Below are 71943 nucleotides of genomic sequence, written 5' to 3'. Positions count from 1 at the left end.
GTCTACATATCAGGAAGCAAAATTGAAAATTTTGGGGGGAGAGTTTAAACCCCCTCAGCCCCCCCCCCCCGCCTAGGCTACGCCCCTGCTTGGGGGTGCAACCCGTGTTGCATCATGGTGGGAGAGGTGGGGGAGCACTGGTGTGGCTTGGGTGGGGGCAAACGTTGGTGTGGCTTGGGGGGTGCCAGTGCCCCTTTTGCACCCCCCTGCCAACGCCCATGAACACTACTGTTCATTCGCCTGGAGCACCCCAGGAGCGCTGCAGACGAGCTCGGGATCCAGGTTAAAGCTCCGACTTCCTGCAGCGGCTTTGGGATCTTTGACAAAATCTGTACGCATTTGTGACTTCCAAGCAATGTAAACAAGTTGCTCCTTTTTCTTGAAGGCAGTCTCAGCATGCCGACACAGCGGCATACTGTAGAATGAACTAGACTTGCAGTAATGAAGTTAAAGGAATGGAACTGCATCACTTAATTTACTCTTTGCTGTATGAGATGAAAAATTCGTGAATACGAGGTGCCGCTGGAGCCGACGTTTCGACAAGTGGACTTGTCTTCTTTAGGGCTGCAACAGGTTGCTGCAACCAGTTCTTTAAAGCAGCACTGGTTGCTGCCCTGATGAAGACGAGTCAGCTTGTCGAAACGTCGGCTCCAGCGACACGCCGTGTTCACGAAATTTTTCATCTCTTCAAGCTTCCGTCTTCCTCTGAGAACTTCTCTTTGCTGTAATGAGTAACGTAACGAATTACTTCAAGTGAGTAGAGAGTTAGATAGAATAAACTGTAATTGCGAACGTAGAAGTTGTGTTTGCCCTGAAGCTATATAGCGCTTCGCCATTGGTCGGGGCATCTACTCCAGGGCTCCGCTGGTCCAACTCAAAGAAAATTTCTCATTACTTTTCCAATTACTTTTGGCTTAGAAATGACAATTCTGCTTCCATTACAGCATAAAAAAATTGACCACAAAATGAATGAAAAATATCATCATCATCATTCTCAGCGTGTTTTAGTCCCCTGCATGACAAAGACCTCTCCCAATATCTACAGTTTGATTCCATTTATCCCGGCGAACTTTTTAATTTCGTCACTCCGATCAAACTCTTTGCCTTCCTCGACTGCGTTTCCCCATCCCTGGTAACCATTCTCTTGCTCTGTACTGTCCACCGGTTCTCTGTCCTACGCATTACGTGGCCAGTCCAGGTTCATTTCTTTCGCCTAATGTCAACTAGGATATCTGCTATATACCGCTGTCCGTTCCCTGATCCGTCCTGCCGTCCTCCGATCTCTCAATGTATACTACTATCATAACACCGGTTAGCTTGCTCGATTAAGGAGACTGATTTCGAGTAATTCGCTTCAGAATATTTTAATCTCAGCACTTCGCGTTTCCGGGTGGTCTTCCTACAAAGGACAATCAGCTCACAAGAGCTCAGCATCTCAGATCGAAACAATACGGTGTGATCATGCAATCACGAGGAGTTGCTTCAGCGTGTCTCATGTTGTTTCGGTTTTCCTCTATTTGAGCAAAATGGCATAAACCTTGTTGGTTTAAATTATTTTCATGGTGAGACTTATTTTTGTCGTGGTCGGGACACTTCCAAAGTTGCAGGATTTAAACATACGATATGCTACTCCCTCTCTGAAGAGGTCTGCGCTCGTCAGAGATTCGTTCGTGTCAAATGGTTTGTTGCTACAGGTACAACGTTGTGGTAACCAATACAGTAGTTGAGCCATAGGAATAAGCAGTTTAATAGGTCGTTTTCATAAAGTGGTTAAGAACTGTAGGTTAGCTCCACGGCAGCTTACCTGATTAATATAGCACTCCGGATACCCATGACGTGGTCAGCTGCTGTGTCGTGATTGTTGCTCATGTGCGGGAGTGGAGTTTAGCAGCATGCATGCATGGGAGGGTGGGTATGCCCGAGAGAATAGCTAGGGATCTGACACATTTCACCCTTGCATGTCTTCATGCGCCTAACGTTGACCTGAGGTGGCGGTACGTTTCAGCGGCCGAAGCCGAGTTTACAGAACTAATGTCACCAGCTCTCGTGTCTCCTTCCGCAAAGGTACAAGACGGCGGTTCTTGCGTCGACTGCACCCTCGAGACCATGACAATCCAAACCTTTTTATGCGCGCAAACTTCAGATTTCAGGCCACTCGTTTTGGTCTGACCAGCTTTGGGCTAGCATGGCTTTTGTAAGCTCTCGCGCCACTTTAATTTGTCTTCCTCTTTGCACCCACATTTTTTTAAAACGCCCATTACGTTCATACCAGTACAGTCGGCCACAAAATAGCACAGACCAGGCCAGCGCGTGAAGAAATTGCTGGCTGCGCCATCTAGTGACAAGCCGTCTGCTGTCGATAGCATATATCTCTGGCCGCGCATTTGCCGAGCAATGACCTCGACAGCAGACGGTTCGCCAATAGACGGCGCCAAGGGCAATTTCGCCACGCGGACGCGTAGTCCCTATATTTTGTGGACGACTGTACATTTGCGACATCCGGGTTGGGTTGCTTTTAACATCTGCCATACGTGGACACGTCCCTCACACGCCTGCGATCGTACGCGTCGCGATCTGGGTGTTTTTGTAAACAAACACAGCCTGAGCTCACGCTGCTGTCAAGCTTTGAGCAGGAAAAGATCAAATGAGTGTAAGCAAAGTATACTTACCACACATTGCCTTCAAAGGAAAGCTAACACCCGCACGACGTCAATTTTTCGGAAAGTTCTTCAGGAAAGATCAGGGTTCAACGCAGCTAGCGGCGAAGTGTCGAAGTCTCTTCTCCATTTTTTTCCTTCACTACGTATGCCCCACTCTTGATAAGCATATAACCATTATACACAAACCCCGATGAAATAACGGAACACTACCATGGGCGTCGGCAGGGTTTTGTCTTGGGGCAAGGCGCGGAAGCAGAAATTTTTTTTCGGTGGGGGGGGGGGGGGGGGGTTCAGCCATACTCTATGTATGTTCGTGCGTGCGTACGTATGTGCGCGTGTATATATAAGGAAGCAAAATTGAAAATTTTGGGGGGATGGTTTGAACCCCCTCAGCCTCCCGCCCCCTCTTAGGCTACGCCCCTACTCGGGGGTGCAACCCGTGTTGTATCATGGTGGGAGAGGTGGGGGAGCACTGGTGTGGTTTGGGTGAGGGGGGCAAGCGTTGGTGTAGCTTGGGGGGTGCCAGTGCCCCTTTTGCACCCCCCTGCCAACGCCGATGAACACTACTGCTCATTCGCCTGGAGCACCCCAGGAGCGCTGCAGACGAGCTCGGGATCCAGGTTAAAGCTCCGACTTCCTGCAGCGGCTTTGGGACCTTTGACAAAATCTGTACGCATTTGTGACTTCCAAGCAATGTAAACAGGTTGCTCCTTTTTCTTGAAGGCAGTCTGAGCATGCCGACTCAGCGTATTACTATAAGATGAACTGGACTTCGCAGTAATAAAACTAAAGGAATGGAATTACAGTAATTAAATTACTCTTTGCTGTGATGAGAAGAAATATTCGTGAACACGGGGTGTCGCCGGAGCCGACGTTTCGACAAGCGGACTTTGTCTTCTTGAGGGCTTCTTTAAAGGGACACTAAAGAGAAACAATGAACTGGTTTAAATTGATAAGGTGTCCTCGGGGAACTCTTGTGTAGTTTATTTCACCACCATAGGTTTATTATTAGAGGAGAAAACTGAGTTAAAAGTTTCATTTTTTAAATTTCGCGCCGAACTTTCTAATTCGTGACGTAAAGGATTTCAAGGAGCATTTAACGTATTTTGGCGCCAATGGCTCGACGAAATTTCTACAAACTCGTATGTCAAGTCTCTGGCCCCCTCAGAGGACAATGTACTTCGATTTAACCGATTAGGAACTACGTAGGCCCAAGCAGGCGCCGTCAAAACTATGTGACGTCACGGCAAATGGTGCAGGAATTCCATGGTGGCGTCGCCACCTGTATTTTCATTTTGCGCGTTTTCTCGCTTATTAAGCGTCTTCTCGCAGCAAGCGTGGTGTTTTTGGTATCGTGGAAGACTACTTTACTAATGCGAGAAAAATCGTTTTGCTCTTTAGTGTCTTTAGAAGACAAGTTTGCTTGTCGAAACGTCGGCTCTAGCGACACCCCGTGTTCACGAAATTTTTCATCTCTTCGTGCTTTCATCTTCCCCTGAGAACTTCTCTTTGCTGTAATGACTATTGTAATGAATTACTTCAAGCGAGTAGAGAGCTAGATAGAATAAACTGTAATTGCACACGTAGAAGTTGTGCTTCCCCTGAAGGTGGCGCGTCGCCATTGGCTGGTGTCCCTACTCCACGGCTCCGCTGGCCCAACTCCAAGAAAATTTCTCGTTACTTTTCCAATTATTTTTGGCTTAGAAATGACAAATCTGCTTCCATTATGGCATAAAATAGATTGGCCACAAAATGAATGAAATATATCATCATCGTCATTCTCCTGCATGTCGAAGGCCTCTCCCAATATCTCCACTTTACCCTATCCTGTACGAGCTGATTCCATTTCATCCCTGCGAACGTTTTAATTTCGTCCCTCCATCTAACTCTTTGCCTTCCTCGACTGCGCTTCCCATCCCTTGGTAAACATTCTGTTGTTCTTACTGTCCACCGGTTGTCGGTCCTACGCATTACGTGGTCAGCCCAGGTCCATTTCTTTCGCTTAACCCTTTGAGACGCTATCTACACAATTGTGTACACCACTTGCTTCTGCTATTTGTATCGACTAGGGGCTAAGAAACAGCACGATACATTGAGCTTTGGATGAATTGAACCTCCTGCATAATAAACTTGTCTTCGTTTAACTTCATTTTGCACTGCACTGTTGCATATGATCACTTTGCTGGAGGCCCTACCATATTGGACGAGTCGTTCGAACGTGCCTCTTGCCGCGACTCACGTCAAAAGTATAATTTTTCTTGGTTCAACATGGACATAACCGAAAACGAATTTGCACTATATTTCTAGCCTGAGATTTCATTATATTTATGCAAAAAACAGAGCATGAATGCCTTCAGAATGAACAGATATTTAATTACAAAGTGATTAGGAATGATTACTATAAAACGCATAAGTGAACGTATTACGGCATTATTTTTGTTGCAATATAATATCGAATGCCTTGAAGTAACACTGTATCGATTTGACGCATATACAGACAGTTCTTCATAGGTGGCGTCTTAAAGGGTTAATGTCAACTAGGATATCTGCTATACCCCTGTTCGTTCCCTGATCCGTTCTGCCGTCCTCCGATCTCTCAATGTATACTACAACCGTTTTTCGTTCCATTGCACATTGCGTGGTTCTCAACTCCAGTTGCCTTGTTATGCTCCATGTTTCGGACCCATATGTTAGAAGCGGAAAAGACTAGTTATTCTCAAGCGAGGAAACGTGGCAGATCCACAGAAAAAAAAAAAAAAAAACGCCAGGCCTGCGCGGAAAGCGCAGCACAGTCACAGCGAAAGCTGGAAGAGCGGCATTTCTAGAGCCCGTTATAAACTCTCCTGTGGCTACTAATACAGGTACATTAGCAACGTACCCACTACGCCACAAAGCGTAATTTTTGGGAAGTTGGGAAGCACCCAGCACGACATTATTCGTTGTTCTGCGGAGAAGCGAGGTACCATATGTAAGCGATTATGTGCAGTTTGTTGATGCGGCGGTTGATGACGATGAATAATTATGGTTGCGCCCTTTGTAATGGGTTGGAAGCTTTAAACGACCCACTAGTTACGTAATGCATATTGTGTGACGCCCGGTCGTTATTTAACTGTCCCACCACGCTTTATAACACTACTTTAACCAGAGAAACGTAGAGCGAGAGAGAGAGAGAATTGACTTTATTGAGACCCTGAGGAAATGGATCATGGGAGCCTTATGGGCTTCCTTGGCAACCAACAGAAGTGCACTTGCGAGGAACCCACTACGCTATAAATCATTGTAATTTTTGAGAAGTAGGGCAGTAGGCACTGTGCCATTTTTCGTCATTCTACAGACAGCCGTGGTACCTGCTAAACGCATGTAAGGCATTATGCGCACTTTGTTGATGCTGTGCGTGATGACGATGAAGAATTATGGAAGAGCTCTTTGTGATGGGTTGGAAGCATTCAACAACCTACTCGTTGCGCGATTCGCATTGTGTGACGCCTGGTTACAGATTCGCGTTGTGCGACGCTTGGTGCTTATTCTACTCTTTTACAACGCTATATTGCATATGCTAATGTGGTTCCTTCCCGACATGAAGCCTGTATAGGACCTTTTTGCAAAGCAGTTTCAAGCACCGGCATGGCTCAGAGGTTGAATACTGGGCTCCCACGCAGAGGGCCCAGGTTCGAACCTCGTTCCATCCTGGAATTTTTTTCTTATTTAGTCTTTTTTCTTATTTCGAGCGATACTCGGGCGGCGGCGGCGGCAGCGGCGGCGGCGGCGGCGGCGGCGGCGGCGGCGGACAACTACGGCACCAAAAACGGCCGGTGAAATGATCTCATAACAGCTTTCGCTGTAAAAAGACGCGCAACATCCGAACTAGAAGCTTCGAATAACATTTACTTGAAGAGCTTTCGTTAAAGTAATTTCAATGTAACTGCATTACATTTGAAAAGTAATACTAATGTACTGTCGTTACTTTCGGCCAGCTGTAAGCTGTAATCTAATTTAATTGCGTTTTAAGAAATTCAAGGAAATCAATTTGTAATTAATATAATAGCTTTGTAGCAGTAATTTTGCCATCTCTTGACAACGCCCTGCTGCCGGGCTTTCCGGGGATAAAGAGGGGAAGCGAACGGGGGGGGGGGGGTGTGTACGGCAGTAACCCCCCCCCCCTTATTCGCCGTCATGCGCACTGCTATGGGCTCATGGCAACATTTAGTACATAAAAATTGTATAACTGCTATACCGTATGTACACGTTAGACATTTTGGCAATTTGAATATGCTGCTCACTGTCTGCCTAGGGTTACGCATTGCAAAAGAGAAAACGGTGTTATAAAATATCAGCTTGATTTGATGTTTATCCTGACGCAAATCTTCGATGAAGGATCGACTGTTTTCTCCCCAAACCTGCCGCGGTGGTCTAGTGGTGGTGCTCGACTACTGACCCGAAGGTCGCGGAATCGAATCCCTATACGGCGGCGATTGCATTTCGATGGAGGCGAAATGCTAGAGGACCGTGTGCTTAGATTTAGGTGCACGTCAAAGAAACCCAGCCGGTTGAAATTTCCGCATCCCTCCAATGGCGTATCTCAAAATCATATCGGGGTTTTGGGATGTAAAACCCCAACAAATATTATTTTTTTTTTCCCGCAGCTCATTCAGTGTTTGGTGTCTTCGAGCTCATCTATGGAAGCTGCCGTGGATGGCACGACTTGGTTACCAGCGTGCTAATTATAGTAAGTCATCAATTCTCATGAATGACTGTTCGTTAATTGTTTAATTAAGTAATTACCACTTAATGTACGCTACAGATTTTAAAGTTTGTGTCTCAGAGGGTCGCGATGCGCTCTTCAAAGAATCCTATACTATTGATAACTGAAGCAATTTGGTTGCTATAGTACAACTTTGTGTGGCCATCAATATTTATTGTATGGCTGTTACCTCAATAGCATTTGCGGTGACTATTAGGGGTGCCCTCAACCGACCAGTATTTCATTCCTAGGTACAGGCTTGTTATCGCGTACACGGTATAACAACACCACGGCACTGCAAACGAAAGCAACAATGCGAATGCGAATGTCCCATGGCAAGAAAGTATGTGAAATCAGTGGGCTGGGTGACACATGCGACATACAGTTGCGTTATCCAGTGTACCAGTCGAAGTACCTCCCAACGTATGAAAATATAAGTGACTATCGCATTCATATACCCAGGAACGCTAAATAACAATAACGTTAAAAGCGTTACTAACGCCCAACAATGCCGCACCCTTCAACCGATCTTTATAATAATACTAAAGCGCTGTTTTAATGCTTTTATTGGTCATCAGCCCAATGTTTTCTTTAATTTAGCTCATATGCCCACTGAAACGTTTCGTACGCCATTCCAACAATTCCATATGTTTTCTTGCGGAATCTATATGGAGTCCAAGTATTGTCCATATATTTCCGTAAGAATTTTACGGAAATGTGTGGAATTTTCGTAATCGCATACGGAACGTTTCAGTAGGGGTGGTCTGCACTCTAATTTCAATAAAGTCGATTCAAGTCGGCCTTTAGATGTGATTATGATGTGTGGGAATCGAGCGCGCCCTCCCCTTTGGCGCCTCGTTCCCCAGCTAGCGCGTGTGTTGGCCCCGCGCGGCTCGAGCGCCGGGGACCGCCGTTAATCGGCGGTATGGCGACCACGGCGGCAGCGCCAGGCCTCTTTGTCTGGTGCGAGCCATGCGTCGGCTTCCCGGCGCGCGGGCAGCGCGGGCACGCATATGTCTCGTCATGCTCACGCCACCCCGCTAGCCTACGTCACTGCGCTGCGCCTGTCCTCATTGGCCACCAGTGACAACCCTCTTCAACCTTGAGCTCGCTTCTGTCTGGCGCTGGCTTGCCCGCGTCAGATGCACTCAGGCCGGCACGAGAGGTTGACGCGCTGCTCTGGCAGGACATATTCTAGAATACGGTGATATTCGTCAGCAAATCAGCAATGAAACTTGTGAAACTTAGCATGACCAATATTAAATACGAAAAGGTATCACGTGCAGACAGTGCCCATAGACGCCTGTAACGCTGCTTGTCTCGCTCTGGATGAGGTTCCGCTAAAGGGAACCTCATCCACGCATGGTTTCCTTTAGCGGGAGATGGTGTAATTTTTTTTACTTTACTGCGGGAGACAAAGCGGTTCATTTCAGTGGTCCTCGCTATAGTAAATACGAAAAGCAAATGCATGGATATCAGATGTGTACTAATCACAGAAGGCATACAGGTATCCTGCGTAGCTAATATGCATAAAAAAGTGCCCTGCAGAATTCAATAATACTTCGCTGGGTTACTTGATGTACCGTCTTCTTACTGAGCTGTACTTTTAACTAAAATGATAAAACAAATAAAACGCGCAAACTTTGTTTGTAAACTTTCAACTATTTATTCCTGTCAGGCGGACGTCAAGTGTATGCACAACCACAACACTGCGTCACAGAAAGTAAATATTATGAAGCGCAACATAAAGGACAAAAATGAAAGTTATTTAATAACGCCGGATTCGACAAGAAGTATAGCTTGATCTATCCAGGCACTTAAACGCGTCTTCTGACAGCGCCACAGGTGGTGTGCACACGTTATTCGGTGATTCATGATCGAGTATTCTTGAGTGATTCATCTTGTCTTTTGTACTTACTCCCTGCCACCCTATATTGTTTACAGTGCATTTGACATGCGCCTGCGAACAAACAAACAACTGAAATTTTAATAATAATATCTGAGGTTTCACGTGCCAACACCCTGATAGTATTATGAGGCAAACTGTAGTGGAGGGCTCCGGAAATCTTTACCATCTGGTGTTCGTGCACCGACATAGCACGGTACCAGGAACTCGAGCATTTCGCCTCCGTCGAAATGCGACCGCGACTTTCGGGTTAGCAGCCGAACACCGTAACCACTGTACCACCGAAGCCGACCAAGTGAAAGTTTGGTAACGTATTCGCGCGTTTTACTTGTTTCGTCCTTTGTGAAAAGTACAGCAAAGTACGGCTAGCTTCGATGCAGAAGAGACCATTTAGATGGCCCCTGCGATCTCCTTGTTCTAGACATATCTCGAATGACCCCAAAAACGCCTTCCTGCATACATTTTCAACAGCGAAACTGTTTAGCAAATCGTTTCTTGTGAGTCGATCGCAGAAAACTATCATCATCTAACGCCTATGTGCCACAGAATTTGGGCATATCCCACTACTCACTGCTACGGCGTGGCCTGTAATAACCCTGAGAACGAGTACACACAGGGAGAGAGGGAGAGAGAAAGAAAGAGAGAAACAGAGAGACGGAAAGAAAGGTATAAAGAAGGAGAAAGAAAAAAATTCTTGCCGAAAAAAAAATTCTTCACGAGGCGGGATTCGAACCCGCGTACCCTGGATTCGAAGGCGAGCGTCCCAACCACTCGGCTATGCAAGCACTTTTTTTTTGGTCATGGTATTTAATAGAATGCGTATGAAAATAGTACACAGTATCACAACAGTCTATAACACAGTTACACTACTACAAAAAACGGCAGGAAGTGGAAGATGGAAGCTGCGATGAAAAAATCCGTAAAACAGGGGGTGGATGCTCGAGCCAACGTTTCGACAAGTGGACTTGTCTTCTTCAAGGCTGGAACTTGAAGCCTTGAAGAAGACAAGTCCACTTGTCGAAACGTTGGCTCGAGCATCCACCCCCTGTTTTACGGATTTTTTCATTACACTACTACAGTCACTTAGCGACAATGAAAGTACAAGCACTGCCACAAAAACTGGAAGACTAACTTATAGTCCTTCATTCCAGAAAGAGTTCTTCATCAGGTGTTGCACAGAAAAGGTGGCGAGGCTAAGCACCTCGCTAAGATTGTGTACCAATCCGGTCTGAAATCAAGTTCGTCGTAAACTTCTTTTAAATTAATAACCATTCGGGTGAAATGTATACGGGATGAGGTGATCGGCTCTGCGTTACGGTCCTGCATTCGCGTCTTCCACAAACTGTGCATACCAATAACAAGGAACATATCGTACGGCACTTCATCAAGAGGTGTTGGCATCAAATAACGAATAGTGTACGAATTAATTTCAAATTCTTTCTGCAGAGTTCGCTGAAGGACATCCCAGAAAAGAATCGCATCTTTGCAGCTCACGAAGCAATGCTCTATTGTTTCAGGTACATGACAGAGACGGCAGTTGACCGACGATACAAAAATACCTTTTGTTTGTAACCATGTTTTTACGGGGAGTGTTTCAGAATGGAGTTTATAGAAGAATGTTTTTGAATTGGGAGATATATACATTTTTTGCACTCGTTTCAACACATCATGGCCTGGAAGATCAAAATATGATGATCGGTACAGCGGAGGAGGGAAGAGCATAGATATTAAGTCCTTATATAGTGTTTTGCGTGATACAGTATACAAATATTCTGTTGAAAATCGGGCTTTAAGAAATCGAACAGCAAAGTAAACTTCCTCCATAAATCCCCACAGGCATGGGCGTGTGGAGAAGTTTGAGGAAACAACCAAGTCAGGGAAACAATTAACAAAATTAACTTGCAAGAACGAACGAATGATGGGATGGGAACTGTCACGGAAAAAGAAGAAGCGTGAAACTGTTTGCCATAGATACAAATGTATTAAACCCAAACCACCGTCACTAACTTGTCTGAAAATGTTGTCACGACGCATGGGCTCAAAAGTCGAAGACCATATGAACGTTGCAAATATACGGTGGAAGCGTTGCACGTAAGACCTAGCACAATGAATAAGCTGCAGCACATAGTAAAGCTTTGTTGCTAAAAAAGTATTACAAGCTTCGGCTCTCCCAAAAATTGCAAGGCGATGTGGAACAAATGCTTGAGCCTGCCGTTCAATCAAAGGGACACGTTCTTTCCAATAGCGTGCACTGAATCTATACGCATCTAGTGGTACACCAAGGTACTTTGGTGGAATGCGAGTCCAGTTAACCCCTGCAAACTGGTTCGGCGTACTGCCCCATGAGCCAAACCATAATCCTAAACTTTTTGAGGAGTTTAAACGAGCTCCAGAAACAATGCTATATTTCCCAATTTCAGATATCGCATTTTCAACACTTGGTTTATCGGTGCAAAGGATCGCTACATCATCTGCATAAGCTACTATTTTAACTTCATTGCCTAGTATACTGAATCCTCGGATACGACTCGATTGTATTATGCTCAAACACAGTGGTTCAAGATAAAGGGCAAACAAAAGTGGTGACATTGGGCATCCTTGCTTTACAGACGAGCCAATAGCAACTGATTTTGAAAGGTGACCATTAACAATTAGACGAGTCGAAGAATCATTATAACAAAGTCTGACTCCGTTAAGTACTATGGAACCAATATTGACATGTTCAAGGAGAGAAAAAAGAATGAATGGCTCACACGATCAAAAGCTTTGGCGAGGTCTACCTGCAACATTGCCAGCTGTTTTTGACAACTGTAGCAGTACTGAAGAACTGTACGCATGACGTGTATATTATTTTGTATGGAGCGACCTCTAATTCCACATGTCTGATGAGGACCAATAAGAATCGACATCGCAAATTGCAACCGATTTGATAGGACTTTCACAAAGATTTTGTAATCAACATTTGATAACGATATTGGTCTGTAACCCTCAACACTAGGCAGTTTTCCTTTATCAGAGCTTTTTGGTATCAAGACCGTATGACTTTTACAGAAAGACCGTGGGAGCGTCTCCATGTCATAGCTTGTTTTGAAGATATCCAGCAAAATCGGAGAAAGAGTAGTTTTAAACGTTTTGTAAAACTCGGCTGAAATTCCATCAGGGCCAGGCGTCTTCGATAAAGGTAGTTGATCTATTGCCTGTATTACAATACAGGAAATTGAACTCGGCTATGCAAGCACGCTAGCAGGGCATATCATAGCCTTGTCTAGTATAGTGTAGCAAGGGGGTGGGAAAGGGCAGTGAGCGTGAGGAGGGGAGATGTGATGGTGAGGAGGAGGGAAATGAGGAGGGAAGAGAGTAAAGCATAGCACAGAAATAATGAGAAAGAGAGAAATAGAGAGAAAGAAACGCAAAAAAGAAGAACGAGAGAGAGAGAGAGAACATCAACGAAAGAGGGTGATAGAAATAGAGTGAAAAAGATAGAAAGAGGAAGCAGGCATCGCGTCGTCTAGCGACCAGATACTTCACCACCTGGCCAAGCCGCGCATGCGCAGTAGCTAAGCCGCGCCCACCGACGGAGACCTCGCGCGCAACCTCCGTTCCATAGTGCATAGCCTTGCTGCGTACTCCCGAGGAGTAAGCGGCGCATCTCGAAGCTAGACGTGCCGGTCGACGGGGAGTACGAGCAGCGACGGGCCCGTCCTTCGCTGTGCCAAGCTTTGGACTTAGTGCAAACTGCGCGCAATGGTTTTTTTTTCTTTATTTCAGAGGCTTTAAGCACAATAAATCAGCCATACTTCCCCTCCAGATAGTGCCTCGCGGACGCCAAAGGTGGCCATTGAACTCGAAGTCCCCGGTTCGATTCCTGGTGACGGCGGCAGTTAGGTTACAAGTGGGCGCACAATAACGCTCGTGTTTAACTGAAAAAAAAAAAAAAAGGATTTCTCCTTGTTGTAAGTTATCCTTAATGTACGAAGTTAATCCGAGTCACTACACGATGTGTCTGGTAGTTTAAAACTTGAAAAAAAAAAAACAGCGCAAAGACAGGACGAATGAAAGTGACACGAGGACATCCTGTCTTCGTCCTGCCTTTGCGCTGTTTTTTTTTTCAAGTTTTAAGTGATGTACCAACTAACCCGCCTTTCGCCACTTCTCCTGTCTGGTAGTGTCTGCGCTGCTTCATAACTTTAAATATCATGAGCAACTTATTAGACGTTTAGGTTGATGACTCGGCCGGTACATACAAATGTCTCATGCTAGCCTCTGTAGATCCACATGCAGCTTGTTGTTTTCCATCCAATGCCAGTTGTCTGGGTACTTTTCCTGTGCTGCACATTCAGACTGAATCTGAATATGATTACAGTGAAACCTCGGTGATACGATCACAGCTCATACGAATTTCTGGGTGATACGAAAGTTTCGTTGGTCCCGGCCAAGGCCCGTTGGCTGCAATGTAATGGAGTACGGTTGTTGCGGACCGGTTTTCACCCAGCGACCAGCGACATTTGATACGAACGTACGCTACCGCGCAGGTACGAAGAGGTGCTGTCGCGGAATACGCGCCAAGCACGTGCGCGCGCGGGAACGCAAGCGTGGGCATGCTTTCCGCACCGCCAAATCATCAGAATCACGGTGTAAGAAAAACACCTTTTCTTACAGTCAGAATAAACCTTCAAAGACGCGTCACGGCCTCAGAGATTGTGTGCGCGAATCTTTGAGGCTCTTATGTGCCTCCGTGTGCCTTCGCGTTTAGATTACAAAGCACATTAGCGCCATGTTTTTTTTTCTAACGCGTCGACGCGGGCTGCTGTCGTTGTACTTTGTTTACACGTCCTTGCCTCGTGCATCAGACATCCTATGAAAGGTGGACGAGGACCGATTGAAGGCAAGGACGGTCTTGGCGAAGGAGTCAGGCCTGACAACGTCCACATGCGCGACCGTTGAGGCCACACTTGTGCGGGCACGGCCGTAAATCTCCCAAAAAACATCCCCAACACATCCGCAATAACAAAACTATAACACAGGACCGTGGTTTTGTAATTTTGTGGCCTTGATCCATCGCGTCAAAGCGCTTCTTTTGTTACCTTCGCTGCAGTACTCCGGTGTCATGCAAAAAAGCATACTAAAATTTGGAAGGGGCTACTGCTGTCGCGGGTCACAACGCACCTGGTTGATTAATTAAATACGCGCGCATGGGCCGTATATATACGAGTGCTGGTATGATTGCCGACATCTAAAAACTTAACTGACAATCATTCAGGGTTTTTCCTGACGTTGCTGCGTCCCTGAAAAGCAATAAATGAAAATGTACGCCAGCTTATTCTTTTGTCGCATGCTAACTTTCCATGCTTTCTGGTGATACGAATTTCTGATGATAGAAATATTTTTGGTGGTCCCGTGAAATTTGTATCACAGAGGTTTCACTGTATTATAACGTTCACTCATTGCTGCATTGACTCTGCACATAATCATAATTTTATTGTTGCATGGTTGTTGTCGCCCGCTGTGTATGGTTTATTAAAGCTGAAAAGCCATCAACTGCGTCAGGACGCGCATCACCTTCTTTCTGTAAATGAAGTTAAACAAGTGCCTCAATTTTCCAACCTTAGTATGGGCCCTCTTTCAACAGTAAGGTCCAAAATCAAAATTTCGGAATTCTACGTGCGGCCAGAAAGATTGACGCCCAGACCAGCACTGTTACAATTTTGCGACGATTGCGAAACTCGCAGCCAGAATCGAAGACGCCTAAACCAAGACTGCAGTCTGGTTCGCAAGCTACTGTCGCGCTACTTTTAGCCAAGCGGCGTGCTGAGGCACGTGACTGTTGCTTAAACGCTGACTACGCCTCTCTTGGTGTGCGTGCGCCAGCGACACATGCCTCCCACGGATTGTTGCTCTGTCCCGTGTGACTCAGACTCCCTTATCGATAGACGCTTATCGGTACTTTTTCGCAGACAATATGTGTATTTAGGCTGTAACGGCATTGCGGCGTAGCATGTCAGTGCCGCCCCAACCAACTCTCCTATTCCACACCGCCCACGGCTACTGCGGCGCGCGTGACATCTCAAAACTGTGAAATCTGTGACTTCAATCTGGCTTTGTGAACCGCTCAGTCTAATCTGGAGTCTGTCGTACGTAACATTGGAAGTTACTGCATTATCCGTGCACTTGTTTCGCTTACGTTGACCCAAGTAAGTTAAACTTTTTTTTTTTTGTCGCGTCGTCTGCTACCAACCACTTTCTTCGTTTCCTTTTTTCGCCGCACCTGGTTTTCGGGTTGACAAATTGGATCTCTCAAGGTAATGGTGGTTAGAACAATTTGAATTGTGATGTTGCGGGGGGATTACTAACATTTCTCGTCGTTGCAACATCTCAGGGCTGACGTAAAGTTAGTAAAGTGCCATGTATGGGCGTGTATATAGTTTAAACAGGAGTCATAGTATAACAAGCGGACCGTCCGAATTCTTTGCGCGGCTTTTCCGTGTGGCGCTGCAGTCGATCTCTTTCTTGCCAGCCACACCGCCCATATTTAAATACGGGAACAATTTCCCACTCATGTTTTCTTCCATTTATTGTACTCGTTCGGAATGAACATATTTCTATATTGCAGAAAATACCTGCCACCTATTTTTTATTTCCTTATGCGACATTTCGCAAAGCTTTGATTGTGCGAGTTCAGAGAGCGACAGTTCCGTACGGCTAGGGTGGCTAGAATACTATGGCTGCCTGAGAGGGCAACGTCGATCTATTCAAGTCCCCCGTTCTCATCAAGTCTAAATATCCTGCCAGCAACAGAACTGCTTGAACAGAAGCTATTTGTATTTATCTTTAAGCTTAAACACTGGGACACCTCAATCCCGGCTAACCCAAATAATCCCCTGCGAGCGATAATTTACTTTTTCCCCGCGTTCGAACAAACTACAGAAAATTAACTGCCCTCTTTTCGGGCATATTGTTTTTGAATTCATACGAAATTAAATCATCGTCATCGATACATAAATTTCTATGCCTCTGCGAGAGATACTGTCTAGACAAATTCTGTGGGCAGCTACACTAATTTACAATTCTTGGATACATTTTTTCGTACATTTAATATGATTTACTCCTTCCGCTGTTTTTTTTCCGCTATTGTACATGTTTGATTTGCTGGTTATCAGTACCTCTGAATAGTTCATGTTATTGTTTCTACATGGATTCACGTTGCATTGGTTGCATAGCTGCAATTGTTTTGTACATTAGTCTTTTTCTTTCGATATTATTTTATTCATTTTGTTTCAACAAATTCATGACAGTCTGCGTCGTGAAGATTTTCGCTAGCATTATTTTCAGATTGCACCAACTATTGTATAATCATTTATTTATGTACCCTGTTCTGTTTCATTATATGCTTTTAGTTTTTACTCTCGCGCTTTTGCCTAGCTTTTCTTTGACCTTTTTATGAACGCATTCTTTCCTTCTCATGGTGCCCTCGACACTTAACATGCACATGCTTTAGTATTAGGAGGTTCCCCTGTGAGGTTTCGCAACTATGGGACCTCCGAATGTAATGTGTGTCACTAACGAGGTTGTATGTTCTATGCGAGGAAACTGAATAAAATTGAAGCAAATTTCCTACAGCTAATCAACAAATAATTCTGTTCAGCAAACAACTTTGTTCTAGACATGTGAGTACACAGCTGGAATGTACCATGCAGGAATGTACCTCCATTCAACAATCACGTGTGAGGTTTATGTGCCATCCACCAACGTATAGAATTACTTCGATCGACTTACATTAGCGAAGTTAAAATACGCCAAGGAAATCTACGGAAAGCGATGGTGCATTTGGAATGCGAAACTGCTGGCGGTTCGGTGCATTGTTTTGATTTAGTTATGTACCCAAGTCACCTCGCTCGTATTATTTGAATTCACTTGTGCCTTCCGTTTTTTTTGCACTTCTAGGATTCCCCGAGGTTTGACCAAGTGCCTCATACAAGCCCTCAAGAACACGGTCGTTGCGTAGAACTCCGGTTACAGTCTACACCAGGTGTCGCAGCCCCCTCAGCACTTCGAAAAGAGTTGACAGCAGCTGATAAATTCTCGCAAGCTGGGCGACCGCCATTACCCTATCGTTCACCCTCATTATCTGAAAGTTGGAAGGTGTTCGAAGAGCAACCTTTCGATGATACTTTGCCTCTGTTAGCATCTTCAAGATTTACTCGATCAACGCCTGTTCATAGGCTTTTACTATAAAACCAAAAAAGCTTTTTATTCGACCGTATTGTTGCACTGTTAACATGTCCGAGGAAGTTGAAAGCGATAGAAACTGCCAAGACATTGAAGTCAACGAGCTCTTCAAGAAAGGCTTGGAGTACACTGTCCTATTCAACGACCCCGCATGTGCAGGAAGTGATTGCTCGCAACCCAAGTCAGCGCTCGAGTATTGGGAGATCTCGGAGAAGGATGCCGTTGTGCTTAGGCGTCTGTTGAGCACGAGTCCATCCTTGAGGAAGCTTTGCATATGGGATATGCCATTCAGTGCGTTCAAGATCACATTTGAGGACCTCGAAGGATGTTCTTCGCTCGAAGAACTTCATTTGCGTAACATTGAATGCGGAGAGCAAGAGTTCAGCGTCAACCTTTCCGGAGTGTTTAGCAACCTGAGCTTCCTGGACCTGCGCTGTGGGAACGTGGGGACTGTGGTCGCGAATAACATCGCGGCTTATCTACGAGGGAATAAAAAACTGAAGGAACTCGGCCTTTGGTACTCCTGCGGTGGTGACGAGGGTGCAGCATCGCTCATCGAAGCACTAAAACTAAACGACACGCTCAAGAAGTTTACCTTGGGGCAGGTGAAGCTGTCTTCCGAGAATATGATCGCGTTCGCGGAGGTGCTGATGGTGAACTCTACGCTCGAGGTGGTTGACATTTTCGACGCGTGTTTCGTGGAAGACGACAAAACGGCAGCGTCGCTGGAGCAGTATGGCAACACGGACGTCTTCAGGAGGTTTTGCATCGTGTGGACCGAGAAACTTCTGCCCCTGCTCACCAGGCTTGTCGGTCAGAAGGCGTGTTGGCCCGAGCTCTCGGTCAGCGTCACCGCTACGGTGGACCGGGACGTCCTGCGTGACTTCTTCGACGCCGTGGCCTCCGACGCTTCAGTCACCATGCTCAACTTCTACCCCAGTGACGACACGTTCGACGAACTAGCGGACGGCATCGCCTCGGTCGTGAAAAGGACGACGACACTCAAGAGAATCCAGAACCTCATGTTCGTCAAAAAGGGCAACGGATATCAACTGGCCAAAGTTCTCGATGCCCTGAAGGAGAACCGTTCCGTCACTTCCTTCGACATGTTCGTACACGTTTTGACGCCGGAAGTGGCAACGTCCCTCTCGGAGCTTCTGGCCGTCAACGACGTTCTGAATGAAGTCTCCGTCTGCCAGTACTGGGGAATCACGGAGGACATATTGGGGACGATACTGCGGGGTCTGAGGAAGAACTACAGTGTGACGAAACTCATGGTTTCCTGGGACCCGGACGATGACGTCGAGGGTGTCCTCGAGATGGGGGAGCTTCTAGAGAGGAACGTTCGCCTCCACGAGAAGGCGGCCGAGTTTGTGCGCGCGGGTGGCGATGCAAAGAGCGACGCCGAAGGGGCGGACGCACTGAAGAAAGTGCGAACGAGTGCAAGCCTCGTGGAAAGGGTGCGGGGGCTCACCGGAAGGACGAGCGAAGCTGCTTTGGAGCTGATACAGGCAGCCCTGTCTCGCTTAAGCGTGTAAAGCGTTGCTCGTGCGAAGCCGAAGGATTCGGTCGGGTTTGCCGCTTTGGAGACTTGGCACTGATTGAATTACGATAATTAAATTACTTTTTAATATAATGAGTAATACATAATGAATTATTTCCGCATGTTAGTAATTTATAATATAATGAATTACTTCCGGCGAACAATTTCAAGAAAATTACTCATTACCTTTCCAATTACTTTTGACTACGATATAACACGTCAGCTTCCCTTATGGCATACCCGCCACGGTGGTCTAGTAACTATATGGTGCGGGACTGTTGAGCCACCCTACTCGAAGGTCGCGGGATCGAGTCCCGGCCATAGCGGCCGCATTTCGATGGAGGCGAAATGCTTCAGGCCCTCGTACTTAAATTTAGGAGCACATTACGGAACACCAGATGGTCAAAATTTCCGCAGCCCTCAACTACAGCGTCCCTCATAATCATATCGCGGTGTTTGGACGTAAAAAAATGATTTTCTGATGGCATAAAATATTGACCAAGAAAGGAAGGACAAATAACGAAGACAAATTAATCTGAGTGCTAAACTTCAAGCCTGGGAACTAAGGAGGCCCATAGAAAAGCCACGTAGCATTCGAAGCCTCTCAAAATAAGCGCATTAATTTCAAAAGTAATTGTAATGTCACTACTTCGGCCATTTGTAATTTGTGCTGTAATTCAAATATATGCTAGACAATTCGAGGAAACAATCTAATTTGATTACTTTTATGAGTATGCCATCTCTACCGCTCTGTGTACCTGCACGTGCTTTCTGCGGCTGAGACATCCATGGAGAGTTGCTAAGAGACGAAATCTTTGTCGCAGACACCGGTTAGCACGCTCTTTTAAGGAGACGGCCGGATTCCGAGTAATTCGCTTCAGAATATTTTAATCTCAGCATAGGCGTATCTACTGGGGGGGGGGGGGCAAGGGGGGCGCTAGCCCCCCACTGAGAAAGGTTAGGGGGCGGAGCCCCCCCACTTTGGACAGTGATCATTGTCGGCTGCACACTTGGGAAACCATCAATTAAGGCGAAGTTTTACTTCTACACATTAAACACTTATTTGTATAATGAAATTTGTCCTGCGCTTCTGCTGCGGAGATCGTCTCCCGTGTCTCACGACCACGCACTGTAGGTTCTCTGCGGTGCGGACCGCCTATGCGACGCTTTCGCGCTTTGCGCTACAGCATTGCAGAGAAGGCTACCGCTGAGTAGGGGCTCTCAACGTTAGAGCACTCTGTCATCATTTTATTCTGCTCCGCCTGGCTTGAAATTTACATAATCGACGACGCAAATACGGGCAGCGGTAAACGTATTACGGACCGATCAAACGGTCTTCCTGGTTCAGGCCACTCATTTTTTTTTATCGGAAAGAAATAGCATCACCGCTGCTGTATATATCCAATTTGCTATGAGTCGATGAGTGTGCAGAACTGTTGTTTTAGTTGGGCCGCATTGGGGGAGCTAAAGAATGTTTCCGCTTGAGTTTCCGATTACCTGCGTCGCCTTGCCAACGTTTTTTAGATTAATCTAGTACTCGAGTACATTGGGAAGCCCAACTTTAAAGCTTGTCCCGCAACTTGATCTACCGGACCAGGGAAATGGTCAAGGTCCACGGTTTTCTGGACTGATAATTGTTCGGGTTTCCCGTCCCAAAACCACGATATGATTATGAGAGACGATAGCTCCGGAAATGTCGACCACCTGGGGTTCTTTAACGTGCACCTAAATCTAAGCACGCAGACCTCACGCATTTTCGCCTCTATCGAAAGTACAGCGGCCGCAGCCTGGATTCGACCCCGCGACCTGGGTTTTCTGGACTGAGGAGACTGAATTGACAGCCGGGCTAGTTGGTTTCGAGTCAACTCGAATTGACTTGTACAGGGCAAAATACAACTCGGACGGCAAAGAAGCACACATGCGCAGCGCTGTTTATTTCTCTCCCTTCCTCCCTCTCTATCAGCAAGAATGAGTTCACAGAGTTGTACATGCGCACAAACAGCTCAACATCGTTATACTACAACTGAAAATCTCGCCAGCTGCTATAACTAGCCGCTGCCAATGTGATCGGCGGGCAGCCTTCTTGAATTACATTCAGAATGAGAAACTGTCCGGCTATTCCAAAAACATGTTTAGGTATTGTTCAGCATAGTAATGTGCTGTTTAGTGTGCACATGTAATTTTAACACCGCGAGATTTCATAGATTTGTGACGTTAACAAGCAGGTGATCTTAAGGCACACCGAAAATTTTTGACGACTGGCGAAGAACCAATGATCAAAAATATGCCGTATTTAAAATAGCTTATTCTCTTATTTTTTATATAGTCGTGCATGAGTGGTCATTATGCAATGGATCACTTTGGGGTCATTTGTGGCATCGCATAACAAGCAGGTGCAATGTGCATGACCCCGAAAATTTCGACCAATCATAAACAGTTAACGGTCAATGCGGAAGGAAACAATGCGGGGTAGTTTACTGTTATAATCACCCACATTTTTTTCAAAAAAAAAAAAGATTGTGCTTACACCGTTTGCATAGGCGTACTTACCTGGAGGGCCGGAGGGCCTTCCAAGCAAAGTAGAAAACCACGCAATACAACGAAGACAAGAAAGACCAAACGGGACCAGCGCTGTTCAGTGCTGGTCCTGTTTGGTCTGTCTTGTCTTCGTTGTACTGCGCTGTTCTTTACTATGAAGTCCTCACGCTGTAAGCAAAGTTGCAAATACATATGATAAGCATAAAGAATGTACTACGCCTCTAATACCACAAATTCTTACTTAAAAAGAACTTTTAGTTGATAAGTTAACCATAATAGTAATATAATATCAGTAATAATAATAACAATGCGCTAGAAACATTATTTCGACTAAGAGCAACCAAGACAAAATATAGGATATGCAAACCTGAATATCTGCAAGAAAGTGTAGTACTGATTACGGAAAAGAAAAGGTGCAGTCACTGCTACCTACATAAAAAAAACGCAATCATTAGTGAGCACCTTCTAGACGTTAACGAAATTTCATTGAATAATACAAATCTATACTACTGGCGAGGCTGCCATTGACATAATTGTATTCATGGGGGGTAATGTATAAAAACTGTTGCTTGCAATACTATCACATGCATAACCCGTATATATGTGGTTGTCCCAGTGTATGCTACGTAGGAGTGACTGTACTTGTTCTATAATCATATGGAACAGTGCACACACATATATATATGTGTGTGTGTGTGGTGGATGGATTGAGGGAGGCCAGCCCCCCCACTCGCGAACAAGTTGGTACGCCACTGAATCTCAGCACTTCGCGTTCCCGGGTGGTCTTCCTACAAATAACAATCAGCCCACAAGAGCTCAGTATCTCAGATCGAAAGAATACCGGAGAACTCGGCATGATCATGAAGTCACGAGGAGTTACTTCAACGTGTCTCATGTTATTTCGGTTTCGCTGTGCTTGAACAACATGACATAAACCTTGTTGGTTTAAATGGTTTTCATGGTGAGCTTTCTTCTTGTCCTGGTCGGGACACTTTCAAATTTGCAGGATTTAAACATACGATATGCTACTCCCTCTCTGAAGAGGTCTGCGCTCGTCAGAGACTCGTTCGTGTTAAATGGTTTGTTTCTACAGGTAAAACGTTGTGGTAGCCAATACAGTAGTTGAGCCATAGGAATGAGCAGCTTAATAGCTCTTTTAGGGGCGAAGCTCCTTTGGGTGTGGGTCTGTCCCTCCTCTGTAGTACGCAGTAGTAGTAATAGTATGTAGCCCCCTCTAGTTCTTGGAGTCTTCACTAGATGACGCTGTCGTAGCCACCTCTAGTTCTCAGAAAGATCCCTACATGGCGCGGAGGCGCTCGCTGCGTTGCAGATGCGTGCTCTACTCCCCCCCCCCCCTCTCGCATCGCGACGCCGACGCTCCGCGCTCGCTGCGTTGCAGATGCAGTAATAAAATTAAAGGAATGGAACTGCAGTAATTAAATTACTCTTTGCTGTATGAGATGAAAAATTTGTGAATACGAGGTGCCGCTGGAGCCGACGTTTCGACAAGCGGACTTGTCTTCTTTAGGGCTGCAACAGGTTGCTGCAACCAGTTCTTTAAAGCAGCAACTGGTTGCTTCCTTGAAGAAGACAAGTCCGCTTGTCGAAACGCCGGCTCCAGCTACACGCCGTGTTCACGAAATTTTTCATCTCTTCAAGCTTTCATCGTGAGAACTTCACTTTGCTGCAATGAGTAACTAACGAATTACTTCAAGCGAGTAGAGATTTAGCTAGAATAAACTAATTGCGAACATAGAAGTTGTGTATGCCCTGAAGCTATAGCGCTTCGCCATTGGTCGGGGCCTCTACTCCAGGGCTCCGCTGGTCCAACTCCAAGAAAATTTCTCATCACTTTTCCAATTACTTTTGGCTTAGAAATGACAATTCTGCTTCCATTACAGCATAAAAAATTGACCACGAAATGAATGAAAAATATCATCGTCATCATTATCAGCCTGTTTTAGTCCCCTGCATGACGAAGGCCTCTCTCAATATCTGCAGTCTGATTCCATTTATCCCTGCGAACTTTTTAATTTCGTCACTCCATCGAACTCTCTGCCTTCCTCGACTGCGTTTCCCATCCCCTGGTAACCATTCTCTTGCTCTATACTGTCCACCGGTTCTCTGTCCTACGCATTACGTGGCCAGTCCAGGCTCATTTCTTTCGCCTAATGTCAACTAGGATATCTGCTATATACCGCTGTCCGTTCCCTGATCCGTTCTGCCGTCCTCCGATCTCTCAGTGTATGCTGCTATCATTTTTCCGTTCCATTGCACACTGCGTGGTCCTCAACTTTTGCTCTAGTAGCTTTGCTATGCTCTGTGTTTCGGACCCATATGTGAGAAGCGGCAAAGACTAGTTATTCTCAGCGCCATACCTCAAGCGAAGGAACGTTGCAGGTTCATAGAAAAAAAAAAAAATAAAACGCGCGACATCCGAATTCGAAGCCTCGAACAACATTACTTGAACAGCTTTCGTTAAAGTAATTTCAGTGCAACTGCATTACTTTGAAAAGTAATACTAACATGATGCCGTTACTTTCGACCAGCTGTAATCTAATTTAGCTGAGTTTTAAGAAGTTAAAGGAAACAATTTATAATGTAAATTAATTACTTTGTAGCAGTAATTTTGCCATCTCTTGAATGAGCGAATGCTCTCAAATGAAAGCCAACCTACGTGCGCATGACGAGTTTCAATGTTTGGAGTGAATCTCGCATGTCACAACAGCCCCGAAGCGGTGACCCATAGACCGTGACGACATGTATACTTACTCTTATTTTACTTTTCTGGTGAGGCACATTTTGCCCGGTGCTTCGTGTAAGCTACAGTAAGAAGTTAGATGCGATATATCTAAATACTCAACTTTTTAAACAAATGATTTGGACTGCTCCGTTTCGAGCAGTCTGAAAGGTCCCTCACTCTCGACGCGGCTATCAACTTCAGGATTAGCAGCGTTTAACCCTTCCTGAATCAAGCTGCGCTTCATCTCAGGCGAGGACTCGCTAGCCGTCGAACGCGTCAAAGCTGCAACCGTGTGGTCACCAAAACAAAGGCCCTTCCTCAAGCATATCCGAGTCATTCGAAGAGGGATGATGCGTGGGCAGGTTATGTGACACGGAAACCTCCGTTTCGAGCAGTCCCAACGCTCCCTCAATCTACACGCGGCCTACCCGAAAACGCACACCATCCTCAACTATATCGTTTCTGTCTCGCCACCCGCGCGTTGGTCGTGGCTTTCAACTTGTGGATCAGCAGACTTCCTGAATCTCGCTGCTCTTCATCTCCGGAGCGGACTTACAAGCTGTGGGACGCGTCGGAGATTCAACCGTATGGTCACCAAAACAAAGACCCTTTCTCAGAAGCATATCCGAGTCATTCGAAGAGCGATTATGCTTGGGGAGGTTTTGTGACCCGACAGCGTCAGTAACGGGCAGTCCGAACGATCCCACAATCTCCACTGGCTATCGACTTGTGGATCATTAGCGCTCTCTGCTCCTTTAATGTCGCTGCTGTCCGGCAAAGAGAGAACATATCTAGGCTTTCGGCAGAAGGTTGAAAGGTGACCAGGCTCTTGGCAACGGCGGCAGACGACCGGCTTTCTCGCCTCAAACGCCTTCTGTATCTCTTTTTCTTTTAAGCTGCTCGCTACGGTTGTGGTCTCGGCAGGAGTGTCTCTCAATTCTTTATCGGAGGGTGCTCTCTCGTTAATCGGGTTACCTGATGCCTGATACATTCCTAACTCTAATTGTCTTTTGTAATTTCTCCTGTCTATCTCGGTATTTTTCTTGTTTACCCTCGGCCTCTTTTTGCCTTTTTTTCAACTTCTTCCCAGCACTCCTCAATTTAATCCTCCTGAATTTCATCATCCACGTTATTCATGTCATTATCTACGAATCGTGTTCATGGCATACATTCACATCCTCTTACGCCATTTTTGGTATGTACCAAGCTAAGGTGACGTCCATGTCCATGACAGCGCCAAGACGTAGGCGGCTAGATAGATAGACAGACACGGTCAAAATGCCTTTGGTTCGCTAAGAATAAAAGACATTAATAAAAAAACCGTATTCGAACATGTACAAACAACGCGTCTTCTTAGTTCGAGTTTACTATCTGGGGTGCCACAACCAACAAACATTTTACCCGAGGAGCTGTTTATGGCGGCCCTTATTCCGTGAGCCGGGAACAGAAAACAATAATCACCATGAACCGGCACGCGCTCTCTTCGTTCTCTTTATCGTCGTCTTCATCTTCTGCTTCGCTCCTAAAACATGTGAGCCAATTTCTCCGGCGCGAGATGCAATAACTCTGATGGGCGAGACAACGAGTGCAGAGAGAGAAAGGAAGAGAGAACGAGAGAGAGAAATAGAAATAAAGATAAGAGAAAGAAATTATAGGGGTAAAAATTTTCTCCGCGAGGCGAGATCCGAATCCGCGTACCCCCGATCCGAAGGCGAGCGTCTTAAAAACTCGGCTATCCAGGCACGCTAGCAGGGCATAGCGTAATGGGAAAGGGAAGTGAGGGGAAAATGAACAGATCTGAGGGTGAGGAGGATGGAAAATAAGGGGAGAGAGTGAAGCATAGGATGCAAAGATAGATAGAAAGAAGTAGGCAGAACGAAAGAGAGAACGAGAAAGAAGGCGAGAAGAAGTGAAAGAGATACAAAGAAGGAGGAAACGAGAAATACAGATTAAGAGAGAGAAAGAAAGGAAGGGAGGAAAGAATGATAGAAAGAAAAGAGAAATAGAAATAAACACACAAAAAAGACATGCACAAAAACAGAGAGAAGGGAGAAAAAGAAACAAATGCAGGAAGAAAAAAGAAAATTTGCAAAACTTAGCAAAACGGCAACATGGAGGACTCGTCGACAACTTATCTTGGTAGTGGGGCGAAGGCTGAGGAGGTGGGGCATCCGCAAATATGTGTTGCTACGCAAGTACTTCGGCAGCTTGCAGCCGATTTCAGTTGCAGTTTCGGTTTTGCTTGCTCGTAACGTTCGTCGACGATTTAGGCTCACGGCACCTTACCCCAGCGTAGGCGTTGCAGATAACTTGCGTGGTCTCTTTCGACAGCCACTTTCTGTCACATGTCGAGTATATCTTTCTCGAGGAACGAAACTGCTAGCTTGTTGTGGCCGCACATGGTCCAGCAGGCGTCGGGGACGCCACGTTCACTGCGAGAACTGGCGTGCAGAAAACGTGGTGCTGCCCAATGAAAAAAAAAAAAGAAAAAAATTTGTAGTGTACAATAACTTTTTTTCCGCCAACGGCTTCCAATGATTGATTTTTATAATGAAGAAAGCTTTAATTATTCGAGCTAGGTAAGTCTGAAAACTAAAATAAATATAGGTACTCTTTCTTGGCGCGCTCGCAGGCAAGCGTGTCGGTTCTCTCGATTCCACAGTGCTGCCAAGGAAAGTTGTCGCCGAGTATAGGCGCCAATGAGCTCCGCTGTCTCTTTAGCATTGCCCCTCTTCTCACACATTGAATAAAAAAATTTGCTAGCCTAGATTTTTTTTATTCATTGTGTGAGAGGAGGGGGTGGACGCTCCCTAGTGTTTGCGACCGGCCTTTCAGAAAGGAGCCGAAGATGACGACCCCATAAGGTCCCTCGACCTTACGACCCCATTATAGCGTTCTAAGGTTTCACTACAATTACCCCGGGAACGAAAAGGGACCCGCCCGGCGACCCAACAGCTGGTCACTATAAGCGGGCCATGGTAGGTCTTGAGGCGATCCACGTTGACAATGTCGCGCCCTCGACGGCGCATGTCCAAAGATGGTTCAACGGGTTTGATCAGGTATACTTAACCGGGGACGCGCGTTTGACGACGTGGTAGGTGCCACCGCATTTGGGCCGTAGTTTTGAAGAGAGGCCAGTTGCAGTGGTAGTGACCGAGAGCCATACGAGTGCTCCAGGTCTTCAGAAAGGAGGGTTCTTTCAGAAAGGAGCCGAAGAGGACGACCCGCTAGGAGGCTCTGGAGAGGGCGACCCACTACAGCGTTCCAAGGTTTGCTACAACATCATGGTTTTAAACGCTAGTTTCGGTTCCTACTGCACCCTGACATCACGACATGGCATGGCATGAAAGTCTCGCGCCGTTGGCTGTCGTTTATTTTGTTCGTCCTCCTCCTTTCGCGCGTTTTATTCATTCATGATGAAAGTCTCGTCACGGGCTCGCGCAAGATGTCGACGTTTCTACGGCCGCTCCGCTCCGTGGCTCCGTTGGTGACGCACATGCGACAATCTCGCATGTTTTGGTAACGGTCTTCTTCACATCTAACCATACTGGTGCGTGATGTCACCATAATTGACAGTGTAGCCTGACGTCACGCTGGTGTCGATGCCAATAGGTGTGCCACGCGAAAATTGACTGTAAAAAAATCTATCAGCATCTCCTGAGCTTCACACTTGCTCAGAGCATGCGGTCTCTATACAGTAGATTCGTATGGAGTTGTAAAATCCGTTTTGAAGATTGGCGTCAGTACCACTTCAAGCCGAAAGCTTCAGCCGAAAATTATGAGGAAAGGTTCAAAGCAACCCAAATCGTTACGAACCAGTTTATAGTTTGTTTCCTCTGGAGTGGTATGTGTGAGGACTTCATTACAAAAGGTGGGAGAACGTCGAGTTCTGTAGTTCTCTGGGATCGTCAGCTTAGTCTCCTTATACTACTATTATTTTACTACTATGTACTACTTGGTGTATCAATGTATGAAAGCGTCACGATAAAGCTGGATCGAATAGTCAGTATGTTCTATTAACATCTGTGAAAGTTACTTCATTAGACTTCCTATTATAGCGGTATGTGAATAAAATGAGCTCACATATGAACTCCATAATATGTATGCGTTTGCCAGTTGCACGATGAATCATGTAGAAGCGCCCATGTCACTTGGAGGCAGTCGCTGAAACGCGAGATGGACGAAAGTTTTTTATTTAATAATAAGAAACAGACTACGTACAATACTAAAAATATAAGCCTTGCGTTCTGTGTTGAAATCAACCTTTGTTTTGAAGCAAGCCGCAGGGTTTACACACTTTGCGGAAAAGAAAATGCTTTTGAACTGCACATTTCTAAATGCTGCACTACTCCAGTAGCTTCCAGAACGACGAGCTTGACAAAACGAACCACACGGCGCAGCCACAATGAGAACATACGTCTTGAAGAAAAAATATCGCCTTCGTATATCTGAATCCGTTAAAGCTGAAGGTATGTTACATACGAGAGAAAATTCTAGAGGCGTCCATAGTCCCAGACTTTGGTGTCTGGAGGTGGCACTCGCCCGTCGGCGTTCGTGTGCCCTGGTGTATTCGTTCGGTTAACTGTCTCACGCGCTGCCGAGGCGGATCACGGAGGCCGCGTAAAAAAAGCGTGTGGTTGAGATCTGTTCCGCCAGGCCCCGGAACGGTCTTATCCCCTTACGATCTTCCAATGAACTCCATTTTCATCTGTTATCCTGACAATTAACTGGCCATTAGCTTCAGTATATTAACGCCCTGATATCTTATGTATTCAGTGCAAATGTTAACTAGAACCATCGATTATATTTTATAGAAGACTTGCTAATATTCTTAAAAGTGGAAGTAAATGTTCGATCGGATATGCTTGGCAGAGAAGCAATAGTGTCACTGTGCTCGAACCCAAAAAACACGCCAGCGAGAATGCTTTCAACCAAAGAGGGTCACGTCATTTTTATTCACATAAAAAAGCAAGCCGCTGTAAGGACGATGCTGAATAAAACAGTTGTCATTGCAGGGTCTCGATGGGTGTTAGGCCGCTCTTCAGTTTCTGTGTACAAGGTAAGTTGAAGACGATGTGTCCAGCTAAAGCCTTCTGGCTCGAGTTAGATGGAATGTCCCACCTTAAAACGAATAAGCTAACGAGTGGGTCGGCGGCAGATATTGCGTCACGTTCAAGCTTTTGGAACGAGTCATTAAAGGGACACTAAAGAGCAAAACGATATTTCTCGCATTAGTAGTCTTCCACGTTACCAAAAACACCATGCTTGCTGCGAGAAGACGCTTAATAAGCGAGAAAACGCGCAAAAAGAAAATACAGGTGGCGACGCCACCTTGGAATTCCCGCACCATTTGCCGTGACGTCACATACTTTTGACGGCGCCTGCTTGGGAGGGGGCCATAGACTTTACATAACGAGTTTGTGGAAATTTCGTAGAGCCAGTGGCGCCAAAATACGTTAAATGCTCTTTGTAATTCGTGACGTAAAAGATCTCAAAGTTCGGCGCGAAATTTAAAAATTAAACTTTGAACTTGGTTTTCTCCTCTAATAATAAACTACAAAAGAGTTCTCCGAGCACACTTTATCAATCTAAACCAATTCATTGTTTCTCTTTAGTGTCCCTTTAAAAACGGTACACGTACACGATTGTACTGAACATACAAATCTTCCTCACGGTTTGACCCATGCAGGACACGCTATATACGGAGCACCGTAGCATGAACAAACCCTTTTCGAAAACTAAAGATATTCCAGCGCCGAGTCGCACTGTAAACCACTGGTCTTCACAGCTGCGGGGTTCTTTAGAAAGGAGTTAGTTCTTGCCCTTTCTTACAGGGATCGTCGACTTCAGCGTCCTAGTACTTAATCTTGCTCTTAGTTTCGTCGGACGTACTTATTGCGATACAGTACTGCGGAAGAAGGATCTTTCGTTTTCTTAAAGCCTTTAAACTGCCCCGGAGTAGCTCTAAGAGGCCAATGTTGCTTAAAAGTTTTCGTGGAAGAGTAGAGATTAAAAAAACAGTTCAAGTTTAATACGATGGAGTTGCAAGATACTATGAGCACTCACTAGCGCGTGTACAATTATTTGAAGGGAATGGCTTGCACTGTACATAACAGGCATTATGCACAAGGACCGCGCTTGTTGAGGGCTTGACGAGGCTATGGTGAAGATTCGGTGACGCCTGAAAACGAAAAGCGAAAGTTCATTTTAAGTATCTAAGCAAGCTAAGTTTTAAGTGCCCGTTATAAATAAGTAGGAACACGGCAGAAGACCGCTAGCCATTAGTCAGTAGAAATGTCTCGATTTATTGTCATATTACTGACCTTTCCATCGCACGTTTTTACGTTTTAGAGGTTTTGGAATTGCGGCTGTCGAGCATGAAGCCGCGCGTTCGGTAGTAGATAGGAGCACGGTGGAAAGCACTCCTGCTGCTCCGAACTTCCGGTGGGCATGCTATGGACGTGCAGACCCAGCACGAGCACGCATTACGCTTTAGTGTTCGCTATATGGTGCAGTAAAGCACAAGGTAGAGTTGCCAAAACAAGGAATGTGGACTACATGCCTGTTCCTGTAGTTCAACACCATGAAACACTTGAGCGTTTCAGAAACTCTGTAGCGGAAGGATTCGGAATAATTTTGACCAAGTGATGTTCGGTAACATGGACACAGACTATCAACTTGGGTGAAACATCGTTGACGAACTAGGGGCAGAGTGTATCTCAAAAACTTATCCGGCAGACCTCTGCTTTTTTCGCGTTAGTGTACGCGCAATGCAGTTTCCAGCGTCATGAAGCCGCTGTCTTTGTCTAATGGGACAATAAAGAGAACTATTTGTCTCGCACTAGTGAATTACTCTTACCAAAATCGCTACCATCAATATCGCTACGCTTGCCGCGAGAAGACGCTTGGTATGCGAGAAAACGCGCAAAGAGAAAATGCGGGTGTGGCGACGCCACCTTGAAATTCCGGCCCCAATCGCCGTGATGTCACAAAGTACGTTATCCTCTAAGGGGGCCAGAGACTCAAAATACCAAAGTTCAAGAAATTTTGTTGAGCCGATCTCGCCAAATTACAAAAAAAAAAAAAACACTTTGAAATACGTGACGCCACGCGCAGATATCGTCGCGACATTTTAAAGTGAAACCTACCTCGCTTTTCTCCTCTATTAATAAACATACGATGGGGAAATTGACGTCATTAGAGTTTTCAGAGTGCGATTCATCAATCTAAATCGATTCATTGTTTAACTTTAGTGCCGTTTAATCCATGGTTTAGTGAAGGGGCATGCTTGATGCAGCGCGGAAAGACGATCAAACAGAAAGCAGAGATAGAGCCCTGTCACTATATTCTGGAATATCGACAAATCGACAAACATGTTCATATTTCAACTAGCCCAACTACTCATTCTATTTCTTTAACTGGGTACAGATAGTATGATATGTCTGGCATAACATATGCACGTGTGAAAAAGATGCATTAGATGACAAATCACAGGGCATGATATAGCGTTATGGGTGCCGAGAAAAGCTTAACGGCTTTAGAATTTCGCATGCATGACAACATTCAAAACACGCGTACGGTGTTAATGAGAGCTATAAGGTGGGCTAGTTGGTGTTCACTCATCTTCAAAAGTGCGCTAAGTTAACACAGACACAGGACGAATAAAAAATAGGTCAATAGAGCTGGTAGTTTGTGTTCGCGCTATCCTGCGAAGAGCTGGTCGCTCGGTGTCTTGTGACCCGTGTTTTTATTCGTCCTGTTTCTGTGTTAACTTAGCGCACTTTTAAAGATGAAGATACGTATGGTGACGCGAATGACACTCAAATTGATTTGCAACACGTTCAGCAGCGACGAATTTCTCAAGCGCCATAGAAAACTCTGCGCTCCCTTAAACACGGCAGGAGGCTCGAAAGGCCAGGCAAGGCGGAATAACTAAAAAAAAAAAAAAGATGGAGAGGCGTGCATTCTCGCATCAACTCAAAGTTCAGTCACGAATTCCGACATCGCCCGGTCGTGCGTACTAGATTTCATTGTTCGTATGGAAAGCGGAGTTTAACTCGAAGCACTCGTCTAAGTGAGCGCAGCACCAACAAAAAGATGAATTCTTGCTAACTAGCTCAGTTTTCAGTTCGAATGTACGTCACGGAAATAGACCGACAAGCTCGCTGGACGCACATGCCTCTCAATGACGTCAACTCAATGACGATCAGTTCGCAGAAGGGTAGATAGGCGGGCTAGTTGGCATAGATTCACTATAAAATCTTGGCAGCGCAAACAAACGATACACAGAAGGCCACAAACTGCGTTTGTTGGTATCCTGCTCCTTCTGTGTCTCGTTTGTTTGCGCTGCCAAGTTTTCATAATGGACTATCCATACAATCTCAATAGTAAATACGATCAATACTCAATACGATATCAATGACGACTTGTGAAAACGAAAATGAACACTTTTCTTCGTTGCACGTCTTCGGTAGATACTATGTCAATAATTATCCTATTAATAAGTGAAGGAGTTCGCACACGCGATTTCCCCACTCTTGCGACAAAACATTTACTTTTACCATGGTAGTACATCCATGATTATTGACAAGCATCATGCGACTAGATGTTTCTTTTCAAAGTAGAAGTTCTGTGTAACGTGGTCTTATTTTCCAGACTTTCGGCACCAGCAAGTGCTTTCAACAAAAACAAATGGCCATAAAGAATAACCTTTCTTTAACGAAGCAAATGCGTACGTATTCATAGCCGCCTCAATATTTGCTTCAAGTTTAAGGGAGGCGTGAGACCTGAAAGCCGACAATACTATAGTATGCGGCAGGTCACTGCAAGGAACCATGGGAATGTCGTGCTGTCTGCCGATGACGACGGGAGCGGTTCCTGACAGTACGTTCAAGGCGCGCCCTCCTCTCAGAGCGTGCACATCTTTTTCGAGAGAAAGAAGGCACACCTCGCGATTTTTGCACGCGAATGACGTCTTCTACCGGAGGCCCCGGAACAATCTGGGAAGCAGACGACGCAGGTTGCATGGTGTCTCCGAAGGGCTCCAGTGGGGAATCAAAGTTGAAAGCAGGGCTTTCATAAGCCCGCAACCTAATGGACGACTGTGGACTCCAAGTATGGTCCACACGTTGACCCTTTTTGGCACAAATGAGGCGCCACACAGTACAAAGAAACGTTGTTTACACTTAGTACTAAGAGGAATTCTCACTTGCTCTTCGGCTTGACAGAACTTGTCCAATTTTCTGTGGCCTATGCTTAGTGGTGTTAAAATGCTAAATGATCTCATCGGATCAAATCACAACAAAACGTAAGTTCATTTAAGAGGATAAAGAAAAGGACGAGTGCCGTTCTGGAATCTAATGTGCAGAAGGTCTCCGCGGTTAAACCTGACCCGCCTTTCTGGGGGCTCACGTAAGCGGCCTATAGGTTGTTACTCATACGTGCACTTGTTGAAATAAAATAAGGGAAAAAATTTAGATTGATAAGTAGATAAAAGAACCGTGAGAATATCAAACTTTAAGGAGAACATTCACAGTAAAACTAACGAAACCTTTGTACAAGAGCTCTAGGGAAAAATTAGGTTGACGGTACGACATTACGCTGCCACGTTGAACATGTAAACGCCGAGTGAATGTGAACACGAGGTCTAACTATTTCAGGATGAAAGGAAAGGCAGATGGAGCGAAAGGTGCAAGAATAAAAGACGCACCAGTCGTGGTCTATCACGAGACAAAGCTATGTCAAGTGTCTAAGCCAATAGCATTCGACAAAATTATTTTGTACTTTGGTAAAATCAGTCATGAAGGAAGGAAAGAACAGGCGATAGAGGAAAGGCAGGGATGTTAACCAGTCTTGAACAACTGGTATGCTACCCTACACTGGAGAAAGGGATGGGGGAGAGTTTTCAAGTGAGAGAACCGAGATGTATACAGAAAGTGACAGGATGAACACACACACACACACACACACACACACACACACACACACACACACACACACACACACACACACACACACACACACACACACAAAGTCATTCTTAGCCATAACCGGCAAAGCAAAGCGGCCTCTTTTCAGTACAACCCTACAATCCTTGTCAGCCCTGCGGTAAGAACTACACGAACGACTGGTTTTCGAGATTAGGTGATCTCCTGCATACTCCATTCAAGAAAGGAGTTCCTGGAGAAACTCCTTTCTTCAGATTTCATGCTTTCGTTCAAGAAAGGGTGTTCTGGAGTTCTGGAGTTTAGAAGTATTTTTTTCAACGGCTTTAGCATCCCGAGTCTTCACTTAGAAGAAAAGAAAATCACAGCAAAAATGGTTTTACGTCCCAAAAACGCGACATGATTATGAGAAACGCCGTAGTGGAGGGCTCCGGAAATTTCGACCACCTAGGTTTCTTGAAAGTGCACCTAAATGTAAATACATTTTGACTCCATCGAAATGCGGCCGGAATTCGCTTCCACGTCCTTCGAGTCAGCAGTTAAGCACTAGACCATCGTCGCGGTTTCACAGTAAAAATATGACCATAGCATTTTAATACAGCAAATGGTGAAAACTACCGAAGAACTATTCAGCTAACTTACAAGCCACTTGTGTGTCAAGTCGAAGGCCACGGACATCCTGCATATGCCGGTGCTGATCACGACGTCGTTTAGCAGCGCGCGCTTCACACAAGTTGCCTGCGTCGGTCCTCGGTGGAGACACCAAGGAGGGCCTACGGCTGAGGTGGAAGAAAAAACGAAACAAGTACTATTGAAGACAGCTACATAGCAAGACAAATAATATGGAGGGCAAGAAGTGCATGAGTATAGTTCGAGTTTTTAATATTCGGGACCTGAAACGAAGCCGCAGTGTATATCCTCACTCAGGAAAGCAATATTGGTGGAGAATTTTTTTAACAAGAGCTGTTCCAAGAGCTCACAGGGTACCTTATACATTTGCCTGAGACGACTCGACGGCGAAATCCATCTTTCTCTAAAAAAAAAGAAAAAGAAACTTTTGGAGAAAGTTGCTTTCGGTGAAGGGACGCATATAGGTCACTTTGCCCATGTCAATGTGCCAACCATGCGAATAATGAAAAACTCCCAGGGTCCCTTGTGAATTTACCTAAGACGATTCGAAGGCGAAAGCCATATTTGTCTTCTCAGTAGATTGCCTTGATTTATAAGGATAAATTATGAGAACAACAAAGCTTGCGCTGCATTGAAAATTTGATTATTTCTTCACCGAATGCAAAGCCCAGTTTCTAAATATCGATAAATACAACATTTCCCTGTGTTATTTCGTTTCTTTCCCCCTTGTCGAAGTGTCTGCAAAAGCAGTGAAACACTTTGCATTCACGGATTGTTAAAGTGTCTTTCTTCGATGCACTTGTAAGTCACGAAAGAAAAACAGGCGAAAAAAATTTTGCGGAGAGTAACTGCAGAGGATCATCCCGGGGCATTAAAAGGTCATCTGAACTGGGAATAAGGAGACATTCCACATGGGGTGCAACTGTGGTGACTAACACTTAGCCAGGTAAGGTGCAAGTGTGAGGACTATAGCGTTAGTCTGTTGAGATGCTTTGTGCGGGTTAGCAGTTTCTTGAAGTGTATACTGCATGCTGCTTGAAGTGCAACTGTTAAACCCAGGCGCTGTTAGTAGTCCTTAACAAGTTGCGGTAGCCCTTTAGTCCCCATAAGACTGAACCACGCACCCTGTGGTTGGACTTCCTCTTGCCACGGAGTGTAGGAGCAATGCGCGTCTACCGTGTCTTACTTGGTATGGTCGTGAACATGGTTCTTTATGGGCTTACCAATGGTTCAAACTCGGGTGGAAGTCGTTGCAGCCGACGACTTCTATGGACGCCTTGGGGTGCTTCCTTAGGGTCGGCACCATCTGCCGCTTCGCGTTCAGGTGGTTCGTGCTCAGGGGGTTCGTGCTCAGGGGGTTCAGGGCTTAGGTGGAGCTCAGCACGGCCACCAGCCTGTCGCGCGAGAAAAAGCTACATAGGTGAACTGGAAGCGAATAGCACACAGTTCTGGTACGTGTTCCACAGCTCAAGAAAAACAACCTCGACGTCGCGTTTTTCTACCACTGCTCTTAGAATGAGCGTCTAAGGATCGTGTCAATCATGCGAATAGCGAGACCGTGAGCTCTAATGGCGCTTCGCAATATTATGCATCCTTCGCATGAAGCGGGCAGAGCAGACCACTCTGAAGACCGCATTTAGCAGTTAGCTTCCCAATTGTTCATTAAATGTCAAACATTGTACTAATTCCCTTCGAAATGTTCACTGAATAGTAGATATCGTAATAGGCATATCAAAAGCATATGTTTGAAGTGCAGCGTTATGACCAAGCAGGGTTTTGACAATAGTGGCGGCCGAGGACCCCCGACGTTGCATTCCAGAACTGTTAACTTCCTACCGTTACACCCTGAAATATGGGAACCAAAGGCAGGCCGTTGTGAGAATTGAGTCGTCGCTTCATTTATTTTCACACCAATTGGAAATATACTGCAGAAGAACTGACATTTGGGCGAGTTGGATTCTGTTGAACATGAGTGGATTCAGCGCGATACAACGAGGACAGAGGCGAAGAAGGGACACGAACACCAGCGCTGTTCTCACAACTCCAAGCTTGTTCTGCAAACAAGCTTGTTTTATTCGGACTAGACAAATACAGGGGGTGGGGGGAGGGGGTGCCTATTCTGATGTAGAACCCTGCGCACGCCTATGAACATTGTACTACGTTGTTTAGTTTAGATCCTTCAAAGTGCCATTGTAAGAAAAAGTTGGGCTCACATGTCAGCAGGAGCTTACGAGGGGAGACGCTTATCACGGGTGAGCTGGGGGTTATATAAAACACATCGAGAAAACTGTGCCGAAACTTAGGAGGGAAATGTAATGCCTGACGAGAGGGGCGAGAGCTTCGCTGTTCACTGTTTCGCACGGCGTGGTACATTTTTAAGAGCAGAGCGTCCGGCGTCCGCAGAAAACTGCGCCCAGCTGTCTCCCCGAGCCTTCGCATATCGGTTAGCCTATAGCACCGAGTTGGAGGAGGGAAAGGAGGGGGAGAGGAGTAGTTGAGGAGGAGAAGAATTCAATAAAATTTTTTGGCGAGGCGGGATTTGAATACACGTACCCACGGTCCGAAAGCGAGCGTCGTGACCACTCGGCTATATAGGCACGCTAGCTGAACAAATATTTACGGGAACCATATGATTGCGTTGCTATGGGCGGGAGAACGAAAAGTATGTGAAATATGTAATATTTGCAAAATATTCGCAATATGTGTCCAATTGCTTCGAGTTGTCGACGAATTCGCCCTCGGTCTGAAAATTGCTAGCTTCCTGGTTAGCTCAATTGGTAGAGCTACAGCATTGCGCGAGCAAAAGCAGTGGTGTCGTCCAATGACGTCCCGGACTGAGGATGTAACCTAGTCTGTAGGGCCCTTTCAGGGGCTCATACACCCTCTTTTATAATAAAGTTTTCCCCACCACCACCACCACCACCTGGGAAGGCGCTGGTCCCGGGTTCGATCTCCGGACCTCGATGAATTTTTCGGCCACTAAGAAGCTTTCTTTATGAGAAATCCGTATGAATTTCCTTGTGGCTTCGCGCTACGAACAGGTGGTTGTATATTTTCCCTTTCCTAAAAAGACAGACAGAAAGAAAGAAACAGAGAGAGAGAGGAACACAAAAAGAAATAGAGGGAAATAAATAAATAAGAACCAGAAATAGCGAGAAAGAAATATGTAGGAGCAGAAAGAGAGAAAAGACAGCATAGCCATGTGCAGTGTAGCAAGGGGTGGGAAAGGGGAGTGAGGGTGAGGAGGTGCGATGCGAGGCGGAGGGAATGAAGGAGGTGAAGGCCACCAGCTAAGCTGTTTCCTCAATCTCCGCTCCACTAGTGCGTAGAGGCCCCAATTTTTCAAAGCCATATCGCAACACTTATCTTCAAAGGCACGACATCTTAAATCTGCGCCATCGACCAAGAGGAGATGAATGACTTACCACTATTATCGCGGTGGTAACAAGCTCATGCCATCCATGACAGCCTCCATAGAGGAGCTCGAGGAAACCGAACATCGAATGAGCTGCGGAGAGACAAACAGGGAAATCTTTAGCAAAAATCTGATTATAGTCCAATAAAACAAACCCACACAGAATCTCCTTTGGGAATCGTCTATCGTTATTCACAGCCCAAAAAATAAATACGAGCCCCACCCCCGGAATTGCGGCGCATCTGCAATTCGTCTATGCAAGCGAGTCGTGCTAGATGGTTTCCTGGTAACCGTAAGCACCTTTTCGCTGCCTTTGTCAATATCACGCATATTAGTAATTACAAGTTCGTCGTCCCTGCTTAAAGTATGTTTCCCGGCGATCATCGATTTCGGAATCTGCTGAAATCGGCCAGGAAGTCCAATTTTCCGAACGAAAACCAGCGACACCAACAAGGGTCGGTGTTGGAAAATCACCTACCTGAAATACGCGAAAGGTGCTTGACGTCACGGAAATGAGCAAACGCAATTGGAAGGGGCATTTCTGAAAATTTTCTGGGGATGGGACAGTGACGGCTGTGGGCGGAACTTACACTTATTCTTAGCTTGTAACCGACTATAGGCGATGCGTACGCGTGGAGTTTTCTTATAGATAGCGACCGTCCCTAGAGCGATGTTTTCAGGCGGCATTGGCATTGCGTGTTTCATCTGATCTTTCGTGCGCATGCCATGGCATGGCCGGACTGGAAAGGCGCGTCGCCGTAACGCCCGTGCGCCTCTACAGTACGGCCATGCCAGTGTTGGCGGTAACGCGTTACTTTTTTCAGTAACTTAGTAACGTACTCGTTACTATTTCGGAACTGTAATGGGTAACGTACTTTCGTTACCATTTTTCGGTAACGCGAGGTCTCACGTTACTCGTTACTTTTTATTCCAATTATCCTCGTATTCTTACACAAAATTAATTCGTCTTGTAGGAGCGCCTTTCTCAGAGCTCGCCCCGACGTTATTTTTGTGTGTCTCTTCATCCGTACTCGCACTTTGCTTCAGTTATTTTATCGCTGCGGCAGACTGATGTCGGCCCGCCAAACGTTGTCAAAGCGACCCCGCACGGGGTCCTTTTTTGCGCGGGGGAAATTTCAATGACCACCAAATTGCCAAAATTTAATAAAAGGATCTGCTATAGTTTCGGCTACCTTGCTATCGAGTTTCAGTTGTTGATTGGCTATCGAGTTTCAAGTTGTCGATTATCGATGAACTGAAGCGAAATGCAGTCCTCGTAACCGTCATAAGTGAGCTCTCGAGATTTCCTTGGCTTATAGACATCAAGGCTATAAGTGTGAGCTCCAACGCAACGGAGGATGACTTCTCCGGAAGTGCCTTCTCGACATCATCGCCATCTGAAGGAGAGACACACTCAGTACCTTTGGTGCCGCAGGATATTGCGTTGAGCTGGCTAAAAAACTTTACGGACGTTCACGAGGTCTTCCTGACAGTGATTACACGAGTACCACATAGCGCATCCGTCGAGCTCCTATTTAGCATAGATGCGGATGTATTCGCTAAGAGGCGAGTCAAGCTGTACGATGACAGCTTTGAAATGCAGCTGTTGCTTACACTGAAGTAAAGTGTGGGATTGGGCTAGTTGGTATTCCATTATTAAACTGTTCAGCGCAAAAAATTTTACGCGGTACACATACAAACGACGAGGCCTATATATGTGCGCGTTTTTGTAATAAAAATCAGTTTGAAGTCTGCGCTTGTCCTCGGCGTTTGTATGTGTACCGTGTAAATTTTTTTTGCGCTGAACAGTTTAATAATGTTGCTTACATTCAGCACTTAGTCGTTACATTAGGAAGTTGTCCCTGCAATACTCTAGCACTGTTTATGAATTCAGTATTCAAAATTACTTTTGCTTCTTGCTATCTGCAACTGCGACTACGTTTCTGGTTATTGAATTCCTGGAAGCGAAGCAAACACCAACACCTTCCCATACGCAGACGCCATATCTGCGGTAATTATACAAGTTAAATTGAAAAAAAAAAAATGTCCATACGCGCACATACTTTTCCCTAGATTTATACTATTGAAGCATTTATTTACGGCTAAAAAATTTACGCATTTTGTAGGTAAAAGCACGCCGTTATAATTACCGCAGATTTGTTCAGTGACGTTTTCTTTGCGGAGAACGTTGACGATGAAATCGATCACTTATTTTATTGTCCCACTACGAAAAAATGGCTTCCCCATGTGCCACAGAGTCAACTGTCACATTTATTTATTTATTTATTTATTTATTTATTTATTTATTTATTTATTTATTCAATACTGCGGACTCGTGGTCCATGCAGGGTGGTTATTACAAATACAAATACAAAAGAAGTAGCAATGACACAACAATAATAAAGGGTGAAGAACGTTATTTTGCAGTTGGATCACATGTATCAGTAAGGCAGTTCCATTCACTAATGGTTCTCGGAAAATATGAAAACTTAAATAGGTCAGTGCGAGCAAAATATGGGGCTAAGGCGTTTGGGTGTTGGTGTCGAGTGGGCCTGCTAGTTAAGGGCGTCAAATACGGGGATGGATCTAGAGCTAGTTTTTTGTTCCAAAGTTGATAAAGAAATTCTAATCTAGCGTTTTGTCTTCGTGCCTCTAACAAGGGAATGCCATTGGTTTGCATTAAATCTGAGGGTGAGTCCAACGGGGAAAATTTGTTAAATATAAATCTAACAGCCTTTCTTTGAATACGTTCGAGAGAGTTAATATTACGCTTAGTGTAAGGGTCCCATACTATGCACGCGTACTCTAGTTTTGGTCGCACAAGGGCAGTGTAGCAGAGCAGTTTAACATTTGTGGGAGCAGTTTTAAGTTTATGTTTAAGGAGACAGTTTGCGAAAGACAGATGAACAAATATCATCAATATGGAGATTCCACGATAAGTTAGAAGTAAGTGTCACGCCGAGGTACTTGTAGAAGCTTACTTGTTGAAGTGGTGAAGACCCCAATATATAAGTATATGATATTTGATTTTTTTTACGAGTTACTGGAAGGCATACACATTTGCTCGGGTTAAGACACATTCCCCATTCATTACACCATTCATTTATATTGCACAGGCTACTGTTCAGGTCGTTGTAATCGTCATTGGAAGTGATTTCTTTAAACAAAACACAATCATCTGCAAACAATCTTATTTCTACACTAGGGTGGATAACATCAACAATATCATTGATGTACAATAGAAATAGCAAAGGGCCTAACACACTGCCCTGTGGTACGCCAGATGTGACGGGAAGACAGTCTGAATGTTGACCCCCCACATCAACGTACTGTTTGCGGTTATTTAGATATGCGGAAATCCATGAAACATATTTATGGTATACCTATTGTTCTAAGTTTAAAAATCAGTTTATTATGAGGAACTTTATCGAAAGCTTTACAGAAGTCTAAGAAGAGCATATCTATCCTACCGTGCCTATCGAGGGTAAATGCAAGAGAATGGAACAATGAGACGAGTTGAGTTACGGTTGATAGTCCTTTCCGAAAGCCATGTTGATGTTTGGTCAATATTGAGCGCTCTTCGAGGAAGGTAGTTATACTAGTAGCTATGATGTGTTCGATGAGTTTGCAACATTGCGAAGTTAGGGAAATAGGGCGGTAATTTCCTAGTGCTAAGCGGTCTCCCTTTTTAAAGATTGGCACGATTCGGGCTGTCCTCCAGTCACTGGGCAGTTGTGAAGATAACAAAGAAGAGCGAAAAATAATAACCAAAAATTTTGCAACACATAAAGCATATCGTCGCAGGAATACGTTCGGTATGTTATCAGGACCACACGATGCTTTGGCCTCGTAACTATACAGGCAACTTGAGGCCGTACTGCCAAGGTACAGCGCATTTGTACTCGGCAATGTACTCCGAAGGCAGGGTCACCGGCCGTCCCTCTCATGACGCCATTCTAGAGTGCGAGCCCATTGGTACAGGCTTGTGTGCACCCGCCTTTGAGTTGTATTCGACTATAGACATGAAGGTCCTTGCACATTGATTTTCTGGTTTGAAACCAGGGATGTAGAGGTAAGCGACTGTTTTGGCGGCTATCCGCACTACTCGAGGATATTTCATCCCGTCGTACCACGGAACTATACATGAAAGCGCGCATCGTTTGTCGGGAAGGTCGGACACGTGTTATCACCCAAACGAGCCATTCATTGGCATCGAGATGTCGCAGGCTGCCTGAGGCCAAGCGCATATTCGATTAAACAAGGGAATTTGCCATCGTTGCAGTCGTACAAAGCAACTCTGCATGGGTAACAGGCTGCGCATGCTCTTGGGCACGCTATTTAAAACCCCGCAACCGCCGCGAGGTGTCGCCCCGCAAGGCAGAGCCGGCTGCTCGCGCGCTCCACATAGATGGGACTGCACAAAACAGAATAAGCCCGCTGTCTAATAGCATTCAATGCCTTCAAAACGAGAAATAAACAATTGACTGTTTTTACTCTTCCATATTTTTTCACGTACACGCGACGCGTACATCGCATTCGCGCGACATCCCAAAAGGGCTCTCACCGTAGGATACCGCTGCAAGGCTGTGGAGCGCCCAGCTCAGTACGATACCAACGCCGAGTGCTTTCATCGCCCAGTTGGCAGTGCGGTGATGAAATCGCAAGTAGATTGCCTGCGTCGGAGAGCATCGTGACGAACAGCAAGAAGGCAACGCGATAGGCACCGTACCGTCGAGTCCTTTCTGCGTGCGAGATCCTCTTCCAAGAAGTCCACAGCGCGGAGATAAAATGCGTCGGTGCAAAAATAGAACGCTACGAACGCAAAATGCAGTGGCTGTGAAATCGAAACCATGAAGAAGGATACAAGAACCAGGGCAATCGCCCTCATCCAGAGGCCGTCACGCGCGCGCGCCACCAGATCGAGGTACGCATCGCGCTCTTCTGGCGGCAGTAGCTTCCGGCGTGCCCACCAGAAGCGTGTGAAGTCGTCGTAGATGGACAAGTTGAACACCAGGTGGATGAACATGGCGATGATCCAGCCCATCGACCAAGGCATTGTCGACGTCGCTCGACTTATGCTTGTAAACACGTTGGTCACCTGCACAGAAGCGCGTGGTTTACCAAGAAGCCTGCAGAGGACGCTTGAGCTTCGCTTTCAAGAGTAGAACGCGATAGCGTAATCGGACCGTGTTCGTATCGCCTTCCCAATAGCTATTGGCCGCGAGATCGAGCGGAGTCGCCGCCTAGCGGCTTCTGGCTGAACTGCGCCTAGTGTGGATTGCTCCGTGCGTCGTCTGCTAGCCCCGTTGTGTTTGCATGTGCGCGTACGTCATGCAGATCCTCAAAAGGCGGTGTATTCCGTTGCGTTAATGCAACTTTAACCGCTCGTACGTAATCCTAACACGATGTAAAGAAGAATTTGGCCTTGATCGGCTGTATATGTACTGTAATAAGTACAGAGAGTGCACTTGTCGAGAGTGCTGTGTGTGGTCGTCGTACCCTCCGTTCACGAGAGTCATATCAGTGTAGGTGCCACTCTGTGGTTCAAGCGCATTGCAAAGTGCACTTGGAATTGCCCTAAAGATGAGAAGTATTAAATATCATGTGAATATAGCCTTTTAGTGGCGCGGCGGTAAAAAGAGGCTCGCATGTACTTGAGCGTTGTGATTAGGTGTTGTTTATACGTTACGCGACGAGCTTTAGTTGTGTACGGTTTTGGTCTGACTAGAGAGAAATATTTCTGTTAAGTCACGTCTGACACTTCGGTACTTAAATTGCCCCCTAAAACGAACAGAAAATGAAATGACACGGAAACCGCAAAACTGAGTTGCCTTGCGCAATTTTAACTTGTGGCGAAATTCATACAAAAGCACCCGTGTACTCAGGTTAAGGTGCGCGTTAAAGAGCGCTGATGGTGAAAATTAATCGAAACGGCGTAGTTTACATTTATGTCGTAGTAATTTCACTCGAAGCCACATCTTTTTTTTTTTACATTATCTTGAGCGTTTGTGTTGCGTTGTTTAGAATGACAGAAGGCAGCGGACATTATTCATATGAAAAAGCGTACTTTGGTCCCGTAAAATAATCGGACCTTTCTTCCATTACTGTCGTGCAAGCAATCGAAGAAATTTCCGTACTGTGCAGTTATTTTTGTGTACTGTTACAGGAATAAAAACAAGCGTGTGCGTGTTAAACGTCTCCGTAGCGCTAAAGCGCTGTCAGCCACGTAGTTTCCTCAGTGAACCTATAAACTGTCCTACATTTCATGGAGAATTGAATAATAAATGCGAATGAATGTTTGAGCACGCAGTGCACAAAGAGCTATTTCAACTCATCGTGCAAGAATACGGGCTTTCTTTTTGTTGACGGCCATCCAAATGAACAAGAAGTAAATAGTTATTTCAGCAGTGCGTAGTAGGTGGAACACAAGCTAAACATGTACAAATAAAACAACAAGAAAACGTCACCCATTGCGAAAACGCCGACTGTCGCCGAAGGCGAGCAACCCGTTCGTTGGCAGAATGCGCTTCTCTCACTAGTAATTGTAACGTTCGGCGCGCTTCGTGCATTAATTCGGGAATGAAGATCGCACATATTACCACAAAGCTGCAGTCAGCGCATTTTGTTTGCCGGAAATCGGGTCACATCGCTCACAACGAAGCGCTGTTGTGCACGTTTGTATACGTGCCGACAGCCGCCTATCCACACTAGCGCGGCGACGGTGCTGCCACCTGTAGCCCGATCTCGCGGCGAATAGCCTAGCTTTTGCTTCTCGGTCGCCACCTAAACCGTGCCGCCAATGCTGTCGAAGATTCGCGCACCTATCAGGGGGGTGGGGGTGGAAGGGGGGGGGGTTAGGTGTTAACTACAGACAACTAATTGGTACAAAAAACAACGGACAAGGTGAAGACAACAGAGAAGACGGCGCGCTAATGTTAGCCTGCCCCCCCCCCCCCCTTGCCCAACTGCCCTGCTTGTCATGCCGATTTTTCTACGTTGCAGCGCCGTCGTAAATAGTAGATTTCGCAAAATTTCCAAACATTGCGCTCCCACTCACCGAACTTGCTCATACCAAGATTAGTTACTTTTGCCCTAACCAAAGACAAAAACCTAACCAACTTTAAAAAAAGAAGACTCCATCCAACTTGCTCTAACCAAAATGCGCGTTTTTATACCCTTATACAACGTGGCGACACTGATGTTAGCAGCACCGATAAAGCTAAGTCGTGCACTTCAACAGCTTGGGTGATGTGAGGAAGTTATGAAAGCAGGAAGCACAGTTAACTCATTCAACCTGGTTAAAGGTGTGTGCAGAAAGCCAGGCTGCAGACCAAAATAGTACAAAGGAAAGGCCGGGAGGAATTTCACATTGAACAATGGGCTCATAAAATACAGGACACACTCACGCCACCGGCTCTGCTGATGACGTTGTCGAAGTCGTAGCAAAGCTGGTAGCCCATTGCGAACAGCAGGTACACGGTCGGGCCTCCATAGCCGATGACGAACGGAAGCAGCACGCCGCATGTGGACACTTGCTCCATCTGCAGTCATGGCCAAATTTTGACTCGATTAAGATAGTGAGCTGAACTTTAGTTGAGTGGTGTTCATGATGGTGGCGTAGCCAGAAATTTTATTTTTCAATCACACTTGATGTCCACCAGTGTGTTTGTGTGTGCCGTATATACGCACGCCAAATTGAAAAATTTCGGGAGGGTTATACGGGAGGGATGACGGATGATATACGTCATCGCTAAACCTATAGATAGTCTCATAGCTCAATTGCGCGTGGTGCATTCGAAGGACAGACGCAAAAAAAAAAAACAGCAATTCGCTACAACTGCGTGTAATCCCAGCACGTTACGCACAACTAACCCGCAAACGAACTTAAATAATAAACGTTGGAGTTTTACGTCCCAAAGCTTACGAGGAACACCGTATAGGGTGGAGGGCCCCGGAAATTTTCGACCACCTGGGGTTCTTCAACGTCCACCAAAATATAAGTATGGTCAACCGCCAAAGCTTACGGACCACGCGAGCGTGTGGCCAAGAGCCTCTTCGCGACATTTCCGCTACGTAAGCGGCCATCGACAGCAGCTGTACGCCCAAAATGCATCCCTCCCTTAATCGACAACCTGGCTATTTTCCCACTGGGCGCGAATATTTCTCACCTTTCACTTTTTAACGCGACGCACTCTTCGGCAGCCGCGGCTATACGTGCTTCTGTGTCGCGAGCACTTTGTCAGCATAACTGCAATCAGTCGCGATCCTCACAAAGTGATATCTACCCAACGGCACACAGTTCGAAGCACGCCGTAGTAGCTTTGATTCTGCTATCAAAGTAGAAGTGTGACGCTCATACTACAGATAAGCGCTTTGCGTGAAAACGGCAAACTAACAATGTTCTGCGCGGCAGTAGAAAAATGATATACCAGCGAATAGCAAGAAGACCCGTTTCAGGCCTAGCGCTGCGGTCTACAGTAGATGGCGCTCCACTAGGTGGCGCGGACAGGCAGTTTGGTATAGAGTCACTGTATATGCTACCTTTAGGTAGCAGAGTAGCGCATAGGTCCGGCTAGCAACCACAGCTATGCGGTGAAGTCGCACTCCATTTTTGCAGGCGACATGCCTACCGCGTCGCCGATAAACATGTCTCGCGTGTCGAAGGCCGGCGATAAACATTGGCTGTCGATGACTAGTGTTAATTGAATGAGCTGCAGCGGCGGCGTCGAGAAATACAAAAATTGGCCCGAGCGTCAGCTTCTCCGCAATGCATGGTTGCTAGCGGCGTTGGACAACAGATGCGCAACTCTGCAACCTAAAGGTAGCATATACAGTAACTCTAGTTTGGCACGCGCTCGCATAGTCCGTAAACTTTTGTGGTTGACTGTGCATGGGCCCCTAGCATTTCGCATCCACGAAACGAGTCTGCCGCAACCGGGATTCGATCCTGCGACCTTCGCGTGAGCAGTCCAGCACCATAATGAAGAGACCACCGCGGCGGGTCCTCAACCGAGCTTTTAACAATATATGCTGCGTCGTGTGCAGACATGTCAGCCACACATTTGCAGCACCGTCCGCCAGGACACAGGTCAAGCGCTACTTTCAACTAAGATTTTGATGCGTGGCAACGCCCGATATATAGGTGTAGCCACCAGAAGGAAAGGAAAGGCAGAAAAGACTAAACAAAAACAGCCAAAGATCTAAAAAGACCTACTATCGCAGGGCAGCATCCACTCGGGCTAACACGTGTGAAGAGCGTACGTTCCAGCAAGAGGCTAAGTGGCGAAAAATTTTAGTACATTTTTGTTTGTTGAAAGTGGCGCTTGTCCCGTGTTCTTCGTCCGTGTTACGTGTATTTCGCGCTTGCAGAAGCTATGGATCAGTACCAACTAGCCCGACCTCAGTGCTTGCTGACGAAATCCGTCCACCTAATTTCACTGGCGAAACCGAAGCTCTAAAGAGCAATGCATCCCAGAACAGCAATCTGGAATCCCGCTCACGATTAAGCTGGGCGCTTTAAACGACCACTTAATCAGACCGACGAACCACTACATCCACTAGAACGAACAGATGCACACTGTCAGAAGCGCGCAGTCTAACAAGGCTATAAAAGGCAGTCGAGATAAGGCAGAGCGAGATTTGAATCCGAAAATTTGCGTAAGCGTAATGAATTCACACACGCTGACTGACCATTAAAGGAAACAAGGCTTCAAAGTCAACGCTAATACCGCCTCTGCAAGTCAGATGGCCGTATCTGTCAACAGAGCACAGGGGTCAACACACTTGTGTAGAACACTGGAACGGCGCGCTCCGGACTGCAGTGACGACGTTTGCCGATTACACCTGATTTGAAAGAGCTCAAAATATAGCATGCATGGCCGCCAAGGATGAATGCTCAAGTGTGGGCTATCTCAAGGTAGTACTTGTTATCAGTATACCCGGCACCGGAGCGTGCTGGGACGTGCCGGTCGAGCGTGACGTTCTATCGTTCTATAAGTGTGCCGGCATCTGTAAGTGTGCTTGGTAGGCAACTGCCAGAATAAGTTTTCAGAAATTCTTCCGGCAGAACACTTACTAAACGCATTCTCGCAAAACGCTTTAAGGAACGGAACCACTGAATGTTTGCGAGATCCCGAGACAAGGCGAGGCACTTGTCGATTGTCTATGAAGTATAGGGGCATGCTCCTGATAGGTTGATAGCTTAATTTACTATCAAAATAAAGCTTACGACAACGTACTCTGCACTACACTGCCTTGGCTATGAATAAACCACGGCGTAGCTGGCATATATAGCCGTAAGGCTACAGATACGAATACGGTTACACATTGCGGCCATAATAAAAGTGCAGCGTGAATCACTTGTCTAGAGCCGTCGAACGCATGGCTGTGGACGCTGTCGTCCGCAGCTGGTACTTCGCGTTCGATGCAATCTTCCGTTCATGCTTGAATTGTAGCGTAGGGACCTAGCATGCAGTACGAGTACGTTTGTTATCGTTACGGCGTCGGTCTCTGCACATTTCGGAAAAAAACCTAGCATGCAGTATGACTACGTTTGGTATCGTTACGGCGTCGGTCTCAGCACATTTTGGAAAAAAAAAAAAACGGCGGCTGGAAAGGCCAACTAATATAATATCTGGGGTTTAACGTCCCAAAACCAGGATATGATTATGAGAGACGCTGGAAAGGCTGGAGAGACGCTGGAAACTGGCCGCGACAAGTGTGATTGAGATACCACTTGAAACTTTCGGCTCATTTCAGGGGGAAAAACCTTAGCCAAGAGTAAACGCATTTCATTCTGGGTGTTGCCGCTCGTGTGAAGTTTACGCCCATTACAGGAATCTTTCACTCAGTAGTTAATATGACCAGAAATGCAGTTGAAATGAGTGCCCAAGGCATCGCTTACCGCTGCGGTGTTCCCGGACGAGACGTTTCCAAAGGTTCCAGGAGCAGCGCAGCTTGCAACGAGGCTCGACAGGCCTACGCGCTGTTCAGGTGAAGGCAGCAGCGTAACTGACCACGGCGCACTTGAATGCAGCGACCGTCAATCCGCGCCAATTTGCGCAGTAACGGTGCGCCTTCTCCCAGCATGCGCTCGAAAGATCTTCGCTTCTGAGCATGCGCAGGTGGGTCCTTGGTGATGGAGCGCTTTGCTTGCCGTTTTAACCGGAGCAGAGATGGAGAAGAGCACGCTCGGCGATAAGACGAACCGTACGCGCTGATGGCGATAAGTGCGACGCGTTGTGCTGGTTGGTGAAGTTGCTATGGCGTGAAAGGAGAGAGAAAGCGTCTAAAGGGTGCGACAAATCCCTCGAACTCGTACTTGACGCATTCTAAAAATTTTTGCGGCAGTCGATTCGTGGGGCAGTATAGGCTCTTTTAATGAATCCATTCGGTGATTACTCGAAAAAGTGTTGCAGGGCACATTTAATGAATAGCGCTGCAGCGGGCGTATATAACGTACCACGGAATATGGGACACTATTCCGTTTGCTCCGTGAAGTCACGCTTCGCGTCACCGGCTCTGTAGGGGCTGACGTATTTCGAAGTGGCCAATCAGTGAGGGCCAGCAGGGAATAGTATTCCGGAAAATTTAACGCTGTGCAAAACACACGAGGACTAGAAAGGTACACTTAAAACAGACCTAGCACTAGTCTGTTTTAAGTCTTCCTTTCTAGTCCTCGTGTTAAAGGTAAACATTCGGCAGAAGTCTGCCTGGTTGGGTGAAAGACTAAAGGCAAAACTCCATGGATCCCCACATTCAGTTCACAGCGGAAATGGAGATCCATTCAACCCCCCCGTTCCTGGATGTGTTGGTGAGAAGACAACGTCAGAGCCTCTCTTTCTCTGTCTTCAGGAAGCCAACACACACAGGACGCTACCTCCACTTCAGCTCAAATCACCCACCTGCCACAAGTTCTCCGTTGTACGAAGCCTCGTGAAAAGGGCCGAAAGAATCTGCTCGTCTCCACGACGGCAGAAGGAAGAAAAGGAAAAATAATCCGGGATCTCGGCGACAACGGCTACACAAAGGCGTTCATTCGCAAGGCCCTGCGCAGGAATAAGGGCGGTGGGGGTAGAGAGCCAGCGGCGCCGCCTCAGCGACGCCGTGTGCCGATTCCCTACATCGCGGGAACCAGCGAAACATTAGCGCGCATTCTGGGAAAGGCGGGGGTCGGCGTGGCACACAAGCCAACCACCACCATCGGCCGTTTTTTCCCCCTTCCCAAGACCGCGCGCCTGTGGAGAAAGCGCAGGGCGTCGTGTATAGGATCTCGTGTTCAGACTGCCCCGCCGCGTACGTCGGGGAAACAAAGAACTTCCGCGAAAGGATGCGGCAGCATAAGAACGATCTGCGTCAGCTGAACAGCGAAAGGAGTGCAGTAGCGGAACACTGCGAAAAATGTGACCACCGCATTAGTCCTGACGATGCGGTGATCCTGGAACAGGAAAGCTGTTGGCGCCGGCGGCTTCTCCTCGAGTCGTGGCATATACAGAATACAGCGGAAAACATCAACCGCACCACGGGAACCTTGCCCCCCCTCTATTGTCAAGGCTTGCGGCAACTGTCGGCAAGAAAGCGCATATAAGCGCCGTGCACCTAGGGCCATCTCACCCCTGCAGAAGAAGCCGGTCAGGCTTCGAAACGTCGGGTTTTTTAAAATAAACCTTCTGGTTGGAGTTTCCCCTTTTGCCTTTAGTCCTCGTGTGTTTTTGCGCAGCGTTAAATTTTCCAGTATGCTACACCAACTCGCCCGCACCAAGCTCCTTCTGCAATAGTATTCCGTGACACCGTATAGGCTCCCAGAATACGAGGAGAGAGCGATGTTAATTCATGGGGCTTAAGGGAGTTTAAACCCCGAAATGGGAAGGTAAGCTGACGCGACGCCGATTACAGCATGAGCTCGGCGCGCTTGCCAGGAATGCTGCGACGAATTTTGACACAAAACAGAGGAATTAAAGCAAATTTATTTGAATTTTTTGAAATCTACAAAAGAAGCATCGCTCCTTTCCCAGACTTATCGCGATAGCATTTAGCGGAAATGTCAAAAGAGAACTGCAATATGTGTGACGTTGAAGATGTGTACGGCGACTACGACCACGTGTAGCATCAAAACGCTTCATGGTCCGATGCCAAGGGATCAAAACGAAATGGTTTTTCACCTCAACGTGCTCGTGTCCAGGCTATTGTGTTCCAGGTGCACGCTCATGGTCGGATTCCCCCGACGCCGATAGCGACGATGGAATGGCCTTGCCAACGCCAAGAGACGTTGGTCTTGCTGCCGCGGGAGACGCGGCTGCGCGTCGCGTTAGAGCTGGTGCCGCAAAGTGGAGGCGCGCGCATGAAATGCAGCAGAGCAGACAACACATCGGTTGGTTAACGTCACCGCTTCGGTACACTTCGCCAAGTTGCTGTCACGTGATCACCCAACTATGTGGTCCCACAGAGGTTTTCTATCTCTCGGCGGAGTTTTTGAAATCTTCATCAGAAAATTCTGGTGTCTACACTCTTTTAATACCAGTTCGACTGCAGTGACAACCGCAATGTAGACCTGCATCACTGATAAGTTGGGAAACACAAACAAATGAATTGATAAAGCTCGGCGAGACTTCCTAACAGTGACAGCCTGCGTAAAGGACCGAGTGTGCATCGTCAATGCACGTTTCCGTCATAACGACTGGTGGAAACATACGCGGCATTGAATCGTCCCGGCGACTTTTGAGTACTAGGACGGATGTCTTAATACGGAATATGGTTACACTGATAGATGCAAGCACATAAACTGCATGACACATGGAATACATCAGCGTCCCATGAACATGTCGAACTTGTTATTTATGCTCTATGAATAAACAGGTAGAAGCCTGCAAAATCCATCCATCCATCCATCCATCCATCCATCCATCCATCCGTCCGTCCGTCCATCCGTCCATCCGTCCGTCCGTCCGTCTATCTATCTATCTATCTATCTATCTATATCTATCTATCTATCTATCTATCTATCTATCTATCTATCTATCTATCTATCTATCTATCTATCTATCTTCTATCTATCTATCTATCTATCTATCTTCTATCTATCTATCTATCTATCTATCTATCTATCTATCTATCTATCTATCTATCTATCTATCTATCTATCTATCTATCTATCTATCTATCTATCTATCTATCTATCTATCTATCTATCTATCTATCTATCTATCTATCTGCGCTAGCAGGGGGGCTATTTTGTACGCGTTCTGTCACAGAACGGAGGCGGGACCGAACGGCAGAACGAGAGGGAGCAAGCAGACAATAGCTAGCTAAGGAATTTTGGAATGTTTTCAGCGCACGAAAAAATATGAAATTGTTATAGCCGAACATTAATATTGTCTAACATTTTTTTTTCAAGGCTTTAAACTGAAGAACTCGATTACTTCAACAATTTATTTGTGTTAGCATCTTGACATGGAGCTAGGTGGTGTCACAGTCTCGAGAGACGGTCGATAGTGGCGCTGGCTACCACGCTATTCCAACCAATGCTTCTAGTATTTGTCCACTTATAGTAATATTTGAACAGCGCCACCACTCGAACCGGTATTCAGACGAAAGTGCCGCCGGCACTCCTCTTCAGTCATTCCCTCAAGCGCATCTTCTGCCTCGGGGCTTCGTTTCTGCGTGACTGCAGCCATAGAGTTTCCTACAATACTTACTAGAGGGAACTCTGGCGCTAGTGCCTATGGGAGCTGCAACGCATGACGCTTCAGCCAGCATGGGAATGATGGGTAGTACACAAATTTGTCTAAACTTCGTTCTTTCGGCTCCGTTTGGCTGTGTGTCGCCTGCATTCGCTTTGTCGCAAAACAAAGTTTAGCAAAAGTCAGCAGTTCCACTTCACCACTTTAACTTTTTTAGGCTTACTAAATCAAACCTGGTTACGAAGTTCACACCGGTCTATTCTTTTATCCGAAACGAACGCCAAAACACAGCAATAAACAAAGCCACAAGTATACGTTTGAAGCCGCAAGCACGAAGACTAGGCAAACTTGTGTACTACTCATCATTCCCATGGTGGCTGAACGATCGCAGCGCCAGAGTCCCCTCTAGTTAATTTTAGGAAACTCTATGAGTGCAGCAGCCACGCAGGCGACACGAAATGGCATGAACGAGAACAGAGACGCCATTTTCGCAAACTGTCGCAAAAGGGAGATGGCTAAATACCAGTCAGCGTGTGAAGCCGCTCTTCCTCTCCTCAGGCCACGCGCGTATACGTTTTGATCCAATCCAAGTCGTCCGGAGACCGTTTTGTATCCATTTTTGTCGATTGAATGGGGAGAAAATGGGGAGAGGAGGTAGACGGAACGAGGTCTCCGGCCGTTCTGTGGTTATCACGTGACCGTTCTATGGCTTTTACAGGCTATTCTCACGTCTTCGACCGTGAAACAATGCATATTGAATTTGAAATTGAATTGAGCCTCGACCAATCCCGTGCAGCTCATAGAACGCTCCGCCTCCGTTCTGTGACAGAACGCTTACAAAATAGCACCCCAGATGCGCGCGTTCCTTGCGTTTTCACCTCAGACGCTGAGGAAGGGCATTCGGATAGGCACGAGCCGACGAACGCGTTCGCTGTAGGCTCGTGCACGACTGCAACGCCACAACTAAATTTCGACCTCTGGGGGGTTTAGGGGCCCCTTAACAATTGAAGGCAATCAAGCATATAGCCTAGAGCTCAGTATTCGTTTCAATAAAGAAAACCACAAAACACGAATCAAAATCGCATGCTGCATGATAAGGCGCCTGTGAACAATGGGAAGACCCTTTCACGCGTTCCGAGTAAATATTAGGTTGCAGCTGCTTTGTACTCGGCTTCGTATGACGTAAAACAACCCTTCCTTCTCCCCGCGCGTTTCCCGCTTTCATATATAATAGGGAGACCCGTCTATAGGAACTCATTCAGTTAATTCTAAGACTGCCATGAGTAGACCACGAAAATTGACGCCACCAGAAAAGCGTGAATACAATGCCGTACGAAAGGAACAAATTCATCTTGCTGAAAACGACCGCTGAACCAATCACGGTCGAACTATCACAGCGACCACAAAGCTATTATCACTACCATTACTCAAAAGTAATAATACTCCCCCCTCCTCCTATCAGCATGTGTGGTGTTTGATAGAGCTTCGCTGGAAAATGCGTTCCTCGAAAAAGGAACGCATTCTTGCAAAGTTAACAATAACTGTGTTTTACTTACTGTTTCCCGCAACTGCTTGAGTCTCGTAATAAATAAGACGGCATTTATTTCAGCAAGGCAAATGAGAAAATCATGAGTAAACATAAGTACTATTTTTTGGCGTGGTAGCAGGCACTAGCTTCGATTCTGTACCTTCCACAGTGCTGCCAAGAAAAGTTATTGGTGCAGGGTAGCCGGCTATTTGAACCGCCTCATAGAGCTCATGCCGTACTTTTAAGAAGCACATGAGTTCTTTGTTTCAAGGTCTCGTTGTCAGCTACGTAAAAAGGGAACGCGCGTTCTGAGAAAGGGTGACGCAGAGCAGCCGGAGAGTTGAGGGAATGAGGAGCATGCACAAATATGTCGCAAGATGCTCAAACGACTCCGGAAAACAGTTAGGAAGAAGTATGCCAATTTCGTTCCTTGCTTTGTTTATTGTATGAACGACCAACGTAGGCTAACACACCGACATTATTGCGAAGATTTGCGCCATCTGCCTAAACACTACAGATTTTCACATTCTAAATCATCCTGCATAGACTTCTGAATTCATAGTGCCTGGAAAAGTGTAGCCACGAGCATGGTAGGAAATTCTTTTATAGACAATGAAGAGGCGGTCGCTGCTATCCTTGGAGTACATGACTTCAGTTATCTCGAACTACAAGTGATCGACGGTTTCATGAGCTGTCACATGAGTTGAGAGGATGAAAATCTTTGCAGCGCATTCCACGCCAAAACAAGGAATGTCTTAATAGAAATGGGCTAATCGATTTGTCGATTTTTTATTATAAAGAAACATGAGACATAAAAAAAAAAACATGAGAGACATCGTACAACGAAGTACACGCACGACTTTCTCGAAACAGGGTTAATTTGTAAGCGTAATGTGCACTATACGTGCGGCAACACCTGATTGAGTAATCCTATACGTCACAGCACGCTGGCAGAAATCGCTTTTCTTTTACTGCACATATCCATCCATCCATACATAAAAAGAAGCACTATATCAAACGATGTTCCATCGGCCAGGTTTACAAGCAAGTGCAACACTCATCCTAAGCATCCACAGCATGACATATTGCAATTAACCAACAAAAATACTCGTGCAGCTGAAGACAATTGTTCCACCTTTCACAAAAGGGAGCCATCAGGGCGTAACGGAAAGGTGACAATATCTACGATGTATTCGAAGATACTATTTGCTTTACACGATCCGTCATCACGAAGGTAAGGAAGCCAAAGCTGCCTGTATGTCTTCTAACGCCTCCTCTCGTGTCCGGCCAGTAAGCCTCTGCACCATCTCCACGAGGGCATCGCTTGAGTGCACTTTCCTCAGAGCATCCACGCCTATCTCGTCGGCAGCGTCAGCGCCCAAAATCACAAACTCCGCAGCCTTGTTCTTGAGGCGATTGTTTCTCTGTAGAATCGCGGCCATCTCGCGGACACCTTCGCAGTCGTTGCATTCGCTGTAAACCACAAAACTGGTCAAAGTGTAGTTCGTCTTCGAACCCTTCACGATTGTTTCTACCTCGCCGGGCAAAATTTCGCAGTAATTGAAAATGGCCACGTCGTTTAGAGTGTTGTTTACCGCCAACAACTCTGAAAGCGACGTCGCTATTTCGGGTGTGACGACTTCGGTGCTTATTGCGAACTTGGCGACGGAACGGTTTTCTTTCAAGGCGTCTAAAAGGTCGATGAGCTGTCGCGCTTTAGCGGAATCCACGCACATGCCTATGTTGACTGCACGGAGTGTCGTCGTACGCCTCAGTCCGGAAACAATGCCGTCCGCGAACGCCTCGAACGTGTCCTCGTTGGAGAGAAAGCGGAGAACGCGCAGCGTCTTGTCTGCTGCGAGGGCGCCAAAGAACTCCCGAAGAACTGCCTCGCACGCCGAGGGGGTGACGCTGACGGACAACTCCGGACAGCACCCTTCCACGCTGAGAAGTGCGGTGAGCTCGGGCAGAAGCTCTTCGGGCCACTGGATCTTAAGCCTCTTGAAGACACCGGCGTACAGTTCCTGCCCCAACAACGACAGCACTTTGTCCTTTTCCACGGAACACACGTCGGTTAGGTTGACCATCTCCAGTGCCGAGTTGAATACAAGCATATTCGCGAAGCCGGTTAAGGTGTCGGAAGACAGCTCCATGTCGGCCAGAGAGAATCTCTTGAGGGTGTCGTTTCCCGCTAGCGCCTGCATGAGGGTGGCGACACCTTCGTCACCGCCGCAGGAGGTACAGAGGCTCAGTTCCCTCAGCGACCTGTTCTGTCGAACGTAGCTCGCGATGTCCTCCGCGAATGCGCTGCCAGAGTTGACGGAGCAGAGGTGCAGCGAGTGCAGGCTTCGAAACATTCCGCAGCGGCTTACGCTCAAGGCCTTGCCTTCGCACTCGACGAAATCAATGTGGACTTCTTTTAGCGAAGGACATGTCTCCTGGTTGTGAAAAGCGACCTTAAACGGACAAAGCGAGATTTGTTGTAGGAAAAGCTTCCTCACTGGTGGTCCCATGCTCAACACTCGCCGGAGCACGGAAGCCTCAGTGACTGAAAGCTCTCTGTACCTGAGCTCTGCGCCGTATTTCAAGATCACACTAGTGAAGCCAGCGGTACCATTCGGTTCGTCGTTGCACTCGTACACCTCTAGACCATTCTCGAAAAGCTCCTTAACGTCAGTAGGGAGTTTAACGTCCGTAACGTCACTAAGGAAAGATCTGCTGATCGCCATAACGGCTTCGTGGGCCATGTTATCGTCAACACAGAGATTCGTGTTACAGATGTGTCGTGTTCACCCTAATTTTGTCCACGAGTGAAACCAAGTTCACCGGATCTACGATATCACTTTGGTAACGAGATCAATATCTTACAGTGGTCATATTTAAATTTCTCTAAACATCGGCACCCTGAGGTGCCGTTATCAGGAACCAATGATAAGAAACATATTTCCTTGCGTCAGCAACCACTGGAGCCTTTGTAACCGACTTTGCTGGGGAGCCTAGGCCTCTCGGGGTCTCGATGAACACTGAAAGTGAACAACGAAAACAAAGAAAGTTAATAAATGTCAGTAGAGTCAAATAATGGAACCCATTGTAACATGAAGTAAATGCAAGAAAACTACAGGTAAGTCAATGTCACCCTGCTTGGCGTCCCGGATCCGAGAATAGCAACACCCAGACAGAGCACATCTCGTTTGTCCTCTGTCTAGTGTTTGCGCTAAGTCTCATTACGAATGACTTGTTCCAACTTGCCCAACAAGCACTCTCGTTCACTGAAAGCAATGGTATGAACTGAGCACTGTGGAAAAAAAATTACAACGATTGAGCAGCTTCGGTGAATGTTCAACACAAATATTTCCGAGCGTAATGTGAACAAGAATACGCTGGACAGAATTCGCGAAAAATCTTACGCCGTAAATCAAGTGGGTGGAGCCGTTAGAGCTTGCGGTAAAGTTACTTTGGGACCATACTCGGCCCTACCTGAATTAACCCGACCATCACCATTGCTTCTGACACATCGTGTATGCTTGCATAAGACTTGATGAAACAAGTTCAAAAGCAGCTGTACAATGCTTTGTCATCTCACGGCACTTGGAGGTATTTTGTGGTTGTTACTGGGTGCCTACTCAAGATCGTTTCCTTTAGTTGAAAATGGCATCGAAACCTTCTAAACTATGGTTTGCGAATGTTCATTGAATTGAAGGACAAGCTTCTTAATCGTTTCGTATAAAGACGTCATCGTGTGACGTCCTGTAATGACGTCATCAATGATACAATTCAGGCTCGAACCTTACAATGTTGCTCGTATGTATGTTCTTGCTCTCGCGGCATTGGCGCCCACAAGCACGTTACCATCGAACGATCGGCGCTGAGCGCAGACAGAACGCATGACTAGTCCCGTAAGCGAAAATGATAAGCAGGGGCCCCACCAGTGATCTGCGATGTATAGTCACCCGCCGACAAAAAGCCCTCGCCCTTTACGCAGTCTGTCATCAGCAAGAACGTTCACGGAGCGCGTACAAGCGTTATTTATTGCATGCTGCACGATTCCAAACAAAGACCATCGAATTTGATCCGTCGCAATAATTCAAGGCCTCGTTCATGGATTCTGCATGCGTGCGGTATCGATCAGTTTAGGACGCTAATTTTGCATGACACGCGCTAGCGGTACTATGTTGAAATCTGGCACACTTTCTTCGCAGCCGAGAAAAAATTAAACCACACTATGGTTATCAAAGCAGAAACTATATATTTATATATTTCTCCTTAGCCTCTAGAACTTCATAACGCTAGTACGCCGCTAGAGAAAGTAGATGAAACAAAGAAAAACGAGTAATTTGTAGGAGGTGCGCTGTACTCATGCGTAAAATGTTTATTGAAAGGAAGCCTAATATATATAAATTAAAGGCCACAGGGGAATGTCAGGGTGACAATGCAATGGGGGAAAATCGAAGCATGCCGTAGTCTACAGGCGTAAAACAAAAAGAAAAAGAAAACAGGACCCGTTCAGGAGACAAGAAAAAAAAGTTATGAAAAGAGATGTCATTAAGATTGTAAATTTCTGTAGCTGAATGGATCAATGAAGCAGAACACATGTTAGTCTGTTCATCTGAAATCTTTTACTTATTTAGACGAAAGGCTTAGATGCCTCATAAAACACGCAAAGTGACCGTGGGCATCAACACGAGGAATGCGAAAAATCATCACGTGATGATGCCAACCCATGATGAAACAAATCGCCAAAATTTGCGACGTCATAGCGACGTCACCGTATGACATCGTCTCCTGGTCATAAGTGGGCTGATTCCGGAGGCACGGGAAGCTTGTCTACGATCCCTGAGGCAGTGCAAAACCACGCTAGGTGCAGAAAAAAAAATTAAGCTTTCGGGGGGGGGGGGGTCAAGTCAATCGACTGAGCATAAAAAGAAGATGGCTTTCGCCTTCGGGAATGCATAAGGGACCCTGTTAGTTCTTTTCTCTTGATGGCTTGAATGACATTAGATCATAATGATATAATAAAAAACCACATTAAATCCACAATAGAGACAATGACGCACTAAATATTAGGCCAAATAAAGCGAACAGTGAGAGGCAAGTGGCCTGAAAGTGTGTCTCTTATAAGGAAATCAATTTTCGGGGAATGCGTGGCACGCTTCAAGTAATGACATTTTTTTTTAATTTTCTGTGCATTCTTTAAAATTTTTTGGACGGCTTAGCGTCATCTTTCCGAAGCTCAGCCCCTTTCAGACGCAAGCGGAGCAGATGGCACGCAACCTCCGGACTTTCACCACCGCGCACTTGGAGGCCGTCAAGCTGTAAGAAGTAGGACAGCACACGGATCGAGTTGCATGTATAGCGCCACCTGAACTACATCCACAGGCGCTCTGGCTATTCCCTCTGTTCCCTGTCCAGGTACGCACTAAAATCAGAGAGCAGTTCCGGGATGCCACCAGCGACACATTTATGCAAATGTAATTGAAGCAAACTATCCTACTCATGCTGTCCCGCGTCCTTTGGTTTGGCGCGTTTGCTGCACCAGTAAAGTGGAAGTCACTGTCTCCAGAACCGTGCCACACTTGCTGCCTCCTCGACTCGCAGTTCCGCGGCGACATAAAGGTGACGTAAGTATCATATGCAGATATCCGGCACGGTAGATTAATGAATCGTGTACCATTTGCTCCGTCTGCACACTGAACAATTTCGCCACGGGTCTTGTAACACCTGGTCACGTATCTGCGTCTCGGTCTAGAAGACATTGTCGCAGTGCTTCGCACCCGGACAATTGCGCGAATTGAGACCAACTTTCGTTTTCTGGCATTTTCCGCTCGCACCCGAGATCATCGCCCATTTCACAAAACTTCACGCAATGGTCGAAACAAGTAATGCATAAGACGTGGGCTCTGAAGGCATCACTCACCAGTTGCGTGCTCCAGACTAGACGTTTTCAATGGTGCAGCGATGCTTGGAATTGACGACGCGCGACCGATCGGTCGATGCACCAGTGGGATCGAACCACGACTGATGTAGATTTTGCAGCACCCGTCACTGTGTGAACGCTTGCATAGCGCACTATCCAGACCGCTTTGCTTCTGAGCATGCGCAATGCCATTCGAGCGTTTCAAGCAGACTACAGGACATTTTGTGCAGCAAGGACTGCTCGGCGATAACCTGAGCTATCTCCGTTCCAGCTAAGCAATGTGGATCGCAGCGACGCCACTGTGAATACTTGCATCACTGATAACTTGGGCAACGCAAGCTGTAGACTATTTTGCGGGTGGACTTCGGTGCCACAATATCGGACTGGGGTGCTATTCCGGACACTGTCAAATTCTGCCATATTGGGAAATTTCGTAATGGTACTATCCTGAACCAACTATGGAAGAGTAGCAGCCCTCTGGGCCAATCAGAGTTGACCAATCTGACAATGTCCAGAATAGCCCCGCTGCTAATCTTGCCGTTTTGTGTCTGCAACAACTAAACGAACAGTGCTACAGTGGTCGTGTGCACGTGAAAACTGTTGAGTTGGTGAATTATGCGTTTCTTGAACTTATCAATTTACGACACAAGATAGAAATATAACAGAACAACCGTTTAACAGCCCTAGGCGGCGGCGCCCATTTGTCTTATGTAAAATTGTCTATAATGAGGCTCGTCGAGATCTGCGAGTCCAGATGACCTACGCAGTGAGTAAAGCAACGCGCTTTCAGGAGCAGCACCAGGTCATTCCCTTCATAAGGATCCGTGGAAACACACGCGACGTAGCATCGTCATATCACGTGAGTGAGCGAAATCACACACCCTGGCTGCTGTCTTGGACACTGTCAAATTCCGCCATCACGTCAGATTTCGTAATGGCGACATTTTAAGCCAATCGGAGGGGCCGTAGCAGCCCTCCGGGCCAACTTCTGTAGAGTTCACCAATGGCGGCATTTCGACAACATGGAGGAATTTCCCAATGTCCAGAATAGAACCGCGTAGCCGTGGAAAGGCATTGACTACGTTGAAGTGGTCTGCCAATTCAGCAACACTGCAGCTGTTATTACGCACGTCGTCGTGCAGTGGTCGAGACAGAGTTTGTAATGGCGAAGGCACAGCTTTTGGGCGGCTGTCGTTTGTACGTGTCACCATGGGACTCGGGTAACAGAAGTTTGGGATGCAGCTTCAGCACGGTATTTTAGCACTGTCGCTAGCGCTGCAGGGTAGATTCGCTGTTGTAATAACAATTCTTTTTTTCTTTTTGGAAGGCGAGAGCGTTAGATGCCTCATCAACGGGAAAATTGACCGTCGGCGGCGTCCCGCGGCGTCGGCGTCAAACGAGTAGTGCAAAATATGGTCATCACGTGATCGCATCACAATATTACGTCGTCATGACGTCACATCACGTGGAGGCGTCAAAATGTGACGTCATCGTGACGTCACATGATGACATCATTACATGACATCATGGCTTGGTAAAAGGTGGGTCGATCACGGTGGCAGTGCAAAGCCATGTTAGGCGCAGAAAGCACCTATATATAACGCAGGAAGAAGGAACGAAGTGTTAATTTTAAGGGCTCGTTTTTCTTTGTTCGACACAATATTAATGAGCACTAACAGACAATAATGCCAAGGAAAGTATAGGGAGTGTAATTAGTAATAAATGTAAGGTAAACGTGAAGAAAGAAAAGTGGACGGAAAGATAACTTGCCGCGGGTAGGGACCGAACCTGCGACCTTCGAATAACGCGTCTGATGCTCTACCAATTGAGCTACCGCGGCGGCCATCCCCCGTCCACATTATAGGGTATATATGTACATTTAAACGTGGGAGCGTCAGTCAGCGCCGCCACTAGCCATGACCATAGGTCGGCAAACTCACTCATGAGTCGGCTCACTCAGGCTCACTCAGACTCTGATCGAGCCGTGAGTCTGAGTCTGAGTGAGTCCGGGTGAGTAATATTTTGGTGAGCTTGAGTCCGAGTGAGTCCGGTTGAGAAAAAGTTTAGTGAGTCTGAGTCCGAGTGAGTCCGGTTGAGGAAAACTTTGGTGAGTCTGAGTCCGAGTAAGCTCTAAGCGCAAAATATATTTCTTCAGTGAGTCTGAGTGAGCTCCACACCTTTTTGCCGGCCTATCGTTCTATCTAAACCACTTAAGCATTACTATCAGCCTTATGTCGGCTCACGTTAATATTCCCATCGACTCACACATACTTCCAAGAACTAGAATTCATACGCCAGATCAATATTTATTGATCAGAGACGTGATTTACAAGGAGGGGGGGTGCCAAGACCTGCCCCCGGAAACCCTTTCACAGGAAGTTCTTGATAAAAATATTTCATGTGAGTCATGCTTTTCAATAAAAATATCCTTACTGGATTGCAACCACTGATAACCCATATTTGAAAGTACGTGACCAAAAGGCGCCAAGTAGAGCACCAATTATGCGAGATATTGCTGTGAAAGGGCATTGACACCATGGTCGACAAAGCCAATTACACGCTAACGGACTCATGAGTCGACTCACTCAGACTCATTCAGACTCAGATAGAGCCGTGAGTCTGAGTCTGAGTGAGTCCGAGTGAGTAATAAATTGGTGAGTTTGAGTCCGAGTGAGTCCGGCTGAGAAAAAACTTCAGTGAGTCTGAGTCCGAGTGAGTCCGGCTGAGGAAAATTTTTGTGAGTCTGAGTCCGAGTGAGCTCTAAGGGCAAAATATTTTTCATGAGTGAGTCTGAGTGAGCTGCACATTTTTTTGCCGACCTATGGCCATGACGGCGAGTGTGGAACACTCTTTTTCTGCCTGTTGGCGTCACGTAGCACGTGAACTTATTACGAGCTGGCAGCTCACCAATAGTCCCTCGCATACTACCTGAAAGCATCAAGTCTGCCAGAACGAGACCCTCGCTATGAATGAAGGAAATAAGTGTTCATTTTAAGGGCTCGTTTTTCTTTGTTAGACACAATATTAATGAGCACTAACAGACGATAATGCCAAGGAAAGTATAGGGGATGTAATTAGTAGTAAATGTAAGGTAAATGTGAAGAAAGAAAAGTGGACGAAAAGATAACTTGCCGCGGGCAGGGGCCGAACCTGCGACCTTCGAATAACGCGTCCGATGCTCTACCAACTGAGCTACCGCGGCGGGTATATATCTGCATTTAAAGGCCAACTCCGGCAATTTTTTGGCCATGTCAAAGTAATTGTGCTTTTATGTTCCTGAGACGCTCCTGTTAGGAGCCGGTAGCAGAAATACTCGGCAAATTGGAGAATTTTAAATAAGCAAAAAAGCGCAACATCGAAACCGATACCCAACCGAGTGTACTGTCTACGTGTGACGTAGACGTTGTTACGAACGAACCGGAAGTCGTGCAGGGCATGCCGGTCACGCCGGCGCGGAGTATGAAAACTGACAGCCGGGACGACCAGCGAAACGCCGGCCAAACCAACGCTGTCTGTCGCCTTGTGCACAGTAGACGCTCGCTGTAGCGGCCGAAGCGCCAAAGTTAGCGGTGCCCTCGGCTGCGTCACTTCCGCCGCCTTCCCAATACTGACGTCACAGACGCAATGTTGCCAATAATTGTGGGAAGCCAGGAGGGCGTTTGCAGACAACCTTTAAAATTCATTTGCAAACCATCTGCGCATGTCTCAAGCCTGTACTTTGGCATAAATGACGGAAACGTGCAAGGGAACGTACCCAGCGAATTTCATTGAGATCCATCGGCCTCGAAAAATCGCCGGAGTTGGCCTTTAAACGTGGGAGCGTCAGTCAGCTACGCCAGCAGCCATGACGGCGAGTGTGAAACACTCTTTTTCTGCCTGTTGGCGTCACGTAGCACGCAGGAAGGGCGTAGGAACAATGCATCGACTGAGAAGAAAAAGAAGAAGGTGGCTCCCTCGAGTCGTCTTAGGCGAACGCATAAATGATCCTGTGAGTTTTTTTTTTAGCAAGGAGCACGTGAATAGTTAATTATCTCAGTTGAAATGAAGATCAAGACCTCTGAAAATGCTCGTAATAAAACGCCAGAACGAAACATACACTTTGCCAGCTTTTCGTGAAACAAACTTCATTACATGCCGGTTTAAGAAAGCGCTTGTCCGTAGTTTCTGAGTATAAAATTGCAACCACGGCAGAATGTTCAAGCTGGTTACTGCTTACTGGTATATGTTACCTTTCAGTGGAGCTACAAAGCAGTCATGCAGCCGTTCAATTAAGCTTTTATGTAGTTTGATTGTGTGTGACGTGCGCTAAAAGCAAGGGGAGGGGCGTCAGCGACGTGAAACTATGCTTTCCCCGTACTTAACTGCGCACGCAAGTTGACGTACAACACGGCACAGGAGACCGCTTCGCCATCACCCGTCCTTTAAATGGGATCATCTTGTGGCGAAGCAAGTAATTATCCAAATTACCCCGGTATAAAATGCTTATCTGTTGACCCGACACATGCAGCACCCGCTATCAGCACTCCGCGCCACCCACCCAAACTGCAGTTTTTCAAGACCAATATCACGGCATGAAAACATTCTACCATCAAGGTTTTCTTCCTCGAAATTTCCTGGCACACCTCCGTGGGTCCTGCCTAAACCGCCTGTTAGGCTTGTGATTCCTGGGATTACGAAGAAGTCCCTAGTTTCATCAATTGATCTCAAACAACTGACCCTACATAAAATTTATATAGCGTACGGCGGGCACCATGCACGTATACACCGATGGATCCCATGCTATGTGCCTCTGCTGCAGCCTTTGTCATCCCACAAATGGTTATAGCTCGACGGTACAAAGTAGACAACAAGACCACATCAACTGCCACAGAGCTTGTTGCTATCCGGGAGGCAATAAGGTTCATTTCTGGAGAGCAACCTCGTACATGGATGATATTCTGTGATGCAAAACCCGCTTTGCAAACCATTAATTGCGTCACGAGACAAGGTCCATACTATATTTTAGCCATAGAAATTACGGAGCTTCTTCACGTTGCTTTAACGAATGGCCACCTCGTAACCTTCCATTGGATTCCTGCCCACTGCGGCATAATGGGGAACGAAGAGGCAGAGGCCGAAGCTAAAACAGCCTTGACCAGGCCCTGAAGTGCGCACTGCGTTTTCACGGCCAGACACGAACGCTCTGCTTCGGTACGTAATGCGTAACCTCACATTTGAGCACTGGACCAAACCGGAGAGACGACACCGGCAATTACACAAATGGGACCCCGAAATGAGGTTCTGCATGACTCGTAAATTAAAACGACACAACGCAAGTATGATTCACCGAATTCGTCTTGGTGTGGCCTTCACAAGATCATCGGCTGCAGTGACACCGGTCCTAACTGTGATCACTGTCAAGTGCCAGAAACACTTGAGCACATATTTGGTACCTGCCCAGCATACGCACACGAACGACAGAAACTGATTTCTTCTACTGAAGGAGTGTATAATAGGCCATTAACTGATGAGGTTGTGTTGGGCCCTTGCCCTGACGCCAACAGTACAACTGTGGTCATAAGAGCGGTCGCAGCTTTCCTACAAGCCACTGGACTGGATGCGCGGCTATAGCACTGCGCTACCTATACGGGACTGTACATACTCACCTCCCTTACTTACCATCGTCATCCATCACTCTTTCTTTCCCCCTTTCCCCACCCCCGGTGTCGAGTAGCAGGATAGAGCATACTATCGCTCAGGCCGACCTCTCTGCCTTTCCATAAATAAACCGCTCTCTCTCTCGCGCTGAAGAAGTCCAAAGAATTCGTTTGCTTGTCTGCGAGAAGTAGCGCCACAGTGGCAGCCGCGTAGTTTTATGCTATACAGTGAAAGAAAAGGTGGAAATTGCGATTTTGTTCGGTACAGCGCGAAAGAAACAGAGAAGCACTACACACCAAATGCAAAGAATAAGCGGTCCAAACGGGTATTTAGGACGACTCGCCATTTATCCTTACCATATTCCGCTAGGACGCGCCTTTTTTTCAAAGTTTGTTACGTGACCTGCCGGTCTGACGTAACACAGCCGCCGCACTTCCTGCGCGCTAGTTTCGTTATCACCTGGATATGGGCCTTGACTTTCGATTATTAATCTCGGAAATATCCTTGGTTTTCTAGAGATTTCATTTTTAAAAAGGAGTATGCCATAAATTGTCAGGTCCTACAAATTGCCCATATAAACATATACCCTCAAGTTAATGAATAAAGTTTCGATTAATGAGTTTTTGTTAATTACTCATTTGGACGTAACTTTAGCTGCGGCGTTGAGTTCATTTGCCAAAACAACAGGGGCCTGACTGCAATAGCATTTTTATAAAAAAGCTCTAATGTCTAAAAAACACTCTGTAGAAGTGGCTCCATTATAAACCCATCGCACTACCTTTCATGTCAACATGCTGCAATACTATAGATCGCTCCAAATAAAGGTGTCAGGGTTTCATCAAATCTTTATTATTCCGCATAGCATAGAACAGGGTCTGACAAAGTGAAGCCACTGTAACATTATCATGGATAAATGGTTAAACAAGCACTTATATTATGCATATACATATACAAAACCTTATTTAGAACTGCTTCTTTAAACATTCATTTACGCTTTTTAGCGCTTATTCATACATTATAGCACGTGAAATATCCAGTAACACAGCTACACTCAAATTTCAACATATAGAGGAATACGCTAATGTTCCCACACACTTCTATGCGTCTGTTCTAAACGTTTTTGAACGCTCGAGGAGGACTCCAACCAACAATAATTTCTTTTCTGTGGCGAGTCATGCGCGAATTGGGGCTGCATATGTTTTCATTCATCGCTTACTACTTAGTAAAGAGACGACGCCCCACCCCTATGATATTGTCACGTGGTCGTGACGTCGACGAAGACCGCAGGCGACGTGTCCAACTCTTTATTTGGCCGAACTTGTGGCCGAGAAAAGGAAAGTTAATTTACGGCAATACACACGGTATGCACTGATAGCGGCGTACAGAGCGTCGGCCGTCGACCAACTGACAAGCGGTGAAGCCGTCGGCATTTATGTATGTGCCGTCGAATATTCCAGCGTTATCGCTGGTTGTCGCGCAATCTCTAGAATAAACTCGAGTGCTCTCGTCTTACGCGCAATCTTAACAAAACGATCTACAATAATCGCGAAGCTTCCCGAACAATGAGGCGCGGTTTGCGCTGAGCGTTGCTGACAGTCTTTGTGGGCGAAAACCGAATACAGCAAAAGTGATGATAAGAAACGCACGTGGCAATACTGGTAGAGGATCCCCCTTTCTATATATCGCAATGAGTAAGCACAGCCTAGTGTGCACTGAACCAATAGAATAGCACACTTAGTTCACAAGAATTCCTCTCAAAGCTCATCAGCTATAGGCACCGTAAAGACGACAGTATAGTGCACGTGTTCTAATACACACAGAGCTTGCCGACACCAGTAATCCCGTAGCTAAGCAAGCTAAAGCTGACTGCATTGCTTCTAACGTCGCGTTTGTTGTCTTTCCAGTATGCTCCTGCTCCTTCTCGACGAGGACAGAACTTGGCATCCACGCATTCGCCGCTGGCGTAAACGCCAGAAATCACACATTTTACTGCCTTGAACAAAAGAGGAACGTTCCTCTTTAAAAGCTCTTGCATCTCGCGGAGCTGCAGGGACTCACCGGCGTCATCGCAGATCATGAGTTCAGTCAGAGTGCAGTTTGTTCTCAGTGCCTGGACGGTCTCCGCATCGTTAGGCGATATGTGCTGTTCGTAGCGTCACCCCGAGGACACTCAGCGCGTTGTCGACGGCAATCAATTCAGAGATGGAGGTCGCTGATGCGGACGTCATCGATAAGGTGAGCCGACGAAGCATCGTGTTTTGGGCCACGGCGTTGAAAAACTCCCCGAGAAGTCCCTCGTCGATCGAGGGTGTAACGTTGAGTAACTACGCGAGGCAGCACGCTTCTCTGAGGAGGAGCCCAGCGTGCTCCGACGACAAAAGCTCATCGGGCCATAATATGCCGAACCTTTTGAAGATGCCTACGTGGGGTTCTTGCTCCAACAGCGCGAACACTTTGTCCTTTTCTGCGGGACACACGTCACTTAGGCTCACCAGCTGCAGCATCTAAGGTGTCGGAAGATAACTTCATGTCGGCTGAGATGATGGTCTTGAGGGTTCCGTTTCCCGTGGGGGCTTCGACGAGGACTACGGCACTTTCATGCCCGTCACAAGATTCCCAGAGCCATAGGTGTCTCAGGGACTTTGTTCGTTCGGGTGTAGCTTGCAATCTCCGTCGCGTACCCGCTGCCTGTGTTCTCGCAACGCAAGCGCAACGATTGCAGTCTACTAAGTACCCCAGAATTATTTATGCCCAATCCATACTACTGCAATCAAGGTTCTCCATGCTGACTTCCTTCAGCGAAGAGAATTTATCGAGATCGGTGAATGAATGCAACACTGAGCGCACCGAGTCACATATTGGATATAGCCAGCTTTCTGACGGGTGTGTCGCTCCTCAACGTTCGCCGGAGCACGTCAGCTTCCTCCTCTGAAAAGTGGTCGTTGTACGCGCGTCTGGCGCCACTTAGCATTAAAGGCCTGAACACACGTACGCGTTGTAGCGCGTCAGCGAGTGACCTTTTGACGTGGCGCCGCGCCCTCCTTCTATGGGGAGAGAGCGCGCGGCGCCGCGTCAAAAAGTGACGCGCTGACACGCTGCAACGCGTACGTGTGTTCAGGCCTTAAAGGAGCACTGTGCCATTCATTCGATTGCTCGGTATTCATAGGTCTTCTTGGCCAAATTTGAATGGCGTCCGTCGCGTGGATGGATGGATATGGATGGATGGATGAACAACTTTATTTTAGTCCTTCGGTGCGCGCGATTAGCGTGCGGGAGTAATTTTATTTCGAGGGCAAACAGCGTGCAAACGCTCAACGGAAGATTGATCACGCTGCGACATCGACACTAGTGTTACGTGTAAGGTGTGATCATGGGTGTGATACATTCTGCAAATACCATCCTGAGTGACGATAAGCTAGTAACAGTGACGTCGCCGATCTCAGTGTATTTATTGTGGCGCCGACGCCAGCCGACGCTCTCACTCCCAGCCAGTGGCTCTCCTTGCTGTCCCGATCCGTGCTTGCGATTCATCGTGTCGCATCGACTAATTTGTCGTGTGCTCCACAGCGCGAGTGCGATCAATCGGAGCGACTACGTGCCAGCATGTCGGGGAACCGCTGCGTAGTGCGGACTTGCTCGTCGAGGCGCGGAAAAAGCGGAAAGTGCGTGGAGTTTCATTACACGTATGGTACACGCCAACACGACCACAAGCTATGAAAGTGGAGTAGCCTATAGATAAATAACATCGCTAACAAGTAACACGCGTGTAGCGTTAATAGTGAATGTTAGTTCGTCCGTGGACTTCCTTGCGCTGGAGTAATACCGGGTTACTGCAGCCGTAACAATGAGACGCCGGATACGTAATACCGAGTTACTGCAGCCGTAACCGTGAGAGGCCGGGTAGGTGGGGCCATCTGGGGGCGCAAAGAAGAACCTGGCAAGCACAGAGTTGTTATTGTAGAAACCTGTCGTATTCTATTTCTTCGCTGGTGTGCATTCGCTATGCCGATATTCCATAGACCCCTTTGCGTATACCGGAATGCCGTGCACGCTAAAATTCTCTGAAATAGCTAATTGAGACACACCAGCGAGTATGGCCTAAGCGTGCGTCCCCGGGCACCTCCTCGTTGCTGCTTGGAACGGCGTCCATTTCTGAATCGCTGTTTTGCAAAGTGTCGAAGCGAAAATGATTCGCGACGTCACGTATCGCGGTGATTCTAAGTTCCAGAATGTCGTCTTCAACAGAAGTCGATACGTTTGATGGGGACGCTGGTGACAAGGCATGACTGAACGTGCGCGCCTAGCAGACGAAATGTTAGTTGAGCAGCTGATCCTCACGTCACTCCTTTCTGTGGACAGGTGGTAAACTGGGGCGCGGTAAGTAAGTAAGTAAGTAAGTAAGTAAGTAAGTAAGTAAGTAAGTAAGTAAGTAAGTAAGTAAGTAAGTAAGTAAGTAAGTAAGTAAGTAAGTAAGTAAGTAAGTAAGTAAGTAAGTAAGTAAGTAAGTAAGTAAGTAAGTAAGTAAGTAAGTAAGTAAGTAAGTAAGTAAGTAAGTAAGTAAGTAAGTAAGTAAGTAAGTAAGTAAGTAAGTAAGGCCCGTATTCACAAACCATCCTTATCTTAACGCTATAAGGCGGCCTTTCGTAAGGAAGGGAAAAGTATAAGGATAAGAAAAGGTCTCACTTCGTTTCGTAAACTCGCCTTATTCGGTTTTAAGGTAGCCTTACGAAAGGTGGCCTTGTCGTCATAAGGAACGAGTATGGGAGCGAGGCTATGAACTTTTACTAGCTCATTGTTGGTTTATTAGCAAGAAAAAAAAGCTGTATGCTCCTCAGAACAATAAGAAAAATGCAGGAACGCATACCCGTGCAAGTTTCGGTAAGAACGTGCCTCATCTTGTTTGCTCCTTTTCTTTGTTAACCTTTTACCGTTGTCATAGCAACCGGCGGCTCGTGTAGACCAGTGGTGTAGACGCGCCAGCACACGCGGAGACAGACGCGCCGGTCCACGAAGCGCGGGTTTCTACGAGGGCACCGACCGGCGCGTGAAGTTGCGAGCGGTTTTTTCTCCGTCTGCCTCCGTGTGTGCGTGTGTGGCTGTTTGCTTGCGTCATACGTATGCGCTTGTTATTCAGTGCGACAGAAAGTTGAAAACTGGATTTCACTAAAGATCCAGCGCTTGTAATCGACTTGAAAGCGTCGCGTTGTGATAGCGAAAAATTGTGTTAGCACGCGGTGTTAATGAACGACGACACAAGAAAGTGGGAGCAGCTCAAAGCATCAAGAGCGACGTGCGCACCGAGGAGCGGCTACGTGAGTGCAAAAATGGTTAAAAGATATCCCATCCTGCAGTGACCCTGACTGATTTTTTCACACCTTTAATAATGCGGGTCAGTGTGGAAGTCCCCATTCCCAATTTGAAAAGTACCTGCGCCGTAGAAACAGAGCGCCTCCAGCAGCTGAAGGAGTGGTGGCACGGGAAAACCGACGTAGTGAGGGCTGTTTGCAGCGGCAATGTTGGGGACATCAAGTGCTCGCTTCGAGAATCTGCTCAGCAACACCGTCGCTGAACTCTTCCATGCAATTTTGATGGTTGCCGAGCACTCGCAGTCGCAGCGTACTGCATATATGGACGCCGGTACCGTACGTCTCCTTTTTTAATGATTTTGTAAAGTTTCTTGCGTAATCAGCCACAGCGCGCCGCATAAGTGGCGCCTTAAGGTACCTGCCGGGCTACCTTATCGAACGCCACCTTTTCACGGCGATAAGGTTAAGGAAAGGTTGGACTTAGGCATAAGGTTTGTTTATGAAACGCGTTAAGGTGCCGAAAAGGTAAGGAGG

The 71943-nt window shown here is 46.5% G+C and overlaps 4 protein-coding genes across 4 annotated transcripts; 1 reads left to right on the top strand and 3 right to left on the bottom strand.

The window, feature by feature from the left end:
• Positions 1–10591: 10591 nt before the first annotated feature.
• On the bottom strand, positions 10592–11341 carry LOC119406436 (uncharacterized; the record flags this gene model as incomplete). The annotated part of the gene is made up of 1 exon (XM_037673183.2): positions 10592–11341. A coding segment is annotated over exon 1 (750 nt), but the record flags the coding sequence as incomplete, so codon positions are not given.
• Positions 11342–15212: 3871 nt separating this feature from the next.
• LOC119371982 (NLR family CARD domain-containing protein 3) lies at positions 15213–19156 on the top strand. The gene is made up of 2 exons (XM_049419919.1): positions 15213–15438; positions 17249–19156. The coding sequence occupies exon 2, from the start codon at positions 17584–17586 to the stop codon at positions 19069–19071; it is 1488 nt and encodes a 495-aa protein (XP_049275876.1). The 5' UTR covers positions 15213–15438; positions 17249–17583; the 3' UTR covers positions 19072–19156.
• Positions 19157–30427: 11271 nt separating this feature from the next.
• LOC119371981 (uncharacterized) lies at positions 30428–45887 on the bottom strand. Its single transcript, XM_037642420.2, has 7 exons — positions 45753–45887; positions 43076–43444; positions 42911–43019; positions 38357–38439; positions 36155–36325; positions 34944–35080; positions 30428–30538 (listed from the first exon to the last, which is right to left on the bottom strand). The coding sequence occupies exons 1-6, from the start codon at positions 45885–45887 to the stop codon at positions 35075–35077; spliced, it is 873 nt and encodes a 290-aa protein (XP_037498348.1). The 3' UTR covers positions 30428–30538; positions 34944–35074.
• A 9891-nt stretch (positions 45888–55778) lies between these two features.
• On the bottom strand, positions 55779–57299 carry LOC119406435 (uncharacterized). The gene has a single exon (XM_037673182.2). It carries the CDS (start codon positions 57297–57299, stop codon positions 55779–55781), a length of 1521 nt encoding a protein of 506 aa, XP_037529110.1.
• Positions 57300–71943: the final 14644 nt, after the last annotated feature.

The sequence above is a fragment of the Rhipicephalus sanguineus genome, chromosome 10, assembly GCF_013339695.2.
Source record: "Rhipicephalus sanguineus isolate Rsan-2018 chromosome 10, BIME_Rsan_1.4, whole genome shotgun sequence".
NCBI lineage: Eukaryota > Metazoa > Arthropoda > Arachnida > Ixodida > Ixodidae > Rhipicephalus > Rhipicephalus sanguineus.
Note: the sequence above shows the minus strand (reverse complement) of the source record. Positions and strands in the feature narration are given on the sequence as shown.

Coding starts and splice junctions, on each gene's coding strand:
- LOC119371982 (XM_049419919.1), top strand. CDS start 17,584: ATGTCCGAGGAAGTTGAAAGCGATAGAAACTGCCAAGACATTGAAGTC.
- LOC119371981 (XM_037642420.2), bottom strand. CDS start 45,887: ATGGAGCAAGTGTCCACATGCGGCGTGCTGCTTCCGTTCGTCATCGGC. Junction 38,440..42,910: donor CCTTGCAGCGGTATCCTACG/GTGAGAGCCCTT, acceptor GTCTCTCCGCAG/CTCATTCGATGTTCGGTTTC. Junction 36,326..38,356: donor TTACCACCGCGATAATAGTG/GTAAGTCATTCA, acceptor CTCGCGCGACAG/GCTGGTGGCCGTGCTGAGCT.
- LOC119406435 (XM_037673182.2), bottom strand. CDS start 57,299: ATGGCCCACGAAGCCGTTATGGCGATCAGCAGATCTTTCCTTAGTGAC.